This window comes from Triticum urartu, chromosome 2A (assembly GCF_056163025.1).
Source record: "Triticum urartu cultivar PI428250 chromosome 2A, HENAU_Tu73, whole genome shotgun sequence".
In the NCBI taxonomy this organism is placed as follows: domain Eukaryota; kingdom Viridiplantae; phylum Streptophyta; class Magnoliopsida; order Poales; family Poaceae; genus Triticum; species Triticum urartu.
In genome coordinates this window covers 496,863,506-496,935,594 of record NC_141874.1, presented here as the reverse complement: position 1 = coordinate 496,935,594, position 72,089 = coordinate 496,863,506, and the positions used below count along the sequence as shown (strand labels likewise).

Here is a 72,089-nt window from a genome sequence, read left to right as displayed (position 1 = left end):
ACTGAGTCTGATGACGCACCTGCAGTGCCGAAGCCAACGCAGTTGAAGAAGCCAAAAGCTTCAAAGCCGGCCCCTTCACCAAAAATCTCAAGGGCGAAGCCATTGGCAACTGCACCTCCTGAAGACAGTGTGCAGTCTGAAGACTTATCACGCGTCTCCAAGCCCCAGAAGGCCAAGATGCCTCTGTCTCACACTGGCAAAGAGCTAACAGCTGCTGCCATTCTGCGCAATGATGACATTGATTTGTCAAGTGATGAAGATCTTGCAGATGACGCTCTTGAGCAACTCATCAAGAGCAAAGAAGAAGCAGAAATCTTCAATGATTTGCCTCTCTTTGATGTCACCATCATCCACAACTTCATTGACGAGTGGTTTGACACGCCAAACATCAGCTTTGAAGATCTGCAGCTACCCATTAGCCTCAGTGTCGCCTTCCAAGGCGTCATTGCTTCAGAACTTGCTATTGCCCAGCGCATTGTTGAACTGAAGCGGAAGATTGACTATGAAAAGGCTCAGTTCAAGAAGCATATGGCCAAGCTCAGCGTGCAAGAAGTGAAGAACTTCAAGACAATGATGCACGAGCTCAAGGAAGCCTTTGTGAAGAAGTGTGCAGAAGCTCAGGGTTCGCGTGAGCGCATGAAGACTCTGGCTGACAGATGTGTGCAAGCCTATAATGAGGCTGAGAAGCGCAAGGCGCTTGGGCGTCCTGGCATCGACCCCAGGATGGCCGCAAAGAAGAAGAAGAAGCCTGCTACGACTGAACCTGATGCACCAAGGCAAGAAGCAGTTCTGATTGTCTTCCCAACTAGACTGACTGGCTCGAAGCCAAAAAGCCGGTCAACAGCTTCAGAGCTCAATAAGACAAGGACTGCTGAGGCTGAAGCCAGGAAGAGAAAACACTCTGAAGCCTCTCCTACTGCCCCCTCCAAGAAGAAGAGGAAGATCAAGAAAGCTCGGGCTGCTTCCACAGAGCCCTTGATAGTTGAACCCATTTCTATGGTTCATCCTGACGCAGAACGTCAACTGACAGTTCATGAGCCTGCTTCCACAGAGGCTCCTGAAGCTGAAGACATTCCAGCAGCTGATCCCATCGCTGCTGAAGACATTGGTCATCATGACAATGTAGAAGATGATGCAGTCCTTCCTCAGTTTGAAAACAGCGAACTCATCAGCATTGGTCGTCCACTGACGCCAATTGCACAGGATGCTTCATGGGCGGATCGCCCACAAGAGGAAGAAGACTATGAGGCCCAGCCCACTCCAACTCCACAGGCGTCGTCTGCGCTCCGCAGGCTTCGCAAAGGTCCAAGGCCTCAAGTCTCTGCTGAAGACATTCCGGCTGCAACAGCCGCAGAAGAAGAAGTACCACAAGATCCCACTCCCCTGTTCCACCAAGAAGCAATTCTCCAGGAGAATGTGCTTGTGACCGACCCTCCAGCTAGTCAAGTGGAGGATGAAAATCGTGAGGCTGCCACAACCACCAATGAAGCTAACGTGGAGCCCTCCCCAGCAAAAGCTTCAGAAGACAGCGAAGCCACTGATCCCGCCACTTTTGTTCCTGAGTCTGCTGCCAGTCCCCAATTCAACTATCATGTTGAGCATAGACCTCAGGTCCAGAAGCCAATTCCAAGACTGCCAAGGTTTCCAGGTCCTGCATCAGCACCTAGCTCCTTCAACATCAATGGCTTCAGGGCAGACAACACGTTCTTTAATAGCTCCAGGAACCCCTACTCAAGGGAAAGGATATCATTTGATCGGTTCTGGAGCTATCCTCAGCGAAGCTATTACTCTTGCATTCTTTACAACCAAGGTCGCATCTTCCCACACAAGCGCCTTGACGTTGAAGCTATAGCTGGTCTGCCCTGTCTAGAAGAAGCGTTGGATTGCTTCAAGCAAGTGGGTCTGCTGCAGTTTGTTACTAATGAAGAGCATTGGAATGAAGAGCTGCTGCTACAATTCTATGCCACACTTCACATCAAAGGGTACAGCAGAGATCCGAGGACTTGGGTCCTGGAGTGGATGACTGGCAACGTTCATCACGAAGCCAATGCATTTGACATCATTGAGCTCACTGGCTTGACCACTCCTGGCGATCTCTTCGAGCAAGGATGTCAGCTGCATGCTGAAGCTATTGAGAGCATCTTTCAGCGGCCAGAACCTGATATGAGTCAAATGCTTAGCATGATGAAGCCATTGCCCCAAGATGCTGCTTATCCCACAGAGTTCTTCGTTGAAGACCTTGAGTACCTGCCCAGAACCATCTATCACATCATCCGGCGAACTCTCTGGCCTATCAAAGGGCACTCTCCAAATGCCAAGCTTCAGGGTGCAATGAAGACTTTGGTCTTCTATATACTTCATGGCAAATGCTTCAATGCACAGGACTTCTTCATACGCCAACTTTCTGCATCAGGCATTGATCTGTTTGGTTTGAAGTTCTATGCCCCTTGGGTCATGCGGCTGATCAAGCTACACTCCGCCATCTCATATCAGCCCTCAGCCCGCAACCATCGGATCTTCTTGCCTGACGTGGACATGTCTACTGAAGCCATATATTCTGAGCCTGCCAAGCAACCTCTAAGTCTTCATAATGCAGACCATCAGAGTTTTACTCAGAACGTTGAAGGCGTTGAAGCAGTTTCTCGGGTGTATCCTTTGGCTGGCACTACACGTGCACCACACCCTGCTTCCACTGAAGCCACTGATAGTGCCACTGCTCCAAGACCCAAGAAGCGCACTCGTGTTCTCAACGACCGAGAGCTTCTTGTGGCTCTACATCAGAAACAGGATAGGCATCATGACTGGCTGAAGCGTCAGATGAAAAGCCTCTTGGTGGATGTTAATCGCACTCGAAATCTTGCCACCAAGAATGCTTTCGTTGCCCATGAAACCTGTCGCCGCACATGGAAAGGGCTCACGATGATGTGTTCCGAAGCCGATCTTCAAGAGGATGGCTTCTCTGAGAGATTCAAGTTTGACTCCACACCTCCTCGAAGGGCTGTGCTGCTAGGAACTCCATCCCTTGAAGACTCTGAGTTCTCTTCCTCTGCTGCCACAGTGACTGCCAGAATTATTGAGGAAGAAGACAATGCTACTTCACCGCCACCTCCTTCAACACCTCCAAGCTCTTCTGCACCGCCAAACAACACCAACAAACCTGCTACTTCACCTACTCCTCATGGGAACGAGTAGAGGCTCTATGTCTTCAAACCTTTTTGGTCATTACTAACAAAAGGGGGAGAAGCATATGAGATTGATAGTCTTCAAGCGGGTCCATATGGGCGGGTGCCTTATATTTTGCTTTGTGCTTACAACTCTCGTTTTTGCTACATTTGGTTCTTATGAGTTGTAACACTTAAACTAGATGGTCGTCTGCTACTTATTTGCCACCTTGTTTTGCGAAGATAAATTCCGCATGTGCGATGATAAATTCCGCACTTAGCTCATTCTGCAGACGTCCATTTTCCATTATGCATGCCATTATCTTCATATACTTTCACATGCATAGTGTATTGTCATCATAAGTTGAAGTGGATCTCTACAAGTACAACCTGCCATGTGCATTTGCATTCCAAAAGCAAATTAACTTATATGCACATCTTCAGGGGGAGCCCTTGCAACTTATGAAGCCAATTCCTTATCCTTTACAATTTCACAGATTATATTCCCCGTTGAAAACTTCAACTAGTTTGTCATCAATCACCAAAAAGGGGGAGATTGTAAGTGCATCTAGTGCCACCCCCAGTTGGTTTTGGAGTATTGACAACAAACCTAGTTGAGGGACTAATGTGTTTGTGAGAATTGCAGGATAACACAGGTAGAAGTCCCTCATTGATTCGGTTTTACTACCAGAGATGACCCCTAAAACTGTATGAAGACATTGAAGTCAAAGGTGGTATATGAAGATATTCACATTGAAGTCTATGACAAGAGAAGACACTATATGAAGCCTATGGAGCTCGAAGACTTAGATCTTTCGTAGTTCTTTTTTCTTTTGTGTTGAGTCATAGGAACCATCGTACTGTTAAGTGGGGTCCAAGAGAACCAGTCAGAATGACTGAAGTGATGCCTAAACCAAAAACATATGTCTTCGAGTGAAGACTATGAGAGCGAATCTTGTCCAGAGTCGGACAAGTCAGCTTTGCTTGTAGCCCAAGTAAAGTTGCCGTGTGAGTTTGAAATCTGACCGTTGGAACACGTGTCAGTTCCTTAGTGACCCAGGGTCATTTCGGACAAATCAGGTCGGGTTGCCAAGTGGCTATAAATAGCCCACCCCCTACAACCATAAACAGTTGGCTGCTCAGATTGAAAGCACGGCTTTTGTCGTTTGAGAGCAACCCACCTCGAAGCCTTTGAGAGAGAATTCCTTGCGAGGATAAAGCCCTAACCACCAGAGCCAGAGAGAATTGGGCATCACTTAAGTCTTCTTGTCTGTGTGATCTGAAGACTTATTACACTTGAGGACTGTGCATCCTCCAGCCGGTTAGGCGTCGCGTTCTGAGCTTCCAAGAGACATTGTGGATTGCCAGTGAACGAAGTCTGTGAAGGTTTGGGAGTCTACCTTGAAGACTTACCAGAGTGATTGGGCGAGGTCTATGTGACCTTAGCTCAAGGAGAATACGGTGAGGACTGGGTGTCCTGAGCTGCGTGTTCAGGACTGGGTGTCCGGGACTGTGTGTCCTAAGGTTTAAATACCTAGCCACTCCAACCAGACATACAGTTGTCACAGCAACTGGAACTGGTTCAACAAATCATTGTCTTCAACGAGTCACTGGTTTCATCTTCACTTCACTTTACTTATTGTTACTCCTTGTGAAGTCATTGTATGTTTGCTCTATCATTTGTCTTCACTAAGTGACTGCGTGTTCTGTTTGGCTTCACAATATCTTCCTACCTGATCCTTACTACCTAGCTGCTATTAGTCTTTGTGCTTTCACTTCATTGAATACTTGACTATGGTTTGCCTAGTGTAGTCTACCTTCCGCTGCATGGTAATAGGTTTAATTTTATCGTTTGTCTTCAAAACTTCTATATTCTGAAGACTTTCATAAAAATCGCCTATTCACCCCCCCCCCTCTAGTCGATATAACGCACTTTCAGTGGCCTCTGCCCATCCAGAGGCACCGGACAACTTGCTGGAAGCGCTTCGCGGCACTTCCATCGACGAAGAGCACCGCACTATCATGAGTGCGGTGATCGAGAAAGTTCAGTCCGCCAAAAACGGACTGACCGAAGCTTGCGCCAGCCTCCTAACAGGCTTTGAGGTAAGCAATCAAAATATAGGAAAATATTATCGCATAGACAATAGCCCATGATACTCTGTTTGGCGTTTGCGAAGAAAGGCCTAATAGAGGATCAAATAATGACTCAGGAGTCTAATCAGAATATGTCTATGTGCATATGCAGGCTTCACTGCTGGCTGCTGCCGCACATACTGCGGAGGTCGCTACACTGAAGCAGGACCTTGAGCGGTCCGAAGACGATCTCGTCCTTACCAAGAGGCAGCTCAAGGAGAGCAAAGGTAAGCGATATCTTGTCTATATATTAAAAAATCGGTTGTAAGTAATAGGATCATTATGAATTTGTCAGGGCCACAACCGAGGTGGCAACCCTGAAGAAGGCGCTGTCCGAGGCCGAAGACAAAGCGGCCAAGGAGCGCATTGAGCGGGAAAAGCAAGAAGCCCGGGTAAGCAAGGTGCAGCAAGAGCTCGAGGCTCTCGCCAAAAAACACGAGTCCTTGGAGCTTGACTCTAAGACGCGAGAGTCCGAGCTTGCGAAGGCACTCGAAAGCGCATGGAGCGCCAAGGCTGAAGCCCACAAGGCCCTCTAGGAGATGGATCCGGTGAAGAAGATAGCAGCGGGTAAGGCATTCATTATGCAAAGCAAGCATCCGAAGGAAACTTTCCTTTTACTTACCCAAGTTCGGAGCTCTCCAGGAGCGTTCGCAGATCTTCCCCGCAGTGTACTAGATGCCGCGGAGTTTTACCGAGCTGAGGAGGGGAGCTCGAGGGAAAAGTTGTTCTGGTCTCAGTATACTGGGACCGAACACCCAATGCCCTTGAGCGACCACCTAAAGAAACTGGTCGAGCTTCACAAGGCGGCCGAACAGGCCATGAAGGGTCTTATAGTCCGGATGTGGCCTGGCGATCCCCTGGCTAGCAGCTACTTCGGTCTGGTGAGGCGGCTCGTAGATGCCTGCCCACGGCTTGAAGTTATAAAGCGGTCCATCTGCATCGAGGGTGCACGCAGGGCTTTTGCCCAGGCGAAGGTGCACTGGGTGAAGCTGGACGCCGTAAAGCTGGTGAAGGAGGGGCCGCCGGAGGGCATGGAGCATCGCTGCCCTGAAATGTATTATGACAGTGTCTTGAAGGGTTCCCGCCTTGTGGCGGAGGAATGTGCCAGAGATGTAATTTTTGAATGAACATGCTCATGTGATCTTGTAATATGAAACGAGTTCATCTGCGCTATGCAACGCTTTTTAAATTTAAAATATTACCTTCTGTGCGGTCATTTATAAAATTTGAGAGTTGGCCAGTCGTCGGCTTCTGCCCCCATGTAACTAGTACTGGGGTGTTCGGAATAAACCTAAGCACTCTTTATCCCAATTTTGGGTCCTTCGAGGGAGGTGTACAGCACAACGAACCAGGTAATCAGACTATAAGGCTTTATCACTCTCACTTAGCCATAGAAGTCTACAATTTTAAATTTGGCGAAGCCCCTAGTATTTGGAAGGCTGAATTGGGGGCGCTATATACGCCCAAGTCGGACAAGGCCGACTCCTCGCCCGAAGCGGAAAAAGTCTTTAAGGACTTGAGACCTCTCGAACAGTGACCAGCTCTCGCCTTATCATGACAGTCAGTTTTTGGCTTTCTCTACTGAGGTGCTCGTCCGGAAGAACCGGGACACAATCGCAGTAGTTCTCCCAGTTCTACCTTAGCTGATATAGCGGAACGTAAGGTACCAAAACATGGGAGCCGGGCAAACCCAACTATTGACCCAAGACATGATTCGGAGCTGATGCATATAATGCTATAAGTTCGGGGTGCCGCACTTTCAAAAGTGTTCAGACTTCTCATGCCGTATTATGGGGTAAATGAAAGCCCCTGGCGTACTGACCGTACCAGAATGTACGGGTGCAAGTTGTCGTAAATGAACATATAAGAAAAAAGGGATGAATAATGCAATAATAGACTAATGTTATGCATTGTTATTTAATAATACGTCGAAGCGTACTGATACAAGTAGTGCAATAAGCAGAAAATAGGACTATTTGACATGTCCTATCCAAGGGCAAGCTGCGTACGGATAGTAGAAAGTGGGTATATCGTTTATTATTAGAGACCACCTGGGGGTTCCCTTGTACATCTTAGCTTCTTGCCTCCTTGGTTGTTCCTTCCAGTAGTGTGTCCGGCAATCGTACTGCCAAAAAGGGCTTCCAGAGAGTTAGGTCCTGAAAGAGAAAAAATGATAAAGGTATGCAGCCCCTAGGGCGGTTAAGTCGCATTGCGGGACGTGCCCTGATCGTGCCCCCGCCTATGCCCATGGTATTTTTAGTGCGTAATTATGTACGTGCGGCACGGATTTCGTTGCTTGACTGGGACTGGAACGGGGGCCGAATTGCTAGGCGAGCTCTGAACGTGCCAGGCGATCCTGTTGTAGTTTACTCCGGACTCGCTTGACGGTGTCCGGGGGCTGTATCGCCGAATTGGTGGTTTGCCTTAAAAGGTTGCTTTGTGCTTCTACTGCGAGGGCCGCAGTGTGCTCTTCCATGCGGAGCGAGCGTTCTGTGTTTCCATTGACTGTTATGACCCCCCTAGGTCCTGGCATCTTGAGCTTGAGGTATGCGTAATGCAGTACCGCATTGAATTTTGCAAATGCGGTTCGCCCGAGCAGTGCGTGATAGCCACTGTGGAACGGGACGATATCGAAGATTAACTCCTCGCTTCGGAAGTTGTCCGGAGATCCGAAGACCACTTCCAGTGTGATTGAGCCCGTGCAATGGGCCTCTACACCTGGGATGACGCCCTTAAAGGTGGTTTTGGTGGGTTTGATCCTCGAGGGATCTATACCCATTTTGCGCACTATATCCTGATAGAGCAGGTTCAGGCTGCTGCCGCCATCCATAAGGACTCAAGTGAGGTGAAATCCGTCGATGATGGGGTCTAGGACCAGTGCGGCGGATCCGCCATGACGGATACTAGTGGGGTCGTCACTGCGATCGAAGGTGATCGGACAAGCGGACCATGGGTTGAACTTTGGGGGGACGGTCTCCATCGCATAGACGTCCCTTAGTGCACGCTTCCTTTCCCTCTTGGGAATGTGGGTTGCGTATATCATGTTCACCGTCTTCACTTGTGGGGGGGACCTCTTCTGTCCTCCCGTGTTCGGCGGCCAGGCCTCCTCCTCATCATCACTATGCAGCCCCTTGTCCTTGTTTTCAGCATTTAACTTGCCGGCCTGCTTGAACACCCAGGATTCTCTATTGGTGTGATTGGCTGGCTTATCGGGGGTGTCATGGATTTGACACGAGTGATCAAGTATGCGACCCAAACTGGACGGGCCCGAAGTACTTCTTTTGAATGGCTTTTTCCGCTGACCGGATCTAGAGCCTCTAAATCCGGCATTGACTGACGGATCATCGGAGTTATCGCCGTTGTTGCGGCGCTTTGTCTGTTACGACGTGGTCTTCCATTGGCATCTTTGGTATCCGGAGTGCCCGGATTCCTTGATGTGTTGTTGCTGCGAGCCAGCCAGCTATCCTCGCCCGCGCAAAAGCGGGTCATGAGTGTCGTGAGGGCTGCCATAGACTTCGGCTTCTCCTGGCCGAGGTGTCAGGCAAGCCACTCGTCACGGATGTTATGCTTGAATGCCGCTGAGGCCTCTACATCTGGACAGTCGACAATTTGGTATTTCTTAGTTAGGAACCGTGTCCAGAATTTCCTGGCCGATTCCCCTGGCTGCTGAGTTATATGGCTCAAGTCATCAGCATCCGGTGGTCGCACATAAGTGCCCTGGAAGTTGTCAAGGAATGTGTCTTCCAAATCCACCCAACTGCCAACGGAGTCTGCTGGCAAGCTATTCAGCCAATGCCGAGCTGGTCCTTTGAGTTTTAGTGGGAGGTACTTGATGGCATGCAGATCATCACTGCGAGCCATGTGGATGTGAAGGAGGAAATCCTCAATCCATACAGCGGGATCTGTTGTGCCATCATACGATTCGATATTTACGAGTTTAAAACCCTCCGGGACTTCGTGATCCATAACTTCATCAGTGAAGCATAGGGGGTGTGCGGCGCCTCTGTGCCGGGCTATATCACAACGCAGTTCATATGAGTCTTGTCTGCTGTATTCGGCCCGGCCGGATTTACTTTTAGTGTATCCGACGCGACGGTCATCGTCCCGCACTGGCGCGCGCCCCCGTGACCCGTATATTGACCTTGCATGTTTTGCCCTGCTGTCCAATACGTCTCGCAGGTCCCGTGTGTTGCCCCGGGCCTTGGTATTTTTGATTGAGTGGCGGCAGGGTGCGGGCTGAACTTCAGGCTGAAACGCCTCTCTGCCTCGGCCACGTGGTGGCCAGTCAGCCGCATCGTACACTGGTGATGGAGGTTTCAATGCTTCCTCGTCGAGGTGAGGTAGCAACCTGCGCTTTGGGTAACTCTTGGAGGGGTGCTCGAGTTCGTGTTCCTCGGCCGCAAGGACTTCGGTCCATCTGTCTACTAGCAAGTCTTGATCAGCTTGAAGCTGTTGTTGCTTTTTCTTCAGGCTATTTGTTGTGGCCATAAGCCGGCGCTTGAAGCGCTCCTGCTCGACGGGATCCTCAGGCACGATAAATTCTTCGTTGCTGAGGCTCACCTCATCTTCGGAGAGAGGCATGTAATTATCCTCCTCCAATTCTCCATCTGCTGCCTGCTCTGCAGGGCTAGCTTGTTCACCCTCCCGCTCTACACCATGCTAGAGGGGATTGTAGTTGTCTTCGGCACTATCCGGAGTGTTATTGTCTCTTGTGCCGGTATCACTACTTTTGCTATGGCGGGACTTAGAGCGGCGCCACTGACGTCGGCGCTTGGGTTGCTTCTTGGAGGGGTCATCTTCCGCTGTCTCGCCGCCATTGCCTTCTTTGGGGGTGTCCACCATGTATATATCATATGATGAGGTGGTGGTCCAGCGTCCTGTGGGCGGTGGTTCCTGTTCGTCTCCTGCATCGTCGTCCATACCGTCGATGTCTTCATAGTCGAAGTCGAGCATGTCGGTTAAATCGTCGACAGTGGCTACTAAGTGGGTGGTGGGTGGGAAGCGAATTTCTTCGTCGTCTGCATCCCATTCTAGCCAGACATAGTTCGGACAAGGTTCTCCTGACAAGGAGAGAGACATTAATGAATTTAGCACATCGCCGAAAGGCGAGTGCTGAAAGATATCCGCGAAGGTGAACTCCATGATCGGCGCCCAATCGGATTCGATAGGCACGGATGCAGGCGGCTCGGAGTCCGTGGCCAGAGACGAATCCAGTGGTTCGGCAACACAGCTCTCGTAAGGAGTGAAGTCAGTATCCAGCTCCATCGCCACTGAGAGTGCGGCCTCCATGGCGGGGTCTATCCCTCCGTCTTCGGATGGCGCAATTTGCTCCGAATTGAAGGCCGGAGTAGTTGCAGATGCGATCTCCTGAACACTGTCCGACGGCAGAGTTACGTCATGCTCATCGTGATTGTGCGGCGCACCTGACATGGGCTCGAATCCGTCGAAGATCAAGTCTCCGCGGATGTCGGCTCTGTAGTTTAAGTTTCCGAACCTGACCTGATGGCCAGGGGCGTAGCTCTCGATCTGCTCCAGATGGCCAAGAGAATTGGCCCGCAGTGCGAAGCCGCCGAATACGAAGATCTGTCCGGGGAGGAAAACCTCACCCTGGACCGCATCGTTACCGATGATCGAAGGGGCCGTCGAGCCTTATGGTGACGGCACAGTGGAACTCTCAATGAAAGCACCAATGTCGGTGTCAAAACCGGCGGATCTCGGGTAGGGGGTCCCGAACTGTGCGTCTAAGGCGGATGGTAACAGGAGGCAGGGGACACGATGTTTACCTAGGTTTGGGCCCTCTTGATAGAGGTAATACCCTACGTCCTACTTGATTGATCTTGATGATATGAGTATTACAAGAGTTGATCTACCATGAGATCGTAGAGGCTAAACCCTAGAAGCTAGCCTATGGTATGATTGTATGTTCTATGGACTAAACCCTCCGGTTTATATAGACACCGGAGGGGGATAGGGTTACACAGAGTCGGTTACAAGGGAGGAGATCCACATATCCGCTTTGCCAAGCTTGCCTTCCACGCCAAGGAAAGTCCCATCCGGACACGGGACGAAGTCTTCAATCTTGTATCTTCATAGTCCAATAGTCCGGCCAAAGGATATAGTCCGACTGTGTGGAGACCCCCTAATCCAGGACTCCCTCAATGATGTTGGCCATATCATATCACTTATATTGATTGCATGTGATGTTTATCTTTTATGCATCTTATTTTTCTTAGTACGGCGGTAGCATTATAAGATGATCTCTCATTAAATTTCAAGGTATAAGTGTTCTCCCTAAGTATGCACTGTTGCTACAGTTCGTCGTGCTGAGACACCACGTGATGATCGGGTGTGATAAGCTCTATGTTCACATACAACGGGTGCAAGCCAGTTTTGCACAAGCAGAATACTCAGGTTAAACTTGAAGAGCCTAGCATATGCAGATATGGCCTCGGAACACTGAGACCAAAAGGTCGAGCGTGAATCATATAGTAGATACGATCAACATAGTGATGTTCATCATTGAAAACTACTCCATCTCACGTGATGATCGGACATGGTTTAGTTGATATGGATCACGTGACCATTTAGATGACTAGAGGGATGTCTATCTAAGTGGGAGTTCTTAAGTAATATGATTAATTGAACTTTAATTTATCATGAACTTAGTACCTGATAGTATTTTGCATGTCTATGTTGTTGTAGATAAATGGCCCGTGTTGTTGTTCCGTTGAATTTTAATGCGTTCCTAGAGAAAGCTAAGTTGAAAGATGATGGTAGCAACTACATGGACTGGGTCCGTAACCTGAGGATTATCCTCATTGCTGCACAGAAGAATTACGTCCTGGAAGCACCGCTAGGTGCCAAACCCGCTATAGGAGCAACACCAGATGTTATGAACGTCTGGCAGAGCAAAGCTGATGACTACTCAATAGTTCAGAGTGCCATGATGTACGGCTTAGAATCGGGACTTCAACGACGTTTTGAACGTCATGGAGCATATGAGATTTTCGAGGAGTTGAAGTTAATATTTCAAGAAAATGCCCGGATTGAGAGATATGAAGTCTCCAATAAGTTCTACAGCTGCAAAATGGAGGAGAATAGTTCTATCAGTGAACATATACTCAGAATGTCTGGGTACCACAACCACTTGACTCAACTGGGAGTTAATCTTCCTGATGATAGTGTCATTGACAGAGTTCTTCAATCACTGCCACCAAGCTACAAAAGCTTCATGATGAACTATAATATGCAAGGGATGGATAAGACAATTCCCGAGCTCTTCGCAATGCTAAAAGCTGTGGAGGTAGAAATCAAGAAGGAGCATCAAGTGTTGATGGTCAACAAGACCACTAGTTTCAGAAGAAGGGCAAAGGGAAGAAGGGGAACTTCAAGAAGAACGGCAAACAAGTTGCTGCTCAAGTGAAGAAGCCCAAGTATGGACCTAAGCCTGAGACTGAGTGCTTCTACTGCAAAGGGACTGGTCACTGGAAGCGAACTGCCCCAAGTATTTGGCGGATAAGAAGGATGGCAAAGTGAAAGGTATATTTGATATACATGTTATTGATGTGTACCTTACTAATGCTCGCAGTAGCGCCTGGGTATTTGATACTAGTTCTGTTGCTAATATTTGCAACTCGAAACAGGGGCTATGGATTAAGCAAAGATTGGCTAAGGATGAGGTGATGATGCGCGTGGGAAATGGTTTCAAAGTCGATGTGATCGCGGTCGGCACGCTACCTCTACATCTACCTTCAGGATTAGTATTAGACCTGAATAAATGATATTTGGTGCCAGCGTTAAGCATGAAAATTATATCTGGATCTTGTTTGATGCGAGACGGTTATTCATTTAAATTAGAGAATAATGGTTGTTCTATTTATATGAGTAATATCTTTTATGGTCATGCACCCTTGATGAGTGGTCTATTTTTATTGAATCACGATAGTAGTGATACACATATTCATAGTATTGCAGCCAAAAGATATAAGTTTAATAATGATAGTGCAACTTATTTGTGGCACTGCCGTTTAGGTCATTGGTGTAAAACACATGAAGAAACTCCATGATGATGGGCTTTTGGAATCACTTGATGCTTGCGAACCATACCTCATGGGCAAGATGACTAAGACTCCGTTCTCCGGAACAATGGAACGAGCAATAGACTTATTGGAAATAATACATACTGATGTATGCGGTCTGATGAGTGTTGATGCTCGCGGCGGGTATCGTTATTTTCTGACCTTCACAGATGATTTGAGTAGATATGGGTATATCTACTTGATGAAACATAAGTCTGAAACATTTGAAAAGTTCAAAGAATTTCAGAGCGAAGTGGAAAATCATCGTAACAAGAAAATTAAGTTTCTACGATCTGATCGTGGAGGTGAATATTTGAGTTATGAGTTTGGTCTTCATTTGAAACAATGTGGAATAGTTTTGCAACTCACCTCACTTGGAACACCACAGCGTAATGGTGTGTCCGAACGTCGTAACCGCACCTTATTAGATATGGTGCAATCTATGATGTCTCTTATTGATTTACCACTATCGTTTTGGGGTTATGCTATAGAGACGGCTGCATTCACGTTAAATAGGGCACCATGGAAATCCGTTGAGACGACACCATATGAACTGTGGTTTGGCAAGAAACCCAAGTTGTCGTTTCTTAAAGTTTGGGGTTGCGATGCTTATGTGAAAAAGCTTCAACCTAATAAGCTCGAACCCAAATCGGAGAAATGTGTCTTCATAGGATACCCAAAGGAGACTGTTGGGTACACCTTCTATCACAGATCCGAAGGCAAAATATTTGTTGCTAAGAATGGATCATTTGTAGAGAAGGAGTTTCTCTCGAAAGAAATGAGTGGGAGGAAAGTAGAACTTGATGAGGTAACTGTACCTTCTCCCTTATTGGAAAGTAGTTCATCACAGAAATCAGTCCAGTGATTACAACACCAATTAGTGATGAAGCTAATGATGATGATCATGAAACTTCTGATCAAGTTACTACTGAACCTCGTAGGTCAACCAGAGTAAGATCCGCACCAGCGTGGTACGGTAATTCTATTCTGGAAATCATGTTACTTGACCATGACGAACCTACGAACTATGAGGTAGCGATGATGAGCCCAGATTCCGTGAAATGGCTTGAGGCCATGAAATCTGAGATGGGATCCATGTATAAGAACAAAGTGTGGACTTTGGTTGACTTGCCCGATGATCGGCAAGCCATAGAGAATAAATGGATCTTCGAGAAGAAGACTGACGCTGACGGTAATATTACTGTCTACAAAGCTCAACTTGTTGCGAAAGATTTTCGACAAGTTCAAGGAGTTGACTACAATGAGACCTTCTCACCCGTAGCGATGCTTAAGTCCGTCCGAATCATGTTAGCAATTGCCGCATTTTATGATTATGAAATTTGGCAAATGGATGTCAAAACTGCATTCCTTAATGGATATCTTAAAGAAGAGTTGTATATGATGCAACCAGAAGGTTTTGTCGATCCAAAAGGTGCTAACAAAGTGTGCAAGCTCCAGCGATCCATTTATGGACTAGTGCAAGCATCTCGGAGTTGGAATATACGCTTTGATAGTGTGATCAAAGCATATGGTTTTATACATACTTTTGGAGAAGCCTATATTTACAAGAAAGTGAGTGGGAGCTCCGTAGCATTTCTGATATTATATGTGGATGGCATATAGTTGATCGGAAATGATACTGAATTTATGAATAGCATAAAAGGATACTTGAATAAGAATTTTTCAATGAATGACCTTGGTGAAGCTGCTTATATATTGGGAATCAAGATCTATATAGATAGATCAAGACGCTTAATTGGACTTTCACAAAGCACATACCTTGATAAAGTTTTGAAGAAGTTCAAAATGGATCAAGCAAAGAAATGGTTCTTGCCTGTGTTACAAGGTGTGAAGTTGAGTCAGACTCAATGCCCGACCACTGCAGAAGGTAGAGAGAAAATGAAAGTCATTCCCTATGCCTCAGCCATAGGTTCTATCATGTATGCAATGTTGTGTACTAGAACTGATGTGTGCCTTGCTACTAGTTTAGCAGGGAGGTGCCAAAGTAATCCAGGAGTGGATCACTGGACATCGGTCAAGAACATCCTGAAATACTTGAAAAAGACTAAGGATATGTTTCTCGTTTATGGAGGTGACAAAGAGCTCATCGTAACGGTTACGTCGATGCAAGCTTTGACACTGATCCAGATGACTCTAAGTCACAAACCGAATACATATTTTTATTGAATGGTGGAGCTGTCAGTTTGTGCAGTTCCAGACAGAGCATCGTGGCGGGATCTACGTGTGAAGCGAAATACAAGTTGCTTCGGAAGCAGCAAATGAAGGACTCTGGATGAAGGAGTTCATATCCGATCTAGGTGTAATACCTAGTGCATCGGGTCCAATGAAAATCTTTTGTGACAATACTGGTGCAATTGGCTTGGCAAAGGAATACGGATTTCACAAGAGAACCAAGCACATCAAGAGATGCTTCAATTCCATCCTCGATCAAGTCAAGGAGGGAGACATAGAGATTTGCAAGATACATACAGATCTGAATGTTGCAGACCCATTGACTAAGCCTCTCTCATGAGCAAAACATGATCGGCACCAAGACTCCATGGGTGTTAGAATCATTACTGTGTAATCTAGATTATTGACTCTAGTGCAAGTGGGAGACTGAAGGAAATATGCCCTAGATACAATAATAAAGTTTTTATTTATATTTCCTTATATCATGATAAATGTTTGTTATTCATGCTAAAATTGTATTAATCGGAAACTTAGTACATGTGTGAATACATAGACAAACAGAGTGTCCCTAGTATGTCTCTACTTGACTAGCTCGTTAATCAAAGATGGTTAAGTTTCCTAGCCATAGACATGTGTTGTCATTTGATGAGCGAGATCACATCATTAGAGAATGATGTGATGGACTAGACCCATCTGTTAGCTTAGCACTATGATCGTTTAGTTTATTGCTATTGCTTTCTTCATGACTTATACATGTTCCTATGACTATGAGATTATGCAACTCCCGAATACCGAAGGAACACCTTGTGTGCTATCAAACGTCACAACGTAACTGGGTGATTATAAAGATGCTCTACAGGTGTCTCCGATGGTGTTTGTTGAGTTGGCATAGATCGAGATTAGGATTTGTCACTCCGTGTATCGGACAGGTATCTCTGGGCTCTATCGGTAATGCACATCACTATAAGCCTTGCAAGCAATGTGACTAATGAGTTAGTTGCGAGATGATGCATTACGGAACGAGTAAAGAGACTTACCGGTAATGAGATTGAACTAGGTATGATGATACCGACGATCGAATCTCGGGCAAGTAACATACCGAAGACAAAGGGAACAACGTATGTTGTTATGCAGTTTGACTGATAAAAATCTTCGTAGAATATGTAGGAACCAATATGAGCATCCAGGTTCCGCTATTAGTTATTGACCGGAGATGAGTCTTGGTCATGTCTACATAGTTCTCGAACCAGTAGGGTCTGCACGCTTAATGTTCGATGATGATATGTATTATGAGTTATGTGATTTGATGTACTGAAGGTTGTTCGGAGTCCCGGATGAGATCACGGACATGAAAAGGAGTCTCTAAATGTTCGAGACATAAAGATTTATATATTGGAAGGTTATATTCGGCCACCAGAATGGTTCCGAAGTGTATCGGGTATTTTCCGGAGTACCGGGAGGTTACCGGAACCCCCCGGGGGATTAATGGGCCACAATGGGCCTTAGTGGAGAAGAGAGAGGGCCGGCCAGAGGTGCCCCCCCTCCCGCCCAGTACAAATTGGACAAGGGAAGGGGGGCGCCCCCCTCCTTCCTTCTCTTCTCTCCTCTTTCCCTTCTTCTCCTTCTTGGACTAGGAAAGGGGGAAACCTACTCCTACTAGGAGTAGGATTCCTCCCCCCTTGGCGCGCCCCTTGTGGTCAGCCGGCCTTCTCCCCCCATCCTTTATATACGGGGGAGGGGCAACCCATAGACACACAAGTTGATCATTAGCCGTGTGCGGTGCCCCCCTCCACAGTTTTCCACCTCGGTCATATTATCGTAGTACTTAGGCGAAGCCCTGCGTCGGTAACTTCATCATCACCGTCAACATGCCATCATGCTAACAGAACTCACCCTCGGCCTCAGCTGGATCAAGAGTATGAGGGGCGTCATCGAGCTGAACGTGTGCAAATCGCGGAGGTGCCGTGCATTCGGTACTTGATCGGTTGGATCGCGAAGACGTTTGACTACATCAACCGCGTTGCTAAACGCTTCCGCTTTCGGTCTACGAGGGTACATAGACACACTCTTCCCTCTCGTTGCTATGCATATCCTAGATAGATCTTGCGTGATCGTAGGGATTTTTCTAAAATACTGCGTTCCCCAACAGTTCTAAATTTAATTAAAACCCGATAAATGCTTAGAAATGCATTATATGCTTAAAATAGTAAATGAACTCCTAAAAGTACCTGAATATTACAGGACTTTTTAATGGTATACAACACCATAGAATTTTTTGGAGCACTTTTAATTATTTGTGTTCAGTACACAATGCACCTCCGTTTGGTGCTTTTGGAAAATATAAATCACCAACTAATAATTGAGAAGGTCAGAAACTAAGGTAAATTAATGTCTATAACTACGGCATGTACTTGTATTCCAAATTATAGGATCAAATGATGAAGGGAGTGTAATTTGGTGTTCAAACTTCATACTTTCTTCACTGCACGTGTTACTTCCATCGGGGATACTCGGGTTAGAACACAATATACATGAATTTGTATGGAATTGGCTAAATTTGTATCACACCCTTGCAAGGTGCAATAATGACATCATGCCAGTTTTAGTATTTTTAGGACACCATTTACTATTTGTAAAAATTGGAATCCGTATAACAAGCAAGCAAGGGTATGATCCTTCCAAGGAAATCTTTCAAATCCTTATGCACATTCTTGGTGGGGCATACAAATGTGAGTAAGTTCATATATGTGATTTTTTTCACGTGTGTTTCACCTGTTTTTAACATACAGGTGGTTCTAAATTGAATTAAAACCAGTAAATGCCAAGAAAGTCATCATATGCTTGAAATAAAAAAATGGACTTCTAAATGTACCAAAATTGTACAGTGACTTTTTAATGGGGTGGAAACATTGTAGAAACTTTTTGGAGCACTTTGGACCAATATTCTTTGTGTTCAGTACACAAGGCACCTCTGTTTGGTGCTTTCAAAAATTTCGAAAATCATATGTGATCGCACACAGGTGACCAAAAGAAACTTTCTGCTTGTAATAATTGCACACGCGTGGCAAACCCACTTGGAAAAAGTTTTGCCCGCCACGCCAGAAGCCTCATTTCCCCTCCCTTGCTTCACAATAAAACCCCATTCCCCCTTTCCCCACCTTCTTCCACCACATAAAACCCCATTTCCCCCTTTTACCTCCTTTCCTGCTTCATCCAATCCTCGCTAGCGACCTACGATCCCTGTTCTCTCACCTCTGATACCTTATGGCTTCCGCAGAAATCCACTATGACTTCATCGCCGAGGCCCCTGGAGCTCACGCACAATTTGGCCGTCGAGAGGAAAATCACGACCTCACATGTGGCCACTGCACGCTCGCCGTCCCCAACATCTTGGCCGAGCACCTAACCATGAGACAACCTTTGAAGTTGCGTGCACGGATCTTGGAGTTTAATGACAGGTTGTTTACCCTCCCCTATTATTTTCCAGTTGGTAGGCCATCTCCAATGCCACATACTAGGATTGATTTACCAATAGATCGACGGTTAGTTGATAAACTCCCAGGTTCAGATCCAACATCAATGCTAACTGATGTAGTTGACGCTTGGCTGGGACACTGCTTTGTTTCTATTATGTACTTAGCGTATGTGATTAGCTTCTTGCCATTGGAGAGGAAGCACTTAGACGGGTTTTTAGTTTTTTATGTTTATCTTTTTCTTGGTTAGCGCCTAGATAAGCACCTTGCATTGTAGATGCTCTGATTAACTTAATTTTATTTGCTATATCTTGTGATGGAACTTTTAGACTTGTGTATATCTTAATTTCTGGAGTGATGTTGAAAGTTTGTGTTTTGTATGAATTGTTGTTGGCTTGCGCATACACCGATTGATGATGAAAATTGGAAGAGTTATACATCGGTCTTTTTCATTTGTGCAACAACAGATGGGAAGTTCATACTCAATTTTAAAGGGCGTAATGATTGCCTAGCTTTGTTGTTAAGATAAGAAGACCAATGTGTAGACCTACTATTGACCTTTTAGACTTACTAAGTGTGTGCCTATCTTTCGATTAAGTATGCTGAGAAATAAGCTCAATTTCTTTTACTTTGTTTCAAAAGGTAGGGACGCATTTTTGTAATGACCTAACGTCCATTCTTTTTCCTGATGTCAACTTTTTATATGGGTTGAACTAGATTTTTATGGATAATGTTGGACTTGTCTGAGCCTACTAAGTGAGGATTTTAATAGATTTTTATATATTGATGTTGGACTTGCCTAGGAACCAATAATGAGAACTTGATAACCAGTAGCGCCATACATTGATCTCCTTCATATGTACAACACAGATGGGAAGTCTGGGTCAATTTTCTAAATTTTTGGTAAGATTTTATTTCAAGTGTCCGCATTTGATTTGCTTTCCCGGTTCACTTGAAGAGGCTCCGATGGTTTCAGATGAATCATCAAGGGTTCCTCGTTCTTCAAAATATGAACATGGACTTGTTCTATTTTAATCATTCATGTTTATAAGAACCTAGAGTCTCTTATGATTCTTAGGGATTTTTGAGGTTATCTTCATGCTTCTAGGCAGAGTATGTCAAATGTCGGCGATGAGATGAAAGTGTTAACGAATGGATTCAGAGTTACTCATCTATGTTGGGCACTTGAAGATTGGCAACGTATGTCACTACTACTATAGACTTTTTTGACCTACTAAATGGGTCGTATCTTTCAATGCAAGTGTGTTGAGGAATAAGTTCAAATCCTTAACTCTGCATGGAAAGCTTTGTACGTGTTTTGGGTACATCATAGGTCCTTTATATTTCCCAAGGTCAAAGTTTCATGGATTTTAAAGTTAATTTTTATTATGGATCAGTATATTATGAAAGCATGAAGAGTGTGCAACTTTTAATTAAAAGAAAAGTTTTTCTTTGACCTGCGCGTGCATGAAGTCCCTTGTTGTTTGAACAGGTTTACAGTGTGAATCTGGACTATGAACTTCGATTGAACATTCGTGTACATCTCCTAATTCTTACTTCAACTAATTATAACTACTTTATGTTATAACGTGTTCATAATGGAAGGCTCTACAATTATGGCAACAAGGTTTGTTCGTTTGTTATAAAGTATTGTGCAATTGCATAAAACTTTCAAATAACATTAACTTCATGTATGTAGGTCCATGCAACAGGAGTGTCAACCCGCTCTTCTACTATTTGCAGATATATAAGGACTCGACTAAAGTAGTTTGTGACATACGCATTTATGCATGGAGAAGGGTATAATATGGGCATTCCGCTTCTTCAAGAACATCAACTACCCAATTGTCCTTCACCTGGAATGCTACACCCTCATGGTGGTGATCGCTTTTAGATGTCAAATGTTCATACTCCACTACTTGTGTTGGTACACGGACGTGATCAATGATCATTCTATAAATACACATGGTGTTATATTATGTTGATTGACATGAATTGTGCTATGTGCCTATGTTCAAATTCATATTCTAACCAATTTGATATGAAATGCATGTATTAGATATCAAATTGCGGCAGAAAGACTGATGTGCTGATCAATGACCATTGGACACAGTTCGAGAAAACAAACAGTGTGCACGGATGTGGACAATACGAACAATTGCGGAAAAGAAAGCGACTGCGATGGTATGATTATCACACGCGATTTCTTCCAAAGACACGCCCAAGATAATGTAACAATCGCACACGTTACGAAAGGCAAAACTCATGTGCGCGGAACAAAAATATCACACCTAGTTTTTATCAAAGAGCCGCCAGAGATATTCTGACAATCGCACATGTTTCCCAAAAAGTCATCGTGAGCGACTGATGAAACTATCACACATGATTGCGGTAGAACATATGTGTGGTTTTGCATGGCCCGTCGCACACAATTCCTCCTTGGTCAGCGGTGGACCCCTCCCCCCCCCCAATTGCCAACTCACTCGAGCACACACTTTAGGAAACTATGTGTGATAGGGGATCAAAACTGTGTGCATAGCCCCATATGGTACTAGTGAAAGGTGGGTAAGCAATCACGATGTGATCAATAGATCTGCATGCACAAACCCTACCTGGCGTGTCAATTGTCGATGTTCTTAAGACTGATAGTGACGTTGAGCGATGATGGATTTGTTCGGAGGGTGCGAGTGGGGATCAAGGTTGTAAGGTACGAGACGGGCGATTTAACTAGGTTCAGGCCTCTGGGAGAAGGCAAGACCCTACTCCTTCCTTTTGTGGTTGTATTGCTTGGGTACGCATCGACAATTGGGAGGATCATCGGGGAGATCGGTTTCTTGGGTTACAAGCTCTCGACCTTGGCGGTAGAGACGATGAAGATGATGGTAGGTAAAAACCCTAGCTCTAGGATTATCTGGAATGTGTTGGGCCCCCAAAGAGGGCCCCTAAAGCACCTTATATACCTGGTCGATCTAAGGTTACATGGCTCTCATGCCCCTTGGTCCAGCCAGACCATGTCGTGCACAGATAACTCTTCCTCACCTTGTTCGCCAAGCTAGTGCGGTGCCTAGGCCCGAGTTGGTGACTCACACCTTAGTAGATGACCTAGCGGGGCCTACATCCACCTGGCACGCACGGGTATCATAGCCTCGTCAAGCGCATAAATCACTGTAGTACATTTCCGTGAAGTATTTCCAAGTATATTACTCCCTCCAATTCATATTACTTGTCTTATCAAATATGAGGAGTCGCTCTCTCTTAGCCCATTTAGTGTTGTCACGGTCACTAGTTGTGTTTGCACCCAAACCGAAGTTTGGGGATTAGCCTACTAATTGTACCTTCCATCAAGGGACGAAACTGTAAGGTAAACTAAACTAAGAACAAGTAAGTAAAAAACAAGAGTTTAAATACTAAACTACACTTAAACCAACAATGCTCGAATAATTAATGTCTTCTAGGCGCAAAGTAAACTAGCTAGTGATGGTTAGCTAATCAGAAAGCAAAGAGAGTGAATCCAAGGCTAGACATGCCACGATGCCTCATGCACCCTCACACCACTACCACCACCCTAATACGCTAGTATTTGGTGGTAATTAAGAGTTTCCCTGTGGATGTATTTGGTGGTAATGGGCCTTCGCTACTACCCTGAGCCGACGATCAAGGAGAAGGGCTAGCTTTTTTCACTGTTAACCCTAGGCCCTATCTCATCTAGTTGGTACAAATCCTAGGTGTATTCCTCGATAAAGTTATGCAACCATTATCGGCATTGAGAATCGATATATGCAAAACATCACATAAGAGAACCAACCCAGAAGTCATAAATCACCCAAACATAATGTTAATCGTCACAAAGGAAAAGAGGATTACAACCCCGCATGATATCTACATTAGGGAAGAATGAGGCGATCATGGAGTCGGTGATGGTGGCAATGGGTATCGTGGCCAGTGCACCCGGGCGAGGGCCGACACCTGGTAATAGCGTGGATGGCATCATTTCCCTCTTCTTTTGTGTTAGAAGACGGATCTTGGGGTGTTGTGGACGTTCTTGGTGAGTGGTTGAGTGGGTTGCCCCTTCTACCACACTCTAGGGTCGACTAGCTTTGAGATGAAGACTTTATAACATCTATCAACCCTCTCACATGTTGATCTTCGTCCACAACTTAGATGCAAGGGCTCCAAGGTAGCAAAAACTCCACCATCAGGTATCAATTTAGGAATTAAATGGTACAAACTGCGCTCGATTTGGAGTCGAAACGGTTAAGTTCCGGTGATCCCCATCACCCTCTCCCTCTTGGTAAGGATGACAGTGTGACCTGGGGCCGTCATACTAGTGATTAACTTCAACTCTGGCTTAGTAAATTTTCCACCAAATTTGCATCCCGACCCCGATTGAGGTGATCTTACGCCTGTGGGGTTCATATCGACAAGTCCCGCACTACTATAAAAAGTTACACCCATCGGTTCAACACTGGCGGGCCAGGTAAAAGTGCATCTCTTAGATACCCCTATTGGATTTTTGTGACTAGTGATAAATCAACTGAGAGGGCTAAGAGCATCTCCACTCGTCCCCCAAGAAGCATGGGGGAGCTAGTTTCGCCGTTTTGCAGGCGCTGACCCACCTGCCAGTGTCTCTCTCCTCCCTCCTCCCTTTCCCTCCCTTATAGCCGCAGCGCGCTCGCCCCCTTTCTCCTGCTCAGTTGCTGCTTCAGGGCCTCGACGGCGGCGCGCTGCCTCGGCGCGCTCTGGGAGCGTGTAGTCGAAGTAGGGCACGACGGCGGTGATGGTCTTGGCGGAGGCGCATCGGCAGGCGTCCACCATAATGAGCAGCTCCATGAGGTTCTCGTTGGCCGGCGGGCAGGTGGGCTGCACCAGGAACACGTCGCTGTCGCGCACGCTCTCCTGCAGCTGCACGTACAGCTCCCCGTCGGCGAACCGCTTGATCTTGATCCGCCCCAGCTCGAGGCCCAGGTAGCACGCGATCTCCTCCGCCAGCGTCGGGTTCGCCGTGCCGGAGAAGATGCGGAGTCGGCTGCCGCTGTGGCCACCGTCCTGGACGGGGAGGCGCAGCAGGAAGCGTGGGTCCGGAGGTGGCTGCAGCAGCGGGTTGTGGTCGTACGTGCTGCCGGTGCTGCTCGCTCTGCAGCTCCACCTCCAGCGACAGCGGAGACGAGAGGAAGGAGATGGGGGTGAATGGATGGCGGCAAGGTCGGGTGAAGAGAAGGAGGAGGAGCAGAAGCAGGTGGCCATGGAGGTGGAGACCATCATGGCATGGCCGGGCAGAGGAGAGACGAGCCGTCTGGATAGGGGAGAGGGAGGATTAATTCCCCTTCTCCTCAAGCTTCTCCACCACCGCTCGTGTGCTCGGCCGCGAGGACCGCCACGACCAGCTCGACGAAATGCCGCTGCCTACGTGAGCCTCAACTCCTGAGGGCGAACGAGTGGAAAAATTTGCCCTCCCACCCTTCCCAGGTCAAAATTTTCGCCGGCAGACTCCCATGCGGCAAACAAAATGCCTCTTAGCTCTGTAAAGGTTCGCGGACGTCCGCCTGCATCCCGGAAGAGGTAGCATGCAACTTACTGGTTTTTAGTGAATTCAAGATCCACATTGTGTTTAAGGACAACGCACCATCCAATAACTTCTTTTTCGAAATGCCACCCAAACAACTCTCGTGGCCACTACCCGACAAGTTTTGTGAATGCAAAGAGAGAGAAAGTAATTACAGAACAATCCTCCCAATTGTCCGTAGCTATTATTTCGCCATGTCTTTGCCTGTTTCATCGGAAGAATAGGAAAAAGATCATCCCACCCACGAAGGGAACATCTCCTTAATATTTTAACCATGCAGTGAGCGTGGGGTTCAAGTGCCACAGTTGTCTGTAAACCCCGAGTTCATATTGGTTAGGGCAAACAATAATATTTTTGATCATAATTAAAGGAACCCTTTACAGCACTAACGCTGCAGGAGTGAGTCAAATGCCTAATCTCTGCTCACACGCACGAGCGTGTGCAGCTAACTATCCGAGTTGTTTAACGTTGATTCAAAGATAGTGGACTCAGAGTGCAGGCATCGCATTAAACCTGGCTACGTAAGGACTTAAGAGTAGCTCATTTTAATGCTAGTACGAACTTGGGAGTAAACTAGAGCAACTGACACGTTGTAAAGAGGAAACATAACTACTAACCCAATGGAATTGAAGATACTGCGGCCAAGTTCATAGCCTAATCTCAATAAAGATTGTACCTAAAGATCTGAACCTCATAATACCCCCATAAGTACGAGTACTCAAAAGTCTAGGCCTAATGTCAACCCTTAGGACTACTCTACATCTTTATGCATTTCTTATTCACTCGCCCGTACTAATCAGCTATGCATCTCTTCTGCGTTTTGAATTGAACCTCTTTTCGGCGATATACTGGAAAGCATTAGTGCATTCTGTTTTCCTTTTGGCGGGTGATTAGTGCATTATGTTACTGATAGAAATACAATAATAAGATGTTTAATAAGAGATGTCTTTCTTTCCCTTTGCAAGGCGTCTGGAGTAAAGTCTTCCTTCCCTCGATCTTGGCCCGCAAGGTCGTGGATTCGCCACCTCTCTGCCCGCCGGCTGGTGGAGGGGAAGGGAATCCTGGTGTCCCAGCTCCGGCTAGTAGATGGTTTTAGTCCTCACAGGGGCGACGTCGGATGGATGGCGACATTTCTTCTTCGAGTCGGCCTTCAGGGTTTCAATTCTCAAGTCCATCCGCCGGGTTGAATCAAATGGAGCTCTGACGTAGATTCATGTCAGCTCCTTAGTGCGGTGAGGTCAGGGTTTCTCATCGTCTATACGCGATGATGAGAATTGGTGTTGGGTTCTTTAGATCAATTCAAGGGTTCAACGACTATGACCATGGCTCTGAGGCCTAGTCCTTAGGGGACGTGCACAAAGACTTCCCAGCTATTATCGACAAGGTTAGGCTGGCTCCAATATGAGAGTGGTGACAATACCATGTCGATGACTCGTTCTAGCGGCAGCAGTGGTCCAGGGACCTCAATGTATTTTTTATTATATTTGAGGTGCTTCGTAACTCCGCCTATGTTGTCTCAACATAGTCGGTCTCAAGACCAGGTAAAGAAGGAGGGTTGTGATAGTCTTGGTGACGTCAAAACTCAACCACTCTTATGGACATGAAACCCAAAAGAACATCGTTGGGGAGTAAACCTCTTAGCGACGTACCATAGCAAACCCGGGTGTGGTGTCAAATGGGCAAGGGATGGGTCGTCACCGCCTTGGTAGCACGCCGTACCTTGATCTAAATATTGTGATTAGTGAGCAAGGATCGGGTCATTGCATCCTTAGTGGCGCGCTACATCGGCGCCCAGGTGTAGTGAAAGATGAGCAAGGGTCTTCGCCGCATTTGACTCAACGAGTTTGAAGGCCAAGGAAGCTATCTGAGCCTAGTAGGATCCGCTTAGATAGCTGGAACATAGGGTCCCTGACAGGTAAGTTATGGGAGCTAGTTGATACAACGATGATGAGAGGTGTTGATATCTTTTGCGTTGAAAAAATTGAACGGAGGAGACAGAAGTCGAAGGAGGTGGAGGATACTGGCTTCAAGCTGTGGTACACTGGGACAACTACAAACATAAATGAAGTAGGCATCTTGATAAACAAGGGCCTCAAGTATGGATCGTTAGAGTCAAGAGGCAAGGGGGGGGCGAATTACCATGGCCAAGATGGTAGTTGGGGACTTCGTTCTCAATGTTATCAGCACATATGCCTCGCAAGTAGGCCACAATGCGAACACCAAGAGAAAGTTTCAGCAAGTAGGCCATAATGCAAACACCAAGAGAGAGTTTGGGGAAGGCCTGGGGGCTTGGTTAGGAATGTACCTATTGGCGAGAAGCTCGTCATAGGAGGAGACCTCAATGGCTACATGGGTACATCTAACACGGGTTTTGAAGGGGTACATATGGGCTTTGGCTATGGCATCAGGAATCAAGGAGAAGATTAAGCTTTGTTCTAGCCTACGACATGATCGCAGTTAACACCCTCTTTAAAAAAAGAATCACATCTAGTGAAAGATTAATTTCGTCCTCTCGAGAGGAGAAGACAAGAGTGCTTGCCTAGATTGTAAAGTGATACCTGAAGAGAGTGTTGTCCCTCATCATAAGCTTGTGGTGGCTGAGTTCCGCTTTTTGACTCATGTCCAACGGGATAAGCGCACCAATGTCACTGTACCAATGTTGTGGAAGCTCAAGGGGGATGCATCTCAGACTTTCAAGGAGAGAGTCGTCAAGGAGGGCCTTTGGAAGGAAGAAGATGGATGAAGATGGCGGCTTGCATTCTTATGGTGGCCTTAAAGGAGTTTCGAGTGACCAAGGAAAGTAGAAGCGAAGCTAAAGATACCTATGTTGGAACGATGATGTCCAGAAGAGTATTAAGGAGAAGAAAGACTGTTTCTGACGCCTACATCTAGATACGAGTGCAGACAACATAGAGAAGTACAATGTGACAAAGAAGGCGGCAAAGCAAGTTGTGAGTCAAGCAAGGGGTCGGATGTATGAGGACCTCTACCAACAGTTCGACACGAAGGAAGGCGAAAGCGGCATCCATAAGATGGCAACACATGAGAGAGAAAGACAAATGATGTCAACCAAGTCAAATGCATCAAGGACGGAGCAGATCAGCTCCTAGTTAAGGTCAAGGAAATTAAGCATAAATGGCGGGAGTACTTCGACAAGCTGTTCAATGGAGAGAATGAGAGCTCTACATTGAGCTGAATTACTCCTTTGATGTTACCAACAGGCGTTTTGTACGACGAAACCAGGAGTCTGAGGTGTGGAGAAGCTTTAGAGACATAGCGATATATGGCTAACTAAGCTTTTCAACCTCATTTTTCAAACAAACAAGATGCCAGAAGAATGGAGGCGGAGTACCAATCTTGAAGAACCAGGGGGTGTTCAAAGTTGTAATAATTACCGTGGAAATAAGCTGATGAGTCATATAATGAAGCTACAGAAAAGAGTCGTTGAGCACCGCCTTAAGAAGAATGACAAGCATGACCAAAAATCAATATGGTTCAATGCCTGGGAGGTCGATCATGGAAGCCATTTTCTTGGTACGACAACTTACGGAGAGATATAGGGAGCAAAAGAAGGACCTACATATGTTCATTGACTTAAAGAAGGCATACGGTAAGATACCGATGAATGTCATGTGGTGGGCCTTGGAGCAACACAAAGTTCCAACAAAGTATATTGCCCTCATTGAGGACATGTAAAATAATGTTGTGACAAGTGTTCGAACAAGTGATGGCGACATTAATGACTTTCCAATTAAAATAGGACACACCATGGGTCAACTTTGAGCCCTTATCTTTTTGTTTTGGTGATGGATAAGGTCACAAGGGATATACAAGGAGATATCTCATGGTGTATGCTCTTTACGGATGATGTGGTGCTTTTCGATGATAGTCGGACGAGGGGTTAATAGAAAGTTAGAGCTATGGTGATGAACTTTGTAATCAAAGCGTTTTAGGCTTAATAGAACTAAAACAGAGTACATGAGGTGCAGTTTAGTACTAATATGCACGAGGAGGAGGTCAGCCTTGATGGGCAGGTGATACCTTAGAAGGACACCTTTTAAATATTTGGGGTCAATGTTGTAGAAGATGGTGATATGGACAAAGATGTGAGCCATCGAATCAAAGTCGGATGGATGAAGTGGCACCAAGCTTATGACGTTCTCTATGACAAGATAGTGTCACAAAAGGTAAAAGGCGGGTTCTATAGGACAACGATTCGACCCGCAATGTTGTATGATACTAAGTATTGGCTGATTAAAAGTCAACATGTTCAACAGTTAGGTGTGCGGAGATGCGCATATTGAGATGGACGTGTGGCAACACAAGAAATGATTGAGCTCTCAATGATGATGGGTGTGAGAGAGTTTCGATTGAAGGGAAGCTTATTCAACATCATCTGAGATGGTTCGGGGGCATATACAACGCAGACCTTCAAAAGCTCCGGTTCATAGCGGACGGTTAAAACATTGCTGATAATGTCAAGAGAGATCAGGATAGACCAAATTTGACATGAGAGGAGTCCGTAAAGAGATATCCAAAGGATTGAAATATTACCAAAGCACTAGCCATGAAAAGTTAGCTATCCACATGTCAGAACCATGGTTGTTGTTTGTCTTGGGGTGCTTCGTACTTTTATAAGAGTATATCTGAGTCCTTTTTTGTAAAAGTAAAATGTTAAACAAAGGAAGGCACTATATCACTTCAATTTCATTAAAGTTAGGATCCTGGCACAAAAGTGGATCATATGTCTGATGAACTAAATTGTATGAACATCCCTCTGTAGGTAAGCACCTCAAATTCTAACCCATAAACGAATCCCACTTGTACTTGTTTTCTTATTAGAAATGCATTTTATTATACACCGCGGTGCTCTTAGTCAAATAAGCCCGTTATGCTCCCTAACAAAATCAAGTAGTAGAGTAGTAGTTTCACCTCCTATCCAAGTGCCGATAGTTTCCACAAGATATCATTCCAGGATTCAGTTCGTGCATGATAATGCTAGCCATGTGCTGCAACTTTGCACGCAGCAGACACACACGCGCTCGTGCGCACGCCCACACAGAGACATAGTGCTGCGGTGCACACATCCCACTAAGAATCTAACATGGACCAACCAGATAGGCAGAGAATTTAATGGCGTTATTTATATATTTCCCAAATTGTCGTTGCTCTTGTAGGCTAGCAGCTAGTACAAATTTCATAAGAGAGATGTTCGAATCAAATCGTGGTTTAATTAAGAGCAAAGTTCACTGACCTGGGATAGCGCTATTGGTGCAGCAGCATATGTGGGCAAAGTATATGTCAACGCCTAAGTCGACATGCTAACAAGCTTGTCTGCCATAACCGGAGCCTAACAGATCCCTGCACCCAAAAAAATAAGGATCGTGCACCACCTATGGTGGAGTTGCTCCAACAGCAACAGGGTAGGTGATTGGATGAGGCCTATATACCTAGGTGAGCACATGTAAACAATAACATAACCTTAGAGGGCAGGTATCATGTATCTATGAATGTACTATAATCAGAAAAGACTGAAGATCACGACTTGCCAATGATCCCACTACATCGTCATACACAGATCTTTCATAAATCTGGCTATGATTGATTATGAAGAATTGGAGATGCAGGCACGATCAATGGTACACTGCAACATAGTGCCTATTCATGCTCTTAACAACCAACCGACAATGTATTTTCTAACAGACAGGTCTCAAAAACCATAATGCAAATTCATGCTCTGACTAGTAGTCAGTAAATGCGTATAATAATCATCAGAGAAGGTACACATTTCCTAGCTGGTTTAGCTCTATCTCATTTTATAAGCAATTATCTCCCCAGACATTATCCGCTGATTTACTGACTTACATATCTATCTCAGAAATTATAGTCCTACAGTAGTTATGTATGCTAGGTAGCCTACTATTAGAAAACTAGTACCAACTCCAACATTTCTCAACCATCTGATGCTGGACCACAAAACCATGTGTAGGAACTTCATATGCAGATTCAATGGCCAGAGGGCCTACAGAAGGTGATCCGTTTGATTCCATGCAGGAAAAAGTCACTTTTTTAAGACTAGGGTGAGGAGCACAAAATTAATAGGTGCCAGACATGTTTCTAACATCCTACTGCTTCTACAACCAGCTACAGTAAGATTTCCAAATGCAAGCATCCGAAAGCACATTTCGTCTAGCTCAAAGTAAACATCAATTGAGATGTGGGAAACTGCTTGAAATTCGAGTTTAGTGACCAAGGCATGGCCTTCTGGATTCTATCAAGTGATAAGATACAATTAAGCTCTCCTGGTGTATACAGTACAATTCTGTGAGCCTGACATCAAGTTAACTAACAGTTGTCCCTTTTAAAGTCTCAAGTCTCAAGCCACTAATGCAACCAGTTCCAAAACCCTCCTTAGACCTGAAACATGTGGACATTGGTATCCGTGTCACTTCTGTCTGATAACATTATGAGAAAGGGGAGAGCAGATGTGGCAGAAATGTTGAAACATGACTGAACTCTAATTATCCATGCATATTACTCAAGTGATCTCTAGAAAAATGGACCCCCGCTGTGACTACAGGACCTTGCAGGTTAAACTCTGAACATGGCAATATATCACTCAGTTGTTTACTTTGGCAACTACTCCCTCCGTTCCAAATTACTCGTCGCAGAAATAGATGTATCTAGAACTAAAATACATCTAGATACATCCATACCTGCGACAAGTAATTCGGAACGGAGGGAGTACTTGCTTGGCACCTATGGTTTGGCATGGATATCACATATGATAAGTGTGTGCACTTTGCTATCAGCCATGAATGTAGTAATGGACCTAAACATGGACACGCATAACAAATTATATTAGACTAATATTCAAAACATGTGATAACAAAACTTGAATTTGACCATCCTATATTGGCATATTACTGCTGAATTTCATCTTATCAATTAAATGTATGAATGATATCCTCTTACAACTTGTTCAAATTACCCATAGCTACAATAACCGCAATGAACTGCAAGCATTAACTGCGCCTTGGTAAGACCTATATTCAGAAGTACAACATGGCAGCTCATGCAAGCATTATGAATAATTGGAACAACCGATACATATTACTCCCTCTGTAAAGAAATATAAGAGTGTTTAGATCACTACTAGAGTAGTGATCTAAACTCACTACTAGAGTAGTGATCTAAACGCTCTTATATTTCTTTACGGAGGGAGTACCAAATTCATGCACATTAATCAAGAGAAGAAATGCTTTTGTGTGTAGATCACCCATGCGCATACCGATCAGTTTAAAAGCATGTGTCACATGCTACCGAAGCAAAAAACAACTGGACATGTGCCTTGTCCTCTACATAGGTGAAGCTTGAAAGTACTTTCATATCAAATGTCCACATTTCTTATCTTGACAAGGGCCATTATTGTGAAATAGTACCCATGTCCTCCAGAGTACCTGCAAAGAACACGCACAGAAAACAATTTATCTAGGTGCAATGTTTAGCTAGAAGTCTAGCTGGATTACTGAACTCCACAGTCAGCACATAGCACCTTAAGGAAATATAGTTGAGGCACTGATCTTCAAAAGCTTTAGTCCACAAAACTTCTGAAGAGATCCCCATTTGACAGATGCTGGGAACACTGAAGACTGAGCCCAAAGGAAGGATAGTAACAAGGTTCACTAGATTCCTTATGGAACAAAAGAAAAAACATGAGCATTTCTTCGCTTTTTTGCAAGGGAGGAAAAGGAGCATTCTTTTACTTCATGGACTATCTTGAATAAGATAATCCATAGAGAAGAAAGTAAAACGTAGCTTGAACAACAAGATAGCATTTAACACAGTGCATCTCAAATACAATTCAGTATGGACACCTAGATGGAACTAAAAAGGACCTCTTCCCCAATAAACTAGGCATCCAGTTCATGTAAGACATTAGGGCCCCCAGATAGAAGCAGATCTAAGAGAATTCTCTTAGCAAAGTATCAACGAGAGTTACCACCAGTTTACACAAAGTCCCACTGGAAGGTCACACAAGAAAACACCATCATAGCTCTAAACCGCCTAAACCTTGCCATCTAAATATTCCAAACCAAGTTGGTTTTCACAAGTGGTTTTTCACTTTTCACTGATGGGGCGCTTACACACCATCTGCACAACCATTTTCTGTTCCCATCTCTTTGTCTCTGTCCCCATCCCTGTCCTCAGCACCTACCATGGCAGGCATGCTGGTGCAAAGGCCCCGGAGGTGCCGCCTGCACAACCAGCAGCATTGACCCCTGTATGTTGTCGCCCTCGCCTCTGCTGAGTGATCCTCAGCCATGCGGGTGACACCTCATCATTCTTCACCGCCGCGCCGAGGAAGCTGCAGGCCAAAAAAGTTTGCGATTGTATGCCTCTTCCAGGAGAACACCTCAGCTTTCCACATTGCAAAACTCACCATGAAGTAGACCCCATTCCTTGGTCTCTCCCAGTGGCTCGATGTGGTGTTTCGGGTCATGGCGACGACACAGCAGAATGAGAAGCAGATGGCCGCAAAAAACACAATGGGCAGATCCATAGAGACTTCAGGTGCAGCAAAGGTACGGCACAGTTCTTGTTGTAGGAGTTGGCTGGTCGGTGCTTGGTTTGGGAATAACTTGGACCTCCTCCTTGACGAGCACTGATATGCAGACCTTTTCATCTTCTCTTTTCCTTTTTGCTGATTTTTCAGGTAATGTGTGATGATGGGGCATACAGCTGACCCAAACATCAGTGAAAACAACTTTGGGATCAGTCGAAGGGGTAAACCGGTAAAGTGAATGGTTTTTTATTATTTTATTTTATTTTGAACGTTGGCAGGAACAACAACAACAACAACAAAGCCTTTAGTCCCAAACAAGTTGGGGTAGGCTAGAGGTGAAGCCCATAAGATCTCGCGACCAACTCATGGTTCGGGCACATGGATAGCAAGATTCCACGCACCCCTGTCCATAGCTAGTTCTTTGGTGATACTCCAATCCTTCATATCTCTCTTTACAGACTCCTCCCATGTCAAATTCGGTCTACCCCGACCTCTCTTGACATTCTCCGCACGCTTTAGCCGTCCGCTCTGCACCGGAGCTTCTGGAGGCCTGCGCTGAATATGCCCAAACCATCTCAGACGATGTTGAACAAGCTTGTCTTCAATTGGTGCTACCCCAACTCGATCTCGTATATCATCATTCCGGACTCGATCCTTCCTCGTGTGGCCACACATCCATCTCAACATACGCATCTCCGCCACATTGAACATGTGGCCTTTTAGTCGGCCAACACTCAGCGCCACACAACATTGCGGGTCGAACCGCCGTCCTGTAGAACTTGCCTTTTAGCTTTTGTGGCACTCTCTTGTCACAAAGAATGCCAGAAGCTTGGCGCCGCTTCATCCATCCAGCTTTGATTTGATGGTTCACATCTTCATCAATACCCCCATCCTTCTGCAGCATTGACCCCAAATATCGAAAGGTGTCCTTCTGAGGCACCACATGCCTAGTAGTACTGAAACTGCACATCATGTACTCGGTTTTAGTTCTACTAAGCCTAAACCCTTTCAATTCCAAGGTTTGTCTCCATAACTCTAACTTCCTATTTACCCCCGTCCGACTATCGTCAACTAGCACCACATCATCCGCAAAGAGCATACACCATGGGATATCTCCTTGTAATATCCCTTGTGACCTAATCAATCACCATGGCAAAAAGATAAGGGCTCAATGTTGACCACTGGTGCAGTCCTATCTTAATCAGGAAGTCATCAGTGTCGACATCACTTGTTCGAACACTTGTCACAACATTATCGTACATGTCCTTAATGAGGGTAATGTACTTCGCTGGGACTTTGTGTTTCTCCAAGGCCCACCACATGACATTTCGCGGTATCTCATAGGCCTTCTCCAAGTCAATGAACACCATATGCAAGTCCTTCTTTTGCTCCCTGTATCTCTCCATAAGTTGTCGTACCAAGAAAATGGCTTCCATGGTCGACCTCCCAGGCATGAAACCAAACTGATTTTTGGTCACGCTTGTCATTCTTCTTAAGCGGTGCTCAATGACTCTCTCCCATAGCTTCATTGTATGGTCATCAGCTTAATTCCACGGTAATTACACAACTCTGAACATTCCCCTTGTTCTTGAAGATTGATACTAATATACTTCGTCTCCATTCTTCTGGCGTCTTGTTTGCCCGAAAAATGAGGTTGAAAAGCTTGGTTAGCCATACTATTGCTATGCCCCCGAGGCCTTTCCACACCTCAATGGGGATACAATCTGGGCCCGTCGCCTTGCATCCTTTCGTCCTTTTTAAAGCCTCCTTGACCTCAGACTCCTGGATCCGCCGCACAAAACGCACGTTGGTCTCATCGAAGGAGTCGTCCAGTTCAATGGTAGAACTCTCATTCTCCCCATTGAACAGCTTGTCAAAGTACTCCCACCATCTATGCTTAATCTCCTCGTCCTTCACCAGGAGTTGGTCTGCTCTGTCCTTGATGCATTTGACTTGGCCAACATCCCTCGTCTTCCTCTCGCGGATCTTGGCCATCTTGTAGATGTCCCTTTCGCCTTCCTTCATGCCTAGCCATTGGTGGAGGCCCTCATACGCCCGACCCCTTTCCCTCGCTTTGTGGCCTTCTTCTCTATGTTGTCTGCACTCCTATCCAGGTATAGGTGTCTGAAACAATCTTTCTTCTCCTTGATCGCCTTCTGGACATCATCATTCCACCACCAGGTATCCTTAGCTTCGCTTCTCCTTCCCTTGGACACTCCAAACTCCTCCGAGGCCACCTTACAAATGCAAGTCGCCATCTTCATCCACACATTATTCGCATCCCCTCCTTCCTCCCGAGGGCCCTCCTTAATGACCCTCTCCTTGAACGCCTGAGCTACCTCCCCCTTGAGCTTCCACCACTTCGTTCTAGCGACTTTGGCACGCTTATCCCACTGGACACGGATCCGAAAGCGGAAGTCAGCAACCACCAGCTTATGCTGAGGGACAACACTCTCTCCAGGTATCACCTTACAATCTAGGCACGCACGCCTATCTTCTCTTCTCGAGAGGATGAAATCAATCTGGCTAGAGTGTTGGCCACTACTAAAAGTCACCAGATGTGATTCTCTCTTTTTTTAAAAGAGGGTGTTAGCTACGATCATGTCATAGGCTAGAGCAAAGCTCAAGACATCTTCTCCTTCTTGATTCCTGATGCCATAGCCAAAGCCCCCATGCACCCCTTCAAAACTTGTGTTAGATGTACCCACATGGCCATTGAGGTATCCTCCTATGAAGAGCTTCTCGCCAATCGGTACACTCCTAACCATGTCCTCAAGGCCTTCCCAAAACTCCCTCTTGGTGTTCTCATTGTGGCCTACTTGCGGGGCATGCATGCTGATAACATTGAGAACTAAGTCCCCAACTACCAGCTTGACCAGGATAATCCGGTCCCCACGTCTCTTGGCGTCTACCACTCCATCCTTGAGGCTCTTGTTGATCAAGATGCCTACGCCATTTCTGTTTGCAGCCATCCCCGTGTACCACAGCTTGAAGCCGGTATCCTCCACCTCCTTCGCCTTTTGACCCCTCCATTTGGTTTCTTGGACGCAAAGGATATCAACACTTCTCCTCACCGCTGCATCAACTAGCTCCCGAAGCTTCCTTGTCAGAGACCCTACATTCCACCTACCTAAGTGAATCCTCCTAGGCTCGGCTAGCTTCCTTACCCTTCACACTCGTCGAGTCAAATGCGAAGACCCTTGCTCATTTTCCACTACATCCGGGCGCCGATGTAGCGCGCCACTAAGGATGCAACAACCCGATCCTCGCTCACTTGACACCGTATCCAGATCAAGATACAGCGCGCCACCGGGGGGGTGGCGGCCTGGCCCTTGCCCATTTGACACCACACCCGGGTTCCGATGTGGCGCGTCGCTGAGAGGGTTACGCCCCAACGAAAATCTTTTGGGTTTCATCTCCATAAGAGTGGTTGGGTTTTTACGTTGGCTCGCCAAGCCTATCACAACCCTCCTCCTTTTACCCGAGCTTGGGACCGGCTATGTTGAGACAACATAGAACTGCCAAATTCATTGATCAGAAAGAGGTATTACAAGAACACCCCCAAAGGAGGAATGCACCACATAAAGGCGAGTGCTAATGGTTTTTGATATTTAAAGGGTGTTCTGGGAGCTGGAGCCGGGAGTTAATAAAAAAGACTCAAGCAAAGCTAGGAGTTAAAAGATAGAGAATCCATACATGTACATTGTGTGGGAAAAAGGGAACCTTTCATGTTTCTAAACATCACGGAAAAACATAATAACGTATGCAGGTACATTGTACAAAAGTATGTGCATAAGAAACAAAAGTGAAATATATGTCCATTTTACATTCACGAGTTCGTTATACCTGAAATGTTCTGTTTTTGTGAAACAAGGTTGGATGATTTCAGTTCAACAGAGATTATAGCTTTCATCAACATTGCAATCACAGCTATAGCGGCGCTACCTTGTATGCTAAAAGCTCACAAACTGAATAGGTAGTAAAGAAAGATTAAGGAATGACTCGGTGAGAAAGAGCACTCACATGGCATCATCTCATCGGCAATGGCAGCAGTAGATGAAATCTCACCAGCAATCACATTATCCTCTGGTTCTTAACACGAGGTAATGTCAGCATATAACTAGAAGCACTATGCAGAAGTGAACAGTTCACCTCAGATGGCTTGATGACTCTTATTAACCCAAGACAGGTTGTAAACTAACATGTTTTCTATGTCAAAAAGCAGCAGCCTTCTACCATAAACATCCAAACTTGGGTGCAAATCATTAGTTTCTGATGATTCCGTAATCATCATGAGTTGACAATGCAAAGCACACATATTGTCTTTTTTCCACATTCAGCAGAAGTCTACTACTCTACTCAACATTCCAATAAGGTCAGCAAAGCTAAGGCAAGATAAATAGTAAATACATCAATAGTCTCAACAAATGCCTTACTATAGAACAACGGTTCGACCTGCTATTTTTGTTAACCCTTTTCCAGTCATTTCAGCTCTAACTTCAGAAACATCGGCCCATCTGTCAATGTTAGCATAAATGTTTGACAGGGTTACATAATTTCCAGCATTATCTGGTTCAATTTCAAAAAGCTTCTTTGCTGCAACTTTTCCAAGCTCAATATCACCGTGGAGTATGCATCCACGCAACAATGCACCCCATGATCCCGGATGAGGTTTTCCTGGCATTGACTTAATAAGCTCATATGCATCTCTCACCATCCCAGAACGCCCGAGAAGACTGACAAGGCAAGCATAGTGATCGCCAGATGGCATAATCAAATACTCATTCTTCATCATTGCAAAGTACCTTTTCCCTTCTTCTACTAGGCCAGCATGATTGCAAGCTGTCAAAACAACTGTAAACACAGCATTATCTGGGGAGAGGCCCTCCAAGAGCATCCTAGTGAAAAGCTCAACAGCCTTGTTAGCTGAACCATGGAGGCAATGACCTTGCATCATCGAACAGTATGAGAACACATCTCGAACTGGCATGGACTCAAATAAAACAGTAGCCCTCTCCATGTTCCCACACTTTGCATTCATATTTATGAGACCAGCCAACACATGGGCATTGTTCATATCTATGGAATAAGTCGTGATGTAACCTTCAATCCATTTTGCCAACATGATGTTACCCAGTTGGGAGCACGCTGTCATCAGAGCAACAATAACAAGCTCGTCTGGGCATATGCCTTTCTCACGGAACTCCTTAAAAACCCTTAAAGCCTCTCCAGGATAACCATTCTGTGCATAGCCTGATATCATCGCTGACCATGAGAACACATCCCGGTCATGTAACTTATCGAACAACATTTTGGCAACTTGCATATTTCCTGCCTTTGCATACCCACCGATCAACGATGTGTGCGCTGCAGCAGTTCTTTGGGGCATTTCTTCGAACAGCCTCCTTGCACTCTCCAGGTCCCCGCACTTCACGTACCCACCAACCATGGCGTTCCAATGAACCACGTTCCTGTGTGGCATTCGGTCAAAAATCTCCCGGGAAGACACGATGTCACCACACTCGACGTAGACCATGATAATGGCAGTCCAGGAAACCTCGCTGGGAATGACCATTGAGTCGAAAAGCATCCGGGATGCGCCAGCAGAGCTGCAGCTTCCGTAGAACTGGATGAGCGCTGTGCGGACGAAGAGGTCGGCATCCAGGCCGAGGCGTATGGCTGCAGCGTGCAAAGCGGAGCCAGTGGGTTTGCAGGGTACGCGGGAGCACGCGCGGAGGAGGGAAGGGAAAGAGAATGCGTCGGGGCAGGCGGTGCGGCGGACGATATTGAACTGCGCAAGCGCAGCGTGGAGCGGGGAATGGCGAGAGTGTGAGGCGAGGACGGCGTTGCGGAGGCTGAGCGGGACGGCGTGGGAAGGGAGAGCCGAGAGGAAGGAGTCGGCGACGGAGGGGGAGGCGAGCGAGTCGCAGGCCGCGGTGAAGCGCGCGAGGAGGGCGTGGTGGTTGTGGAGGCCAAGGCGAACGATACGGGCGTGGAGCTGGGCGAGGCAGCGAAGAGTACGGCAGCGGCCGAGGAGGGTCGCGACCGGAGGGGATGGGCGGCCGGCGGCGGGGGTCATGCGGCTGCGGCGGCGAGTGGAGAGGCCGGTAATGGCATTTGAAGCTGCGTTTGGGGCCTGGGTGTGCCTTTTTTCGGCTCGCGTCACATTGGTGGGTTCGGTTTGCAGCCTGGGCTCGCCTACATGGTAAATGGACGGGCCCAAGAAAAGTAGCTGCTTCATTCGCTTCCTTTAGATCACTCGTTTGTTTCGATTATTTTTATATACATTTATTTATTATTTATTACCCCTAAAAAATTATTATTTATATTCCTAAATATATAAAAATATTCATAATTATATTCCTAAAAGGACCCGATAACGCCCCAACATTATTTTTTGACCATGGCCAATCAAAAGTTTTCGATGAAAATTTTAGTGGCGCGATGATGGCAAGTTTAGTTGGCCAGTATGGCAAATCCGTGCTTGGTGCATTTTTGTCAGGAAATTGTCATGTGTGTCAACTAAACTTATCATCCTTGCGTCACTAAAATTGTCATCAAAAATATTTAATTTGCCATGGTAATAAAACAAACGTTAGGGATTAAAAAAATTTATGCAGTGTTAAAAAGATATTCGTGTAAATTTTAAAGAATGCTGATGGCATTCGAAAAAGTACGCTAAAAATTTCACACATTTTTTAAACGTTTTTCACATTAAAAAATACAATGTAAACAAATGTTCACATAATTCAAAAAGTATTTCATACTATTAAATAAAACGTAGGTGACATTTAAAAATGTAAAATAAAATTGAAAAGAAATATGTTCATGACATTTTTTAGAAATTTTTATACAATCTATACCAATATAAAAAGACTCAAAGGGGCAGATCCAAACCATCTCGACCATCAAATCATGTTATCTAGCAGCTCAAATCGCTCCAATGTTGAGTATCAAACACGTTTAATGCTCTAATTACCCACCACTGTCATTGGTTATAAACACGTTTTGACTCAACGCTATCCCATGAAATCTGCCATGTAATTAATATCATATCATTCCCGCGAAAATAATAATTGATATCTTACCAAATACCAATGTGCAACAGATATATCTTACCTAATATAACGTGCAACTAATATCATATCTAATATAAACGTGCATTGCACGTACATTATTACTAGTGTAAAGAAAATGTTCACATAATTTAAAGAAAACATTTTGTGCCAGGCAGAAAAATGTTAAGTGTTTATAAACAATGTTTATGATATATACGAAAAATGTAAAAAGTGAATGAAAAAATCAAAAATGTGTTAGAAAAACAAAGAAAACCGATGGTAAATACAACAGCCTCTTGTTGGGCTGGCCCAGAAAGTGATTTACTATATGGACAACCATGTTGTTGTCAGTCTTGTCTCAAAAAAATGTTGTTGTCAGTCACGAAAAGGAATGAAAAGAAGATTGCAGAGAAGGAGTTCAATAGGATGGGAAAGATTAGTAGGGTCGAGTCCGATGATGAATCAAGGGATGCTAGAACAGTTTTGGATAATGCAGGAAAATGACGAGTGCGGTGGAAGTTTGTCAGGAAACTACTCTGTCTCCTGTGACCATTATGTGCCGGAAGAAAAACAAATCCTTGATAGTGTTGCTGTAAATTCAAAGAACTTGTTCGAGACTCTGAACAGAGGGAATTACCAGCACAAATATCATATTGCTTACTGATGATCTTTTCAGCCACCTTTACATGTTCGAAACAAAAGCACACATTACAATGATCAAGACAGGAAGGTATTCTATACAGAGAAGTTTTTTAAGCGGAAGAGCATCAATGAAGTACACGCTGACAAGCACAGGCTGCATGATGCGACGGCTATGTACAAGGTACTAGACCAAGGAGAAATGAGTATTGTGAAGGAGTATGTTAGGAAATTACGGAAGCTATGTAAGACGATAGGAAAGAGTGCGGCGTTTACCCGCACTGACGAAAAAAAATCAAAACAAATACTAGAAAAATACAAAAAAAATTGGGTGGTAGATAATTTGATGTGTGAGGTTCGCTACAAATTTCAACTCATTTGGACATTTGAGAAGCTCTCTGCAAAAAAAGACAAAATCAGGGTATGTAAAAAAGTTTACTGTTCACACACTGTTTTGACCTGATTTGTCTTTTTTGCCGAGAGCTGCTTAGATATTCAAATGATTGAAATTTTGAGCGGACCTCATGCATCAAATTATCTATCACACAAAAAATGGATTTGTTTAAATTTTTTTAGTTTTTTTTTTGAATTTTTTTCTAATCGGGAGCATATGAGCCTGGGCACCGATTTGGATTTTCAGATAGGAAAACGAGCCTTTGTGGAGAAGAAGGAATATGTTATGGACTTTGTTCAGAAGCCAGCCTGCTATGTCAATGATTTCAAACTAAGGCTACATAATAGTTGGCGGAATGCAGTAGGGTGCAAGATCTGTGGACCGAATGTGAATTGGGTGTAAGTAAAAGGAAAATGCTAACAAGGAAGAAGGCAGAACGGAAGGTGGTTAACTTTGTTGGGCGGCGGCAGCGCTCATAGCGCCGTTCCCTTCTTGAAGGCGCCGCTTTGAAAACCTTGGGGTTGGGCGGTGCTTGCGGGTGGTGGGCGACAGCGGTGGTGCAGTCCTATCCTAGCATAGATCTACATCTGTTGCTTGGAGATGGACTCGTTGAAAGTGCAACTATTCCTGGGTGGTTTTGGTAATTCCTAACAACATATAGATCATTGAGCTAACATTATTTCAAGATTAATATTTCAGAAAAAGCTCAATGAATGGCATGACATGGATGAGGAAAGTGGATCCCTCAAAATTCTAAGGACAAAAAGTTTGGCTCAACCTTCAAGATCAAGACTCTACATTTTATATTTTAGTGATCCAAGATCACATTGAGTCTATAGGAAAAGCCAATACTATTAAGGAGGGATGAGGTGTTGCTTAATGGCTTGCTTGCTCAAAGTGCTTAGTGATATACTCCAAAACCCTCAACTACCTTCCTACATCCACATTTGACCTAAACCAAAAGTCAAACTCGGCCCTACCGATTCTATCTATCCAGCGCCACCGAGTTTCAAATGTCATAGCCACTGCCACAAACCCTAGCAATTCGGTTTCACCGATAGGGATCTCGGTCTCACCGAGATGGGATTGTAATCTCTCTGTTTCCCTTCGTAACGTTTCGGTCTTACCGAGATGAGCGATCGGTCCCACCGAGATTGCAATGTAAACTCTCTGTTTTCCTTTTGTAACATTTCGGTCTCACCGAGATGAGCGAATTGGTCCCACCGAGTTTACCTGACCAACTCTCTGGTTAGCTTATTACCAAAATCGGTCCCACCGAGTTTGTGTAATCAGTCACATCGAGATTACGTTATACCCTAACCCTAACCATATCGGTCCTACCGAGTTGCATCTCAGTCCCACCGAAAATCCCAACGGTCACTAGGTTTGTTGAATCGGTCCAACCGAGTTTAACCATTCGGTCCCATCGAGTTTGGCAAATTGTGTGTAACGGTTAGATTCTGTGTGGAGGCTATATATACCCCTCCACCCACTCTTCATTCGTGGAGAGAGCCATCAGAACATACCTACACTTCCAATACACATTTTCTGAGAGAGAACCACCTACACTTGTGTTGAGGTCAAGATATTCCATTCCAACCATATGAATCTTGATCTCTAGCCTTCCCCAAGTTGCTTTCCACTCAAATATTCTTTCCACCAAATCCAAATCCTGTGAGAGAGAGTTGAGTGTTGGGGAGACTATCATTTGAAGCACAAGAGCAAGGAGTTCATAATCAACACACCATTTGTTACTTCTTGGAGAGTGGTGTCTCCTAGATTGGCTAGGTGTCACTTGGGAGCCTCCGACAAGATTGTGGAGTTGAACCAAGGAGTTTGTAAGGGCAAGGAGATCGCCTACTTCGTGAAGATCTACCGCTAGTGAGGCAAGTCCTTCGTGGGCGACGGCCGTGATGGAATAGACAAGGTTGCTTCTTCATGGACCCTTCGTGGGTGGAGCCCTCCGTGGACTCGCGCAACCTTACCCTCCATGGGTTGAAGTCTCCGTCAACGTGGATGTATGATAGCACCACATATCGGGACCACGACAAAAACATCCGTGTCTCCAATTGCGTTTGAATCCTCTAAACCCTTCCCTTTACATTCTTGCAAGTTGCATGCTTTACTTTCCGTTGCTCATATACTCTTTTGCATGCTTGCTTGAATTGTGTGAAGATTGCTTGACTTGTGCTAAGATAGCTAAAATCTGTCAAGAACTAAAATTGGGAAAAGGCTAGATTTTTATTTGGTCAAGTAGTCTAATCACCCCACCCCCCTCTAAACATACTTTCGATCCTAGACTCGTGTTCGTGGAGGTCGACGTTTGGCGTCGTGGTGGCATCGATGGCGGGGGACCTGCCAAGGCACGCGTAGGTGGAGGTCGTCGTTTGGCGTCGTGATGACGTCGATGGCGGAGGACCTGCCAAGGTTGACACCTCAATCTGCTCTGAAGATGAACCAGTGGAAGATGGCGGCGATGACACATGTGAGTGCGCCGGACCGGTTTGTGCCCCGGCCCTAGCAGATGGTGTTGTAGAACGTAGTAATTTCAAAAATTTCCTATGTACACGCAAGATCATGGTGATGCATAGCAACGAGAGGAAAGAGTATCGTCCACGTACCCTCGTTGACCCTAAGCGGAAGCGTTATGAGAACGCGATTGATGCAGTCGAACGTCTTCACGATCCGACCGATCCAAGTACCGAACGCACGGCACCTCCGAGTTCAGCACACGTTCAGCTCGATGACGTCCCACGAACTCCGACCCAGCAGAGCTTCATGAGAGAGTTCCGTCAGCACGACGGCGTGTTGACGGTGATGATGTTGCTACTGATGCAGGGTTTCGCCTAAGCACCGCTACGATATGATCGAGGTGGATTATGGTGGAGGGGGGCACCGCACATGGCTAAGGGATCAATGATCAACTTGTGTGTTCTAGGGTGCCCCCTGCCCCCGTATATAAAGGAGCAAGGTGAGGGGGACGGCGGCCTCATAGGATGCGCCCCAAGGGGGGAATCCTACTCCTACTAGGAGTAGGTTTCCCATTTCCTAGTCCAACTAGGAGGGGAAGGAAGGAGGAGTAGGGGAGAAGGAAAGAGGGGGTCGGCCCCCAAAGCCCTAAACCAATTCGGTTTGGGCCCGAGGGGCGCACCCCACACTTCCTTGCTGCCCTCTCTTTCCTCTAAGGCCCATGAAGGCCCATTGACCTCTCCGGCGAATTCCCGTAACTTTCCGGTACTCCGAAAAATACTCGAATCACTCGGAATCTTTTCGATGTCCGAATATAGTCGTCCAATATATCGATCTTTACGTCTCGACCATTTTGAGACTCCTCATCATGTCCCTGATCTCATCCGGGACTCCGAACTACCTTCGGTACATCAAAACACATAAACTCATAATACCGATCATCATCGAACTTTAAGCGTGCGGACCCTACGGGTTCGAGAACTATGTAGGCATGAACGAGACACGTCTCCGGTCAATAACCAATAGCGGAACCTGGATGCTCATATTGGCTCCCATATATTCTACGAAGATCTTTATTGGTCAAACCGCATAACAACATACGTTGTTCCCTTTGTCATCGGTATGTTACTTGTCCGAGATTCGATCGTCGGTATGTCAATACCTAGTTCAATCTCGTTACCGGCAAGTCTCTTTACTCGTTCCATAATACATCATCCTGCAACTAACTCATTAGTTACAATGTTTGCTAGGCTTATAGTGATGTGCATTACCGAGTGGGCCTAGAGATACCTCTCCGACAATCGGAGTGACAAATCCTAATCTCGATATACGCCAACTCAACAAGTACCTTCGGAGACACCTGTAGAGCACCTTTATAATCACCCAGTTACGTTGTGACGTTTGGTAGCACACAAAGTGTTCCTCCGGTAAACGGGAGTTGCATAATCTCATAGTCATAGGAACATGTATAAGTCATGAAGAGAGCAATAGCAACATACTAAACAATCAAGTGCTAAGCTAACGGAATGGGTCAAGTCAATCACATCATTCTCCTAATGATGTGATCCCATTAATCAAATGACAACTCATGTCTATGGTTAGGAAACTTAACCATCTTTGATCAACGAGCTAGTCAAGTAGAGGCATACTAGTGACATTATGTTTGTCTATGTATTCACACATGTATTATGATTCCGGTTAATACAATTCTAGCATGAATAATAAACATTTATCATGAAATAAGGAAATAAATAATAACTTTATTATTGCCTCTATGGCATATTTCCTTCAGTCTCGCACTTGCACTAGAGTCAATAATCTAGTTCACATCGCCATGTGATTTAACACCAATAGTTCACATCACCATGTGATTAACACCCATAGTTCACATCGTCATGTGACCAACACCCAAAGGGTTTACTAGAGTCAATAATCTAGTTCACATCACTATGTGATTAACACCCAAAGAGTACTAAGGTGTGATCATGTTTTGCTTGTGAGAGAAGTTTAGTCTACGGGTCTGCCACATTCAGATCCGTATGTATTTTGCAAATTTCCATGTCAACAATGCTCTGCATGGAGCTACTCTAGCTAATTGCTCCCACTTTCAAAATGTATCCAGATTGAGACTTAGAGTCATCTGGATCAGTGTCAAAATTTGCATCGATGTAACCCTTTACGACGAACCTTTTGTCACCTCCATAATCGAGAAACATATCCTTATTCCACTAAGGATAATTTTGACCGTTGTTAGTGATCTATTCCTAGATCACTATTGTACTCCCTTGCTAAACTCAGTGTAGGGTATACAATACATCTGGTACACAGCTTGGCATACTTTATAGAAACTATGGCTGAGGCATAGGGAATGACTTTCATTCTCTTTCTATCTTCTGCCATGGTCGGGCTTTGAGTCTTACTCAATTTCACACCTTGTAACACAGGTAAGAACTCTTTCTTTGACTGTTCCATTTTGAACTACAAAATCTTGTCAAGGTATGTACTCATTGAAAAAACTTATCAAGCGTCCTGATCTATCTCTATAGATCTTGATGCTCAATATGTAAGTAGCTTCACCGAGGTGTTTATTTGAAAAACTCCTTTCAAATACTCCTTTATGCTTTCCAGAAAATTCTACATTATTTTCGATCAACAATATGTCATTCACATATATTTATCAGAAATGATGTAGTGCTCCCACTCACTTTCTTGTAAATACAGGCTTCACCACAAGTCTGTAAAAAACTATATGCTTTGATCAACTCATCAAAGCGTATGTTCCAACTCTGAGATGCTTGCACCAGTCCATAGATGGATTGCTCGAGCTTGCACATTTTGTTAGCATCTTTAGGATCGACAAAACCTTTTGGTTGCATCATATACAACTCTTCTTTAAGAAATCCATTAAGGAATGTAGTTTTGACATCCATTTGCCAGATTTTATAAAATGTGGCAATTTGCTAACATGATTCGGACAGACTTAAGCATCGCTACGAGTGAGAAAATCTCATCGTAGTCAACACCTTGAACTTTGTCAAAACCTTTTTCGACAAGTCTAGCTTTGTAGATAGTAACACTACTATCAGCGTCCGTCTTCCTCTTGAAGATCCATTTATTTTTTATGGCTTGCCGATCATCGGGCAAGTCAACCAAAGTCCACACTTTGGTCTCATACATGGATCCCATCTCAGATTTCATGGCCTCAAGCCATTTCGCGGAATCTGGGCTCATCATCGATTCCTCATAGTACGTAGGTTCGTCATGGTCAATTAAAATGACCTCCAGAACAGGATTACCATACCACTCTGGTGCGGATCTCACTCTGGTTGACCTACGAGGTTCGGTAGTAAATTGATCTGAAGTTACATGATCATCATCATCAGCTTCCTCACTAATTGGTGTAGGAGTCACAGAAACAGATTTCTGTGATGAACTATTTTCCAATAAGGGAGCAGGTACAGTTTGAAAAAAATATGCCCTATAGGCAATAATAAAGTTATTATTTATTTCCTTATATCATGATAAATGTTTATTATTCATGCTAGAATTGTATTAATTGGAAACATAATACATGTGTGAATACATAGACAAACAGCGTATCACTAGTATGCCTCTACTTGACTAGCTCGTTGATCAAAGATGGTTATGTTTCCTAACCATAGACATGAGTTGTCATTTGATTAATGGTATCACATCATTAGGAGAATGATGTGATTGACTTGACACATTCCGTTAGCTTAGCACTTGATCATTTAGTTTGTTGCTATTGCTTGACTTATACATGTTCCTATGACTATGAGATTATGCAACTCTTGTTTACCGGAGGAACACTTTGTGTGCTACCAAACGTCACAACGTAACTGGGTGATTATAAAGGTTCTCTATAGGTGTCTCCAAAGGTACTTGTTGGGTTGGCGTACTTCGAGATTAGGATTTGTCACTCCGATTGTCGGAGAGGTATCTCTGGGCCCACTCGGTAATGCACATCACTATAAGCCTTGCAAGCATTGCAACTAATGAGTTAGTTGCAGGATGATGTATTACGGAACGAGTAAAGAGACTTGCCGGTAACGAGATTGAGCTAGGTATTGAGATACCGACGATCGAATCTCGGGCAAGTAACATACCGATGACAAAGGGAACAACGTATGTTGTTATGCGGTTTGACCGATAAAGATCTTTGTAGAATATGTAGGAGCCAATATGAGCATCCAGGTTCCGCTATTGGTTATTGATCGGAGATGTGTCTCGGTCATGTCTACATAGTTCTCGAACCCGTAGGGTCCGCACGCTTAAAGTTCGATGACGGTTATATTATGAGTTTATGTGTTTTGATGTACCGAAGGTAGTTCGGAGTCCTTGATGAGATCGGGGACATGACGAGGAGTCTCGAAATGGTCAAGACGTAAAGATCGATATATTGGACGACTATATTCGGACATCGGAAAGGTTTCGAGTGATTCGGGTATTTATCGAAGTACCGGGAGTTAGGAGAATTCGCCGGGGAGTGTATGGGCCTTATTGGGCTTTAGGGGAAAGAGAGGCAGGCCGCGCGCCCCCAAGTCCTAGTCCGAATTGGACTAAGGGGAAGGGCTGCGCCCCCTCCTTCCTTCTCTTCTCTTTTCCCTTTCCTTCTCTCCTACTCCTACTGCTTGGAAGGGCTCCTAGTTCTACTAGGAAAGGGGGGAATCCTACTCCCGGTGGGAGTAGGACTCCCCTAGGGCGCGCCATAGAGAGGGCCGGCCCCTCCCCTCCTCCACTCCTTTATATACGTGGCCAGGGGGCACCCCATATACACAACAATTGATCTCTTAGCCGTGTGCGGTGCCCCCCTCCACCATAATCCACCTCGATCATATCGTAGTGGTGCTTAGGTGAAGCCCTGCGTCGGTAGAACATCATCATCGTCACCACGCCGTTGTGCTAACGAAATTCTCCCTCAACACTCAGCTGGATCGGAGTTCGAGGGACGTCATCAAGTTGAACGTGTGCAGAACTCGGAGGTGCCATGCGTTCGGTACTTGATCGGTCGGATCATGAAGACGTACGACTACATCAACCGCGTTGTGCTAATGCTTCCTCTTTCGGTCTACGAGGGTACGTGGACACACTCTCCCCTCTCGTTGCTATGCATCACCATGATCTTGCGTGTGCGTAGGATTTTATTTTTTGAAATTACTACGTTCCCCAACAGTGGCATCCGAGCCAGGTTTTATGCGTTGATGTTATATGCACGAGTAGAACACAAGTGAGTTGTGGGCGATACAAGTCATACTGCTTACCAGCATGTCATACTTTGGTTCGGCGGTATTGTTGGATGAAGCGGCCCGGACCGACATTACGCGTACGCTTACGCGAGACTAGTTTTACCACCGTGCTATGCACACTGGTGACAAGCGGGTGTCAGTTTCTCCAACTTTAGTTGAACCCAGTGTGGCTACTCCAGGTCCTTGAGAAGGTTAAAACATCACTAACTTGACAAACTATCGTTGTGGTTTTGATGCGTAGGTAAGAACGGTTCTTGCTCAGCCCGTAGCAGCCACGTAAAACTTGCAACAACAAAGTAGAGGGTGTCTAACTTGTTTTTGCAGGGCATGTTGTGATGTGATATGGTCAAGACATGATGATGTATAAGTTTTTATATAAGATGATCATGTTTTGTTGAAGTTATCGGCAACTGGCAGAAGCCTTATGGTTGTCTCTTTATTGCATAACATGCAAGCGCCAAATAATTGCTTTACTTTATCGCTATGCGATAGCAATAGTTGCAAGAGCAATAGTTGGTGACACGACCATATGACGACACATTGATATATATCAAGATGATGGAGATCATGATGTCATGCCGGTGATGATGGAAATCATGACGATGCTTTGGAGATGGAGATCAAAGGCACAAGATGATGATGGCCATATCATGTCACATATTTTGATTGCATGTGATGTTTATCTTTTATACATCTTATTTTGCTTAGTTCGACGGTGGATTTATAAGATGATCTCTCACTAATTATCAAGGTACAAGTGTTCTCCCTGAGTATGCACCATTGCGAAAGTTCTTCATGCTGAGACACCACGTGATGATCGGGTGTGATAGGCTCTACGTTCAAATACAACGGGTGCAAAACAGTTGCACATGCGGAATACTCAGGTTAAACTTGACGAGCCTAGCATATAACAGATATGGCCTCGGAACACTGAGACCGAAAGGTCGAGCGTGAATCATATAGTAGATATGATCAACATAGTGATGTTCACCACTGAAACTACTCCATCTCACGTGATGATCGGACATGGTTTAGTTGATATGGATCACGTGATCACTTAGAGGATTAGAGGGATGTCTATCTAAGTGGGAGTTCTTAAGTAATATGATTAATTGAACTTAAATTTATCATGAACTTAGTCCTGGTAGTATTAGCATATCTATGTTGTAGATCAATAGCTCGCGTTTAGCTCTCCTGTTTTATTTTTGATATGTTCCTAGAGAAAACTAAGTTGAAAGATGTTAGTAGCAATGATGCGGATTGGATCCGTGATCTGAGGTTTATCCTCATTGCTGCACAGAAGAATTATGTTCTTGATGCACCGCTAGGTGACAAACCTATTGCAGGAGCAGATGCAGATGCTATGAACGTTCGACTAGCTCAATATGATGACTACTTGATAGTTTAGTGCACCATGCTTAAACGGCTTAGAATCGGGACTTCAAAGACGTTTTGAACGTCATGGACCATATGAGATGTTCCAGGATTTGAAGTTAATATTTCAAGCAAATACCCGAGTTAAGAGATATGAAGTCTCCAACAAGTTCTATAGCTAAAAGATGGAGGAGAATAGCTCAAGCAGTGAGCATGTGCTCAGATTGTCCGGGTACTACAATCGCTTGAATCAAGTGGGAGTTAATCTTCCAGATCAAATAGTGATTGACAGAATTCTCTAGTCACCATCACCAAGTTAGTAGAACTTCGTGATGAACTATAATATGCAAGGGATAACGGAAATGATTCCCAAGCTCTTTGTGATGCTGAAATCGACGAAGGTAGAAATCAAGAAAAGCATCAAGTGTTGATGGTAAACAAAACCACTAGTTTCAAGTAAAGGGACAAAGGGAAGAAAGGGGAACTTCAATAAGAACGGCAAGCAAGTTGCTGCTCAAGTGAAAAAAACCAAGTCTGGACTTAAGCCTGAAACTGAGTGCTTCTACTGCAAATGGACTAGTCACCGGAAGCGGAACTACCCCAAGTAATTGGCGGATAAGAAGGATGGCAAAGTGAACATAGGTATATTTGATATACATGTTATTGGTGTGTACTTTACTAGTGTTTATAGCAACCCCTCAGTATTTGATACTAGTTCAGTTGCTAAGAATAGTAACTCGAAACGGGAGTTGCAGAATGAACAGAGACTAGTTAAGGGTGAAGTGACGATATGTATTGGAAATGGTTCCAAGATTGATATGATCATCATCGCACACTCCCTATACTTTCGGGATTAGTGTTAAACCTAAAATAAATGTTATTTAGTGTTTTCATTGAGCATGAATATGATTGGATCATGTTTATTGCAATACGGTTATTCATGTAAGTTAGAGAATAATTGTTGTTCTGTTTACATGAATAAAACCTTCTATGGTCATACACCCAATGAAAATGGTTTGTTGGATCTCGATCGTGGTGATACACATTTTCATAATATTGAAGCCAAAAGATGCAAAGTTAATAATGATAGTGCAACTTATTTGTGGCACTGCCGTTTAGGTCATATTGGTGTGCCTCATGGGCAAGATGACTAAGACTCCGTTCTCTGGAACAATGGAGCGAGTAACAGATTTGTTGGAAATCATACATACTGATGTATGTGGTCCGATGAATATTGAGGCTCACGGCAGGTATCATTATTTTCTGATCTTCACAGATGATTTGAGCATATATGAGTATATCTACTTGATGAAACACAAGTCTGAAACATTTGAAAAGTTCAAAGAATTTTAGAGTGAAGTGGAGAATCATCATAACAAAAATAGAAGTTTCTACGATATGATCGCAGAAGTAAAATATTTGAGTTACGAGTTTGGCCTTCAGTTAAAACAATGGGAAATAGTTTCACTACTCACGCCACCTGGAACACCACAGTGTAATGGTGTGTACAAACGTCGTAACCGTACTTTATTACATATGGTGCGATCTATGATGTCTCTTACCGATTTACCACTATCGTTTTGGGGTTATGCATTAGAGACAGCTACATTCACGTTAAATAGGGCACCATCTAAATCCGTTGAGACGACACCGTATGAACTATGGTTTGGCAAGAAACCTAAGCTACCGTTTCTTAAAGTTTGAGGTTGCAATGCTTATGTGAAAAAGTTTCAACCTGGTAAGCTCAAACCCAAATCGGAGAAATGAGTCTTCATAGGATACCCAAAAGAAAATGTTGGGTACACCTTCTATCACAGATCTGAAGGCAAGATATTCATTGCTGAGTATGGATCCTTTCTAGAGAAGGAGGTTCTCTCAAAAGAAGTGAGTGGGAGGAAAATAGAACTTGATGAGGTAAATGTACCTGCTCCCTTATTGGAAAGTAGTTCATCACAGAAATCTGTTCATGTGACTACTACACCAATTAGTGAGGAAGCTAATGATGATGATCATGTAACTTAAGATCAAGTTACTACCGAACCTCGTAGGTAAACCAGAGTGAGATCCGCACCAGAGTGGTACAGTAATCCTGTTCTGGAGGTCATGTTACTTGACCATGATGAACCTACGAACTATGATGAAGCGATGATGAGCCCAGATTCCGCGAAATGGCTTGAGGCCATGAAATCTGAGATGAGATCCATGTATAAGAACAAAGTATGGACTTTGATTGACTTGCCCAATGATCGGCGAGCCATTGAGATTAAATGGATCTTCAAGAGGAAGACGGACGCTGATAGTAGTGTTACTATCTACAAAGCTAGAATTGTCGCAAAAGGTTTTTGACAAGTTCAAGGTATTGACTACGATGAGAGTTTCTCACTCGTATCTATGCTTAAGTCTGTCCGAATCATGTTAGCAATTGCCGCATTTTATGAAATCTGGCAAATGGATAAACAAAACTACATTCCTTAATGGATTTATTAAAGAAGAGGTGTATATGATGCAACCAGAAGGTTTTGTCAATCCTAAAGGTGCTAACAAAATATGCAAGCTCCAGCGATCCATCTATGGACTGGTGCAAGCATCTCAGAGTTGGAATATACGCTTTGATAAGTTGATCAAAGCATATAGTTTTATACAGACTTGCGGTGAAGCATGTATTTACAGGAAAGTGATTGGGAGCACTACAGCATTTCTGATAAGTATATGTGAATGACATATTGTTGATCGAAGATAATGTAGAATTATTCTGCAAAGCATAAAGGAGTGTTTGAAAGGAGTTTTTCAAAGAAACACCTTGGTGAAGCTGCTTACATATTGAGCATCAAGATCTATAGAGATAGATCAAGACACTTGATAAGTTTTTCAATGAGTACATACCTTGACAAGATTTTGAAGTAGTTCAAAATGGAACAGTCAAAGAAAGAGTTCTTGCCTGTGTTACAAGGTGTGAAACTGAGTAAGACTCAAAGCCCGACCACGGTAGAAGATAGAAAGAGAACGGAAGTCATTCCCTATGCCTTGGCCATAGGTTCTATAAAATATGCCATCTTGTGTACCAAATCTATTGTATACCCTACACTGTTTTTGGCAAGGGAGTACAATAGTGATCTAGGAGTAGATCACTGGACAGCGGTCAAAATTATCCTTAGTGGAATAAGGATATGTTTCTCGATTATGGAGGTGACAAAAAGGTTCATCATAAAGGGTTACGTCGATGCAAATTTTAACACTGATCCAAATGACTCTAAATCTCAATCTGGATACATATTGAAAGTGGGAGCAATTAGCTAGAGTAGCTCCATGCAGAGCATTGTTGACATAGAAATTTGCAAAATACTTACGGGTCTGAATGTGGCAGACCCATTGACTAAACTTCTCTCACAAGCAAAACATGATCACACCTTAGTACTCTTTGGGTGTTAATCACATAGCGATGTGAACTAGATTATTGACTCTAGTAAACCCTTTGGGTGTTGGTCACATGTCGATGTGAACTATGGGTGTTAATCACATGGTGATGTGAACTATTGGTATTAAATCACATGGCGATGTGAACTAGATTATTGACTCTAGTGCAAGTGGGAGACTGAAGGAAATATGCCCTAGAGGCAATAATAAAGTTATTATTTATTTCCTTATATCATGATAAATGTTTATTATTCATGCTAGAATTGTATTAACCGAAAACATAATACATGTGTGAATACATAGACAAACAGCGTGTCACTAGTATGCCTCTACTTGACTAGCTCGTTGATCAAAGATGGTTATGTTTCCTAACCATAGACATGAGTTGTCATTTGATTAACGAGATCACATCATTAGGAGAATGATGTGATTGACTTGAACCATTCCGTTAGCTTTGCACTTGATTGTTTAGTTTGTTGCTATTGCTTTCTTCATGACTTATACATGTTCCTATGACTATGAGATTATGCAACTCCCATTTACCGGAGGAACACTTTGTGTGCTACCAAAAGTCACGACGTAACTGGGTGATTATAAAGGTGCTCTATAGGTGCCTCCAAAGGTACTTGTTGTGTTGGCGTATTTCGAGATTAGGATTTGTCACTCCGATTGTCGGAGATGTATCTCTAGGCCCACTCGGCAATGCACATCACTATAAGCCTTGCAAGCATTGCAACTAATGAGTTAGTTGCAGGATGATGTATTACGGAACGAGTAAAGAGACTTGCCGATAACGAGATTGAACTAGGTATTCAGATACCGACGATCGAATCTCGGGCAAGTAACATACCGATGACAAAGGGAACAACGTATGTTGTTATGCGGTTTGACCGATAAAGATCTTCGTAGAATATGTAGGAGCCAATATGAGCATCCAGGTTCCGCTATTGGTTATTGACCGGAGACGTGTCAAGGTCATGTCTACATAGTTGTCGAACCCGTAGGGTCCGCACGCTTAAAGTTCGATGACGGTTATATTATGAGTTTATGTGTTTTGATGTACCGAAGATAGTTCGGAGTCTTGGATGAGATCGGGGACATGACGAGGAGTCTCGAAATGGTCGAGACATAAAGATCGATATATTGGACGACTATATTCGGACACCGTAAAGGTTCTGAGTGATTCGGGTATTTATTGGAGTACCGGGGAGTTACGGGAATTCGCCGGGGAGTGTATGGGCCTTATTGGGCTGTAGGGGAAAGAGAGAGAGGCAGGCCGCGCGCCCCCCAAGGCCTAGTCCGAATTGGACTAAGGGGAAGGGCTGCGCCCCCTCCTTCCTTCTCTTCTCTTTTCCCTTTCCTTCTCTCCTACTCCTACTACTTGGAAGGGCTCCTAGTTCCACTAGGAAAGGGGAAATCCTACTCCTGGTGGGAGTAGGACTCCCCTAGGGAGCGCCATAGAGAGGGCCGGCCCCTCCCCTCCTCCACTCCTTTATATACGTGGCCAGGGGGCACCCCGTATACACAAAAATTGATCTCTTGATCTCTGAGCCGTGTGCGGTGCCCCCTCCCCCACCATAATCCACCTCGATCATATCGTAGCGGTGCTTAGGCGAAGCCCTGCGTCGGTAGAACATCATCGTCGTCACCACGCCGTCGTGTTGACGAAACTCTCTCTCAACACTCGGCTGGATCGGAGTTCGAGGGACATCATCAAGTTGAACGTGTGCAGAACTCAGAGGTGACGTGCGTTCGGTACTTGATCGGTCGGATCGTGAAGACGTACGACTACATCAACCGCGTTGTGCTAACGCTTACGCTTTCGGTCTACGAGGGTAAGTGGACACACTCTCCCCTCTCATTACTATGCATCACCATGATCTTGCGTGTGCATAGTATTTTTTGAAATTACTATGTTCCCCAACACACTTACCTCATCAAGTTCTACTTTCCTCCCCCTCACTTCTCTCGAGAGAAACTCCTTCTCTAGAAAGGATCCATTCTCAGCAACAAATATCTTGCCTTCGTCTGTGATAGAAGGTGTACCCAACAGTTACTTTTGGGTATCCTATGAAGACGCACTTCTCCGACTTGGGTTTGAGCTTATCAAGATGACACTTTTTCACATAAGCATCGCAACCCCAAACTTCAAGAAACGACAGCTTAGATTTCTTGCTAAACCATAGTTCATACGGTGTCTTCTCAACGGATTTAGATGGTGCCCTTTTTAATGTGAATGCAACTGTCTCTAATGCATAACCCCAAAACGATAGTGGTAAATCGGTAAGAGACATCATAGATTGCACTATATCAAATAAAGTACGGTTATGACGTTCGGACACACCATTACACTGTGGTGTTCCAGGTGGCATGAGTTTGTGAAACTATTCCACGTTGTTTTAATTGAAGACCAAACTCGTAACTCAAATATTCGCCTCTGCGATCAGATCACAGAAACTTTATTTTCTTGTTACGATGATTTTCCACTTCACTCTGAAATTCTTTGAACTTTTCAAATGTTTCAGACTTATGTTTCTTCAAGTAGATATACCCATATCTACTCAAATCATGTGTGAAGGTCAGAAAATAACAATACCCACCGCGAGCCTCAACACTCATCGGACTGCATACATCAGTATGTATTATTTCCAACAAGTCTGTTGCTTGCTCCATTCTTCCGGAGAACGGAGTCTTAGTCATCTTGCCCGTGAGGCATGGTTCGCAAGCATCAACCGATTCATAATCAAGTGATTCCAAAAGCCCATCAACATGGATTTTCTTCATGTGCTTTACACCAATATGACCTAAACGGCAGTGCCACAAATAAGTTGCATTATCATTATTAACTTTGCATCTTTTGGCTTCAATATTATGAATATGTGTATCACTACGATCGAGATTCAATAAACCATTCACCTTGGGTGTATGACCATTGAAGGTTTTATTCATGTAGACAGAACAACAATAATTATTCTTTGACTTTAAATGAATAAATGTATTGCAATAAACATGATCAAATCATATTCATGCTTAACGCAAACACCAAATAATATTTATTTAGGTTCAACACTAATCTCGAAAGTATAGGGAGTGTGCGATGATGATCATATCAATCTTGGAACCACTTCCAACACACATCGTCACTTCACCCTTAACTAGTGTCTGTTCATTCTGCAACTCCCGTTTCGAGTTACTAATCTCAGCAACTGAACTAGTATCAAATACTGAGGGGTTGCTATAAACACTAGTAAAGTACACATCAATAATATGTATATCAAATATACATTTGTTCACTTTTCCATCCTTCTTATCCGCCAAATACTTGGGGTAGTTCTGCTTCCAGTGACCCGTCCCTTTGCGGTAGAAGCACTTAGTCTCAGGCTTAGGTCTAGACTTGGGCTTCTTCACTTGAGCAGCAACTTGCTTGCCGTTCTTCTTGAAGTTCCCCTTCTTCCCTTTTCCCTTTTCTTGAAACTAATGCTCTTGTCAACCATCAACACTTGATGCTTTTCTTGATTTCTACCTTCGTCGATTTCTGCATCACGAAGAGCTTGGGAATCGTTTCTGTTATCCCTTGCATATTATAGTTCATCACCAAGTTCTAGTAATTTGGTGATAGTGACTAGAGAACTTTGTCAATTACTATCTTATCTAGAAGATTAACTCCCACTTGATTCAAGCAATTGCAGTACCCAGACAATCTGAGCACATGCTCACTAGTTGAGCCATTTCTCCTCCATCTTTGTAGGCAAAGTACTGTCAGAGGTCTCCTACCTCTCGACACGGGCATGAGTATGAAATACCAATTTCAACTCGTGGAACATCTTATGTGCTTCGTGGCGTTCAAAACATTTTTGAAGTCCCGGTTCTAAGCCGTAAAGTATGGTGCACTAAACTATCAAGTAGTTATCATACCGAGCTTTTGTCAAAATGTTCATAACGTCTGCATATGCTCCTGCAATAGGTCCGTCACCTAGCGGTGCATCAAGGACATAATTCTTCTGTGCAGCAATGAGGATAATCCTCAGATCATGGATCCAATCCGCATCATTGCTACTAACATCTTTCAATTTATTTTTCTCTAGGAACATAATAAACGGGGAAGCTATGTGCGAGCTATTGATCTACAACATAGATATGCAAATACTATCAGGACTAAGTTCATGATAAATTTAAGTTCAATTAATCATATTACTTAAGAAAGATAGACATCCCTCTAGTCATCTAAATGATCACGTGATCCAAATCAACTAAACCATGTCCGATCATCACGTGAGATGGAGTAGTTTTCAATGGTGAACATCACTATGTCGATCATATCTACTATATGATTCATGCTCGACCTTTCAGTCTCTAGTGTTCCGAGGCCATATCTGCATATGCTAGGCTCGTCAAGTTTAACCCGAGTATTTCTGCGTGTGCAAAACTGTCTTACACCCGTTGTAGATGAACGTTGAGCTTATCACACCTGATCATCACGTGGTGTCTCGGCACGATGAACTTTGGCAATGGTGCATACTCAGGGAGAACACTTTTACCTTGAAATTTAGTGAGAGATCATCTTACAATGCTACCATCAAACAAAACAGAATAAGATGCATAAAGGATAAACATCACATGCAATCAAAATATGTGGCATGATATGGCCATTATCATCTTGTGCTTTTGATCTCCATCTCCAAAGTACTGTTATGATCTTCATTGTTACCGGCATGACACCATGATCTCCATCATCTTGATCTCTATCAACGTGTCATCACATGATCGTCTCACCAACTATTGCTCTTGCAACTATTGCTATCGCATAGCGATAAAGTAAAGCAATTATTTGGCACTTGCATCTTATGCAATAAAGAGACAACCATAAGGCTTCTGCTAGTTGCTGATAACTTCAAAAAACATGATCATTTTATACAACAATTTATATATTATCATGTGTTGACCATATCACATCACAACATACCCTGCAAAAACAAGTTAGACGTCATCTACTTTGTTGTTGCAAGTTTTACGTGGCTGCTACGGGCTGAGCAAGAACCGTTCTTACCTACGCATCAAAACCACAATGATCGTTAGTCAAGTTAGTGTTGTTTTAACCTTCTCAAGGACAGGGCGTAGCCACACTCGGTTCAACTAAAGTTGGAGAAACTGACACCCGCTAGCCACCTGTGTGCAAAGCACGTTGGTAGAACCAGTCTCGCGTAAGCGTACGCGTAATGTCGGTCCGGGCCGCTTCATCCAACAATACCGCCGAACCAAAGTATGACATGCTGGTAAGCAGTATATATGACTTGTAACGCCCACGAGTCACTTGTGTTCTACTTGTGCATATAACATCTACGCACAAAACCTGGCTCTGATACCACTATTGGGGAACGTAGTAATTTCAAAATTTTCCTACGTACACGCAAGATCATGGTGATACATAGCAACAAGAGGAAAGAGTATCATCCACGTACCCTCGTAGACCATAAGCGGAAGCATTATGAGAACGCGGTTGGTGTAGTCGAACGTCTTCATGATCCGACCAATCCAAGTACCGAACGCACGGCACCTCCGAGTTCAGCACACGTTCAGCTCGATGACGTCCCATGAACTCCGATCCAGCGGAGCTTCACGGGAAAGTTCCGTCAGCATGATGGCGTGTTGATGGTGATGATGTTGCTACCGACGCAGGGCTTCGCCTAAGCACCGCTACGATATGATCGAGGTGGATTATGGTGGAGGGGGGCACCGCACAGGGCTAAGGGATCAATGGTCAACTTGTGTGTTCTAGGGTGCCCCCTGCCCCTGTATATAAAGGAGCAAGGGGAGGGGGCCGGCGGCCTCATAGGATGCGCCCCAATGGGGGAATCCTACTCCTACTAGGAGTAGGTTTCCCCTTTCCTAGTCCAACTAGGAGGGGAAGGAAAGAGGAGTAGGGGAGAAGGAAAGAGGGGGCCGGCCCCCAAAGCCCTAAACCAATTCGGTTTGGGCCTAGGGGGGCGCACCCCACACTTCCTTGCCGCCCTCTCTTTTCACTAAGGCCCATGAAGGCCCATTGACCTCTCTGACGAATTCCTGCAACTCTCCGGTACTCCAAAAAATACCCGAATCACTCGGAACCTTTCCGATGTCCGAATATAGTCGTCCAATATATCGATCTTTACGTCTCGACCATTTTGAGACTCCTCGTCATGTCCCCGATATCATCCGGGACTCCGAACTACCTTCGGTACATCAAAACACATAAACTCATAATACCGATCGTCACCAAACTTTAAGCGTGCGGACCCTACGGGTTCGAGAACTATGTAGACATGACCGAGACACGTCTTCGGTCAATAACCAATAGCGGAACCTGGATGCTCATATTGGCTCCCACATATTCTACGAAGATCTTTATCGATCAAACCGCATAACAACATACGTTGTTCCCTTTGTCATAGGTATGTTACTTGCCCGAGATTCGATCGTCGGTATCTCAATACCTAGTTCAATGTCGTTACCAACAAGTCTCTCTACTCATTCCATAATACATCATCCCGCAACTAACTCATTAGTTACAATACTTGCAAGGCTTATAGTGATGTGCATTACCGAGTGGGCCTAGAGATACCTCTCCGACAATCAGAGTGACAAATCCTAATCTTGATATACAACAACTCAACAAGTACCTTTGGAGACACTTGTAGAGCACCTTTATAAGCACCCAGTTACGTTGTGACGTTTGGTAGCACACAAAGTGTTCCTCCGGTAAACGGGAGTTGCATAATCTCATAGTCAAAGGAACATGTATAAGTCATGAAGAAAGCAATAGCAACATACTAAACGATCAAGTGCTAAGCTGACGGAATGGGTCAAGTCAATCACATCATTCTCCTAATGATGTGATCCCGTTAATCAAATGGCAACTCATGTCTATGGTTAGTAAACTTAACCATCTTTGATTAATGAGCTAGTCAAGTAGAGGCATACTAGTGACACTATGTTTGTCTATGTATTCACACATGTATTATGTTTCCGACTAATACAATTCTAGCATGAATAATAAACATTTATCATGAAATAAGGAAATAAATAATAACTTTATTATTGCCTCTAGGGCATATTTCCTTCAGATGGCTCGGTCGGGGCCTTCGTCTTTAGATGTTAGGCTTAGGTGAGAGGTCTGGGTATATGGCCCAGATTGCACCCCTTCATCATATGGATACGAGTAGCGGCAGATTGCCAAGATGGTGGATTCAGGCATAATGTTGTTCTACTTTGTAAGATCCTCGAGGATAATCAATAAAATGGCTTCATGCATCTCCTAGATGCAGAGGCCGGGGGTCATCCTCCTTTTCTAAAAAAAGAACGGAAGTTTGTTCATGTTGTTCACTTTTTGCAGAATGGTGGAATAGTTAGTGGAGCAGAAGGGGGGTTAGCCTTGGTTACTCTCGGAAAGGTACATATTATGAAAAGGAAAAACCAAGGCAATGGAGAGGAGATAGCGCACAGATTGCATGTTTTAGAGAGGCAATTGATCTATGTGAGCTCTCTGATTTAGGTTATAGAGGTTTGGATTGGACATTGAGCGCAATGCGGTGGAGAATATTGTAGGGTCAGGTTCTATCGTACCCTTGCTACTGCTGATTGGTTAGAGAGGTTCCCTTTTGCATCTGTGAAGCATCTAACGGCGGTAAAGTCTGATCATAGTCCTATCATGCTTATGAATGAGATGAAACCACAGAATCGTAAGATCGCCTGGGAGAGACCATTTCGGTTTGAGTGTGGGAATCTCATGAGGAGTTTGGGGAGGTTTTGGAGGAAGCGTGGAGAGCTACACCGGTGTGCAACAGTGAATGATTTGTCTAAGAAGTTATCATCTGTGGCTGGGGCGATGAAGGAGTAGAACACGAGCAGTTTTGGTTTAGTTGGAAATGAGATGAGGCGGCTATGTAAGAAACTTGCTACGTTGCGTGAGGACCCATCTCGAGTAGGTCCATCTGAGGAAGGGAAGAAGGTTGAAGGCAGGATGATTGGACTATGTTATAGAGAGGAGGTCATGTGGAGTCAGCGATCCCGCAAACTTCTCTTTAGCAAGACGAAGTAAGAACAGAACTACAAAATTGACAAAATCTAATGGCACAACTTGCGATGTGACTGTAAGAATTGTTGTAACGTCTTAGTCGATTCAGGCTGACGGTTCCATGTTATATACTGGGAATAAACCCATCATGATGTATACAAAGTCCTCTATTACATAGCTTGTAGATCAAGCAAGGAGAGATAGAATACATGAAGAATAAGTTACATGAGATAGAGTAGGAGATACAGGTGCGCCTACAGTCTATTAACGTAACCCAATAAACCTCCTGAATAAGTCTTTTAACACCCTCCCTTAATCAGAACGGTTCGAAGTTGAGATTACGCTTGAATGCATCAAAACTCCTTGTTGGTAATGCTTTGGTAAAGCCATCTGCAATCTGATCTCTGGAGTGAACAAATCTGACTTCCAGTTGTTTATTAGCAACTCTTTCTCGAACAAAGTGAAAATCTATCTCAATGTGCTTAGTCCTGGCATGGAAAACAGGGTTAGCAGAAAGATATGTAGCACCAAGATTATCACACCATAAACAGGGAGTCTGTCCACGAATCCCAAGTTCCTTTAGCATGGACTAGACCCAAATAATCTCAGTCGTAGCATTTGCTAGGGCCTTATACTCAGCTTCTGTACTTGACCTTGAGACTGTAGCTTGTTTCTTTGCACACAACGAGATCAGATTTGGTCCATAGAACACTGCAAAACCTCCTGTTGATCGCCTATCATATGGACAACCTGCCCAGTCAGAATCAGAGAAAGCACTAACAAGAGTAGATGATGACTTACAAAAGTTTAGGCCAGTACTCGGGGCACTTTTAATATTATCTCAATATTTGCTTTGCAGCTATCCAGTGTGATGTGGTGGGTGCATGAAGAAACTAGCACACTTTATTAACAGCAAACAAAATATCTGGCCTAGTAAGAGTCAAGTACTGAAGTGCTCCTACTATGCTTCTGTATCTGGTGCCATCCTCTTGATTCAATAGTTCTCCATCTGTCAAAGATAACTTTGCTGTACTGGATAAAGGGGTTGATGATGGTTTGCAATTTTGCATGCCAACTCTAGTCAGAAGATCAGTTTCATACTTCTCTTGAGAGAGATGAACGCCCTCCCTAGTTTTCTTCACTTCAATGCCAAGATAGAAATGCAAGTCTCCTGGATCCTTAAGAGCAAATTCAGAGCTCAAGTCCTTTAGAAGCCCTGTTACAACCTTATATGAAGAGCTTGTAACAATAATACCATCAACATATATAAGTACAAAGATAGAGGTATTGCACTTATTATAGATAAACAGTGATGTGTCAGACTTGGAGGGAGCAAAACCAAGTTTCTGCAATTTCAGACTCAAACGTGAATACCATGCCATGGGAGCTTGCTTAAGACCATATATTTCTTTGTCAAGTTTGCACACGTGGAAAGGGGTATTCTTGTCTTGGAAACCAGGTGGTTGTTTCATGTATACTTCCTCTTCCAGAACACCATGAAGGAACACATTCTGCACATCTAGCTATCTCAAACTCCAACCCGTGGACACAGCAACCAACAAGACAAGATGAATGGTGGCAGCCTTGACAACTGGGCTAAAAGTGTCCTCATAATATATACCGTACCTTTGCTTAAAACCTTTAGCAACAATTCTGGCCTTGTAATGATCTATGGTTCCATCAGATTTCTTCTTAATTCTGTAAACCCACTTGCAATAAATCAAGTTTTTACCTCTCTGTGGAGGCACCAAATGCCAAGTTTTATTTTTCTGCAATGCAAGATATTCTTCCTCCATAGCCTTTTTCCAGAGTGCATCACCAAATTCTTCCTCAAGATTAGTTGGTTCTCCTATGGAACATGCTAACCATACTTAGTAACATGCTTATAATTAACAGGTTGAATCACTCCCTTTTGTAGACGTGTACGCGCTGGTATAGTTGGTGTTGTAGAGTTGGGCGGCCTAGATGATCCTGGTGCCTACGCAGAAGATCCAAGTGATTGCATAGAAGCATCTCTATCACTTGCCATATTTAATCCCGGCGCGGACGCATCAGACTCGAGCGGTCGGTGCAGATCTTCTGTGGCTGGCTCACGATGTGTAGATGTGTGAAGAGTTGCAGACGATCCCAACCCACAATCATTCGCCAATGATTGCGCAGCGACCGTAGGACGAGACACGCTAGTCCCAACCGCATAATTGTTGGGTCCCGAGCCGGACACAAGCTGCGCACGACGACGCGTATAAACGCGTGGTTCGCTAGCGAATCGCGAGACGGCTGGTGAAGCCCCACCACGCTGCGTGATAGATTATGTTAGGCCCGGGTCCACGTGTGCTGGATCACCGTGTTCTGGCGCGTCCTGACGCGGCGTAGATCCTGGAGAGGGTTCTTCAGGTGGCTGACACAGGGATCCCGCAGAGGATTCTTCCACAGAATTGTTCCCCAACGGATTACACATGAAATAACGCTCGTTTTGAGTGGAATGTTCACCGTTTTCTTCTTCTATTCCTGCTATACCATCTGCAACATCAGACAACTCACGTCCAGGATTAGTAGCAGGGTTAGTAAATTGATCATTGCTATTATCACCCCCGTGATCAATGCCGGTCAAATGTGATGGAAGAAGTAAAATTTCTTTGCGAAGGAGGGCTCCTACATTTGGATGAAGATGTTCAAAGGGAAATATGGTTTCATCAAAAACAACATCACGGGAAATATAGACACGACCAGTGGGAACATCAAGACACTTGACCCCTTTATGTTGTGGATTATAGCCGAGAAACACACACTATTTGGAGCGAAACATAAGCTTGCGATTATTGTAAGGGCGGAGATTAGGCCAACATGCACACCAAAAAACTCAAAGAGATTTATAATCTGGTTTGGTATGAAGTAAACGCTCTACCGGAGTTTCATTGTTGATGACACGACTAGGAAGCATATTGATAAGATAAACAGCTGTGAGAAAAGCTTCGTCCCAAAACTTAAGAGGCATGGAGGCACCGGCTAGAAGAGCTAAGCCTACCTCAACAATGTGTCGATGTTTACGTTCGACAGAACCGTTCTATTGATGAGCATGGGGACAAGAAACATGATGAGATATACCTAGTTGCTGAAAACAAGATTTGTTGAGTTTTTCATATTCACCTCTCCGGTCAGATTGGAGGGCAACAATTTTGCAATCAAATTTGCGTTCAACAAGTGATTTAAATTTTTCGATAACTTGAAAGACATCAGCTCGTTTCTTAAGAAGATAAATCCACGTGTATTTGTTATAGTCATCAATAAAACTAACATAATAAGTATGATGACCAACAGAGGTAGGGGCTGGACCCCACACATCAGAAAACACAAGTTGCAATGGTTGAAGAGAAATACTAGTGGAAATAGAATATGACAATTGATGAGATTTAGCTCTTTGACAAGAATCACAAATTGTTTCACTACGACGCTCACCAGCAAACGGGAGCTGATTATTTCTAAGCACTTGTTGAACTATAACAAAAGAAGGATGTCCTAAACGTGCATGCCATCTCTCCGGTGAAAGTTTAATGACACCATAAGCTTGTTTATTGGAACTTCAAAATCGAGGAATCAATGGATAAAGCCCTCCCACGCATCTACCTCGATAGAGAATTCTCCTCGTGATCTGATCCTTGATAAAAAGAAAAAGGGATGAAATTCAAGGAAAACTTTATTGTCAATGGCAATACGATGGACAGAGAGTAAATTTTGTGAAGCAGTAGGGATATGCAAGACTTTTTTAAGATGTAAATCTTTGTGTGGGGTTTTGATAATAGAATGAATAATATTACTAATCTGCATACCTGCTCCGTTTGCGCTATGCCGAGGACAACTACTACGAAAAGAAATGAGTCCGGTGAACTACACTTGCTTCTTGATATATGTGTGGGACAGAGGGCTCGTGGTACCTGTTGCCCGCCCTTCCTCCGCTTTGATAACCATGTGAATGGAGAGTGGGCAGAGCAAAAGGGAAGGAGGTCCTCATACGGAGTCGCACACTTGAGCAGTGCGGGAGACTGGAGAATGGGTCGGAGACTTGCTTCACATTTGGAATTACACAAAAAAGATTTTTCATCGGAAAGAGGTCTATGAAATCTTCTAATCAATGGTGGGCCAATAATGAATTTTTTTTGCATATGTATTAAGACGCTTGGCCTGATTTCGAAATTGTCCAGAGTTTTATATGTTGTTTTCATTGCAAAATGATGGGTCTCCTTCCAGGTGCGTCCTTCCCGGTCCTCTCGTACTAGGGAAAGGTCCTCTCAGTGCTCTAACGCCCACACCGGATATGGACCGAACTGTCTCACGACGTTCTGAACCCAGCTCACGTACCACATTAATGGGCGAACAGCCCAAAAGCGGCATTGCCCTTCTTCACTCACGCGATATTGCTGGATCGGGCTTTCGCCCATTGTCCAACATTCCCCACTGCTGCCCCCCGTGGGAGTCCGGGCCGTTCCACCACGACGTGCATATCATGTTATTGCTCTTCGTCCTGCTTCTATCTGTCTCGCCATGATCCAAGCGGGCCTCGGTTTCTGTTTTCTTATTCGGGATCTTGCTTTTCATGGTTCTCATCTCTGCAACTCGCGATTTCGCGAGCTGCAGCTGCAGGTCACTCATACTGAGTTGACACCAATTGGTATGTCGACAGTGGTGCTACAGATCACATTACTGGTGAGCTAGACGAGTTGCTGCAACTATAGATCACTCATATGGAGTTGACACCAATTGGTATGTCGACAGTGGTGCTACAGATCACACCAATTGGTATGTTGACATACCAATTGGTGTCAACTCCGTATGAGTGATCTGCAGCTGCAACAACTCATTTCTTTTGGTAGCTGTTGTCCTCGGCATAGCACCAATTGCAATCTTTAGCAATGTGATTTGTTTTCTTGCATATCTGACAGGGGCCATCAAGATCAAGATCATACCTCTGATACGTCTCCAACGTATCTATAATTTTTGATTGTTCCATGCTATATTATATTCTGTTTTGGACATTATTGGGCTTTATTATACACTTTTATATTATTTTTGGGACTAACCTATTAACCGGAGGCCCAACCCAGAATTGCTGTTTTTTGCCTATTTCAGATTTTCGCAAAAAAGAATATCAAACGGAGTCCAAACGGAATGAAACCTTCGGGAACGTGATTTTCGGAACGAACGTGATCCAGAGGACTTGGACCCTTGATACGTCTCCGTCGTATCTATAATTTTTGATTGTTCCATGTCAATATTCTACAACTTTCATATACTTTTGGCAACTTTTTATACTATTTTTGGGACTAACATATTGATCCAGTGCCCAGTGCCAGTTCCTGTCTGTTGCATGTTTTTTTCGCAGAATATCCATATCAAACAGAGTCCAAACGGGATAAAAACGTACGGAGCTTATTTTTGGAAAATATGGAAAATTTGGAAGGAAAATCAACGCGAACTAGTGCCCGAGGTGGTCACGAGGCAGGGGGCGCCCCCCTTAGGGTGTGCCCCTACCCTCGTGAGCCCACTGTAAGGCGGTTGACGCTCTTCTTTTGCCGCAAGAAAGCTAATATTCGGAAAAAAATCACGGCGAAGGTTTCAGGCCAATCGGAGTTACGGATCTCCATATATACACGAAACGGTGAAACAGAGCGAGGAGAGAATGCATGTAGCAATCTGACCCGAATGGATCAAGTCTCTGTGCTTAAGTGTCATCCCTGGATCGGTATGCTAACACACACAGTACTCAAGGATTTATAACAGAGGTAAATCACATGTAAAAGTAACGTAAATACTATTACCTCAAATCCAAAATAGCGGAAGTAACAAGGTTGTGGATTCCCATCAACACCAACGGCAAAGTTGAGTGTAGAAATCGCAACCCTAACATATCACTTACTCATCGTAAGATAATCCTGCAACATGAGACGTTGCAGCCACAAAGGGCCAGTACATTGAATGTACTGGCAAATTCACACTGTAGAGCAATGATGAATAATGGCTATCACTACATGCATATATGGCTGGTGGAAAAGCTCTACGGTTATAAGGTTTTTGCGAAAAGCCAATTTTTCCCTACTACAAAGGAATAAATTTTTATTTAACTATCATGGTGGTTGTTAATCATTGAGAATGGTTGACAGCATTCTCAATCCCAATTAAGTAACATCATTAAACCCAACAAAATTAATTTAAAGTAACATGATGAGATTCACATGATAATCCAAGTACTAGATACTCAAGACGTCCATAATCGGGGACACGGCTAATCATGATTAGTTTATACACTTTGCAGAGGTTTGCGCACTTTTCCCCACAAGACTCGATCTCCTCCATTGGATTTCTCGCACTACATGGTGTTTGAGAAACGGATGACCGAGACATAGTCTTTCAGAAGCGCTAGCACCTTACGATGGGTAGACCGTTACACCTACTTTCCCCTACATCTGCTAGTCTACCACTGTAAGAGTTCGCACGACTTAATCAACTATGCTATAGCCCATAATAGCTTGTGGCTGCACACAGAAGTGTCTAGTATGAAAAATCTCATGATCCCTTTGAGCCTGGGTGGCGGTCCATAAAAAAACAGGCAATCTTGTTCTACCCAGGTGCCTAGACAGGCAAATCCTGGAATACCCAGGTACCTCAATTCACCCAGATGTGTGTTTAAGTTGCCACCTTAAGTAAACCATTAATTAACAATCTCACATCTGTCATGAATACTCTCAAAACCCAATCCACGTCTACGAGCATAGCATGGCACTATAAGCATAACGTAATAGTAACTCCCAAGTTTTGAATGCAGGGCAAATAGGTTCCTACCTCATCAACTACTTCCCAATACCCACATGTCATCAATCCTACTCATGCAATGTTTGAGGGTGAAACTAATGCATAAAAACTGGGTATGAAAGGGGATATGATCAAAGTGTGAACTTGCCTGCAATGTTGATGAAGATGATTCGCACTCATAACTCTTGATAGTTCTATTCGTCACACTCCGGTGAATCTATCGTAAGCAAGCAATAGTAACCACACATAAGCAATCACTCAAATGATCAGAAAGAATGAAGAAGACGAATCGGAAAACAGCAAAACCAAGCAAATACTCTTGCAACATAAAAAAATTTCTAACATTACCAAAATTATGTGAATTTGGCCTTATCAGAAAGTTTAAGTCAAGAGCTTCGATTTGCAAAAAGAATCAACTAAATCGGAGTTACGAAACTCAAGTTGTGATCAAAAAAAAGTTTGAATATAAAACAAAATTCGAAATTTGAAAATTTCAAAAAGTTGATGTGATAGGTTCACTGGATAGGTGAAAACAAGACGAAGCTATAGGCGCTGGTTTCATCTAATTTGGATAAACGAGTGAAAAGTTATGGCTATTTAAAAAATCAGGGCCAAGCTGTTTTACGAAAGAAAAATAACTACGGTTAAGGTCTAACGTATAAATACGTAGACTAATTGATAATCTAATTATTCTATCATATTAGTCTAAATAATAATAAACTACGGAAGTATAAGAAGAAGAAAAACAAAGAGGTCTATATTTATTGGTGGAAAAGAGGCTTAGAGGTCAAAGGCTAGGAAATGTGGAACTAAACATAGACGAAAATATACAAAACAGAGAAGAAAAGAGGCGGATGGGCCTAAAGGCCTTGGGCCGGCCGCACGCGCACGCTGTGGCTGCGTTTTAAAAAAAACAAAATCGGCCTAAGAGAAAAAAATGAAAAGGCTGGCTGGGCCTGGCCCATATAGGATAAAGAAAAAAATAGGGCACCCGCTGGTACTATGATGCGCACGTGAGCTGTGACACCCAAAATTTTTGACCTTGTTTTATTAATTAAAATTTTGCCAGGAAATTAAAACTTTTATTTTCTGGGCTCCCTTTTGATTTTTTTTAAAAACCACTTTCTTCCTTGTTATAATGGAATTTTTCCCCAAGTGAAAACTTTTCAAATATGTTATTGGACTTGTTTAACCTCTTAAGAAAAACTTTTCTTTTATCAGTATAACTAATTACATAATTAATTTGCTTGATCTTTATTTTCTTGAAAAATGGTTTTTCAAGGTTATATGGCCATATTTGAACTACAACCATTTGATAAATTCACCTAATATTCCAACCAAAATTTGGAGATGTCATGTGATGTTTTTAAATCACTTTTATACAAAAATATCTTTTATTCATGAAATATTTTGAGCTCTGCATCAATTTTTCTTCTCTGGTCCAGAGTGCAAATTTGCACTACAACCCATTTAAATATTTCTTTCTGGCCTCCACCAAAATTATGGGATGTTGGTAGTAGCATATGATTCAACTTTATGCAAAAACCCAGTGATGTTCTTTGAAAAAATTTGAGTGAATCAACCTCTTTTCCATTCTGGTCCAGTCTTGTGATTTCTACTGCAACCCTATTTATTTTTGCTCCAATGACCTTGTGCTTTCTCCTGCTTATAGTCCTCCCTACCAAACCCTTAAGTCCAGGAGCATGCACCCTTTGGGTCATTTTTGGTTCATGAAATAATGCCATTTATCTCCTGTCCAGAATTAAAGTTTTGTAAAACTTGCACTAGCAAGTTTCTCCTTTTGTCCAAATGACCTCACCACTCTCTCTTGCATCTAAGGAGACCCTGATCTGGAGTTTTTGGCCACTCCAAGACCTGCCCAAGTGCCCTTAGAATTTTGTCAAACACCTAGAGTGCATGAACAGCTTTGACATGAATTTTGACATTGCACTGTGAGCTTGCACCTTTGATCAAACCAACTTGTCCACTAGGCTCCCCGTTACTCCTAACCTGGGTCTTCTTAGTTCCAGCCTCACCCAAGCCCTGTAGCAGGCCTTGGCATTACGACGAGCACCTCCCATGCACGCCCAGAGCGCGAGCAGAGCGTGCGTTTGGCACGCGTTTTGCACGTGCCGCGCCCGAGCCGACGCGTCGCGCCCCTGGCCTTGCCACCACTGCAGAACCACGCCACGCACATCCCTCCTCACCGCTTCACGCCAAGCCACCCCTCACCACGCCCCGGCAGGCCAAGAGCTAGCCGCCGCAGCCGCCCGACAGCCTCTGCACTGGTCGGCGCCGCCCGAGCCACTCCCGCTCGCCAGCTCGCCCCTGGAGCAGTGCCCACTCGTCCGCTAGCTCCTGCCGTCATCCCCAGCCACGCCACGTTGCCTGCAAGCTATAGAATGGCGGTCATCGGCGACCTTATCCACGGCCGCCGCGGAACCGCCTTGGCTCGCCCATTTAAGGAGCCCCGAGCTCATCTCCGCACGCAGGCAGTCCCAAGCCATCTCCCGAGGACCCCCATTGGCAGCCAATCGATCCGGGGAGGTCTCCTTCCCCACCTCCGGCAACCGCAGCCGCCGGCACTGCCCCGGCCATTTCGGCACCACCAGGGCCTCCCACTCTCCGTTCTCTTCACCAGGAACCCCATCATCCTCCCGTGAGCCCTTCCCCCTACTCGATTTTGATCGGGAACCACCGTAGCCCCAAACTCACTTTGCTCCCGAAGCTCCCTCCGCCGCGAAGCTCACCGCCGACGACTTCTTCCACCCATGTTGACCCAACGACCACCGTGAAGACCGCCTTGGTCTCGCGGATCCATCCAGACCCTCTGGAACCCGCGGGGAGCCGCCGTTCGCCGGCGACGACCGCCGTTGCCCCGCCTCCGTTCGGGCAGAGGAAGAGGAGGGAGAAATAGACTAGTCAAACCTGACCAGTGGGCCCCCTGGACCCACTGTCAGTGACCCTGTACCTATCCACGTGGGTTAAGTGAAGGCGTAATCCACCCCAGTACGTTTCCCCCGCTCCGAAAGCGTATTTCCCCTCTGAAACGTTTTCTTTTCTATTTTATTTTATATAACAGCTTTTGACCACAACTTTGACTGCCTATAACTTTTTAAATATAACTCTAAATGAATTAATTCTTTTTCCTACATCTCTCAAATATTGTCTAGTTTATTTTAAGATTTATTTGAAAATTTTCCAAACAACTTTTTTGTACTGTTTTTGAAATATGTGTTATTTGCATATTTTTGAAAATAGGATTTTGGAAGAGAAGAAAACTTTCAAAAGTTTTGGAGAGCACCTCACCCCTCCACAACTTAAAGGCAAGCATTCTGAACCCTGGCATAATATTTTGCATGCATTGTTTGACACAATTATAACACCACCCTATTTCGGAGAACTCGTTATTTTATGTGGTGATACGATCAGTTGCATAAATGCATATTATTG

General features: G+C 44.3%; 1 protein-coding gene across 2 annotated transcripts; it reads right to left on the bottom strand.

Annotated features, from left to right (window-relative positions):
- Positions 1-30,824: 30,824 nt before the first annotated feature.
- Positions 30,825-39,293, bottom strand: LOC125538171 (Pentatricopeptide repeat (PPR-like) superfamily protein). Of its 2 annotated transcripts, none has more exons than XM_048701456.2 (4): positions 37,191-39,293; positions 32,157-32,294; positions 31,893-32,061; positions 30,825-31,018 (listed from the first exon to the last, which is right to left on the bottom strand). In XM_048701456.2, the coding sequence occupies exon 1, from the start codon at positions 39,244-39,246 to the stop codon at positions 37,603-37,605; it is 1,644 nt and encodes a 547-aa protein (XP_048557413.2). In that variant the 5' UTR covers positions 39,247-39,293; the 3' UTR covers positions 30,825-31,018; positions 31,893-32,061; positions 32,157-32,294; positions 37,191-37,602. The 2 variants fall into 2 exon arrangements, with proteins under 2 accessions (XP_048557413.2, XP_087400293.1); XM_087544167.1 differs by having other exon boundaries at positions 32,157-32,286.
- Positions 39,294-72,089: the final 32,796 nt, after the last annotated feature.

What these genes read in the sequence shown, in the direction of transcription:
- LOC125538171 (XM_048701456.2), bottom strand. Translation starts at nt 39,246, where the DNA reads ATGACCCCCGCCGCCGGCCGCCCATCCCCTCCGGTCGCGACCCTCCTC.